This window comes from Photinus pyralis, unplaced genomic scaffold (assembly GCF_008802855.1).
Source record: "Photinus pyralis isolate 1611_PpyrPB1 unplaced genomic scaffold, Ppyr1.3 Ppyr1.4_LG1, whole genome shotgun sequence".
Classification (NCBI taxonomy): Eukaryota; Metazoa; Arthropoda; class Insecta; order Coleoptera; family Lampyridae; genus Photinus; species Photinus pyralis.
In genome coordinates, this window is record NW_022170249.1 from 42,283,595 (window position 1) to 42,355,683 (window position 72,089).

The 72,089-nt window shown below is 37.6% G+C and overlaps 3 protein-coding genes across 3 annotated transcripts; all 3 read right to left on the bottom strand.

The window, feature by feature from the left end:
• Nucleotides 1–13,997: 13,997 nt before the first annotated feature.
• On the bottom strand, nucleotides 13,998–17,796 carry LOC116161438 (zinc finger MYM-type protein 1-like). The gene is made up of 3 exons (XM_031474781.1): nucleotides 17,379–17,796; nucleotides 14,065–16,161; nucleotides 13,998–14,015 (listed from the first exon to the last, which is right to left on the bottom strand). The coding sequence occupies exons 1-3, from the start codon at nucleotides 17,421–17,423 to the stop codon at nucleotides 13,998–14,000; spliced, it is 2,160 nt and encodes a 719-aa protein (XP_031330641.1). The 5' UTR covers nucleotides 17,424–17,796.
• A 9,162-nt stretch (nucleotides 17,797–26,958) lies between these two features.
• Nucleotides 26,959–32,351, bottom strand: LOC116167011. The gene is made up of 6 exons (XM_031482246.1): nucleotides 32,180–32,351; nucleotides 29,766–30,519; nucleotides 29,140–29,712; nucleotides 28,748–29,090; nucleotides 27,901–28,591; nucleotides 26,959–27,849 (listed from the first exon to the last, which is right to left on the bottom strand). The coding sequence occupies exons 1-6, from the start codon at nucleotides 32,251–32,253 to the stop codon at nucleotides 27,702–27,704; spliced, it is 2,583 nt and encodes an 860-aa protein (XP_031338106.1). The 5' UTR covers nucleotides 32,254–32,351; the 3' UTR covers nucleotides 26,959–27,701.
• Nucleotides 32,352–57,473: 25,122 nt separating this feature from the next.
• Nucleotides 57,474–59,139, bottom strand: LOC116159049. The gene is made up of 4 exons (XM_031471944.1): nucleotides 58,521–59,139; nucleotides 58,007–58,469; nucleotides 57,684–57,949; nucleotides 57,474–57,630 (listed from the first exon to the last, which is right to left on the bottom strand). The coding sequence occupies exons 1-4, from the start codon at nucleotides 58,541–58,543 to the stop codon at nucleotides 57,510–57,512; spliced, it is 873 nt and encodes a 290-aa protein (XP_031327804.1). The 5' UTR covers nucleotides 58,544–59,139; the 3' UTR covers nucleotides 57,474–57,509.
• Nucleotides 59,140–72,089: the final 12,950 nt, after the last annotated feature.

Consider the following 72,089-nt stretch of genomic DNA (forward strand, 5'->3'; position numbering starts at 1 on the left):
GTGTTCAAGTGACGGTTGTTGAAGGTTACTCACTCTCATAACAATTATATACAGCTTCTTTTAGAGTTGAACTTGAAGATGCATTAATATTTAACTCATCTTTAACCGATTGTGAACTATGCACATAATCAATGTTTAATATTTCCTGAATTTGATTGTCACTCTTTACGATCGAGACTTTAGAACCAAAAGTTACTTTAACATCAGGGTTACTATAGAGCATTCGCACCTTAGTATGCAGTATGGGGTCTTATGGACTATATCCCTCCTTTACTAATTTGCGTCATTCTTCAATAATCTCAGGATCTCAGGGAGAAGAGGAAATAGTTCCCTCTCCTTCTGGTCAACAGACGGCACCGAGTTCCCGGCAAACCGTTGCACACGAGATAACATTATCTCAATGCAACGATATCCTGAAACTCGCGGATACTATGTGTCCGGGAGTTTCGGCACGCGTCACTTCTGCGGATTTTCTCGCAGTCGTGAACGCAACCGGTCAGGTCCTGGGCCTTCATCGTTCCCCCTTAAAGAGGGCCCGGTTCGACCCACCTGCCTCGGTGGTAACCGACTTGGTAAGGGCTTGTCGAGCGACTAGCTCCTTACTCGCTGAAGCAGCTCCATCCTCTTTGCCTAAGGCAAAGACAAAGAAAGCTGCCCTTGCCTCTTCGGGTGCCTCCAAAGGGAAGCCCAAAGCGGCTGCTGCCGCGGGGGGAAGGGGAGTGCTGCTGTGAACCCTAAAAAGGCGTCACAGAAGGACAGTCCTCCTTCAACTCTCGCAGTAGCTGCGGCGGTACCAAAAACTCCGGCGGTCTTCAATAACGCTATCCTTATTCCTTACCGCAATGATGCCAAACTTACATATGATTGAATTTAAGCTTTAAAACAAAATATAACGTCAAATCTTCTTGTATTGTCATTACGTGTGTGGTTCGTTTTTGTCTTTCGTATTTAACACATTTTATTGTCTCATTGCTTTAAAAATCGTTCTTTTAAGAACGCCTCCATCTCGTACTTTATATACAAGGTAACTTTGAGTGTTCTTGTAGAACCGTTATTTGATTTCATCTTTTTAGAATATCCCATTAAATGGAAGCCGAAGCTGAAGCAGGATCTGCTAACGTGAAACGCCATAAAGGAGAGTGTTTTAGCCGGAAGGAGAAACACCTCATTATCAACGTGCTGAACTATTTCTCGGGAACGATGAACGTTACTGCAGCTGTGAAAGAAGCAAGTAAAGCTTTATGTTGTTCTGAACGGAGCATCTATGCCATTAAAAAGGAAGACGGAAACGAAGGTGTATCAAGCCCGAAAAAACGCAAGCAAAGAAAAGGGAAACAAAGCAATGATCGTCTTCATGTGTATGATGAAAATGTGCAATCAGTTATTCGACGTAAAGTGCATAACTTCTTCATTACAAATATTCCACCAACTATGAACAGCATCTTAGCTTCCGTAAATGACGATAACGATCTACCCAACTTTAAACGCACCACATTATTCAATCTCTTGAAAGATATGGGTTTTGAATTTAAGAAGGTTGGCCGCAAGAGTATCCTTATTGAACGGGATGATATTATACGATGGAGACATAAATACCTACGTCGCATCAGGAAGTTGAGAGAAGAAGGTGCTTAATCTTTTTATTATATTTAATTGCAAATTACATAATATTTATATTTTAGGTAAAAATATTGTGTATACGGATGAGTCATGGGTTAACATTGGTCATTCGGTGAGCAGGGCGTGGCATGACACCACCGTTGAAAGCAATCGTCAGGCATTCATCAAAGGACTCAGTACAGGTTTAAAATCACCCACTGGTCTAGGGCCTCGCTTTGCGTTAGTACATGCTGGTGGTGATAATGGTTTTATTCCGGGCGCGGAACTGACTTTTCTCTGCAAAAAGAACACTGCTGATGCACACAACGAAATGGATGCAGACACTTATGAAAAGTGGTTTTTTGAACAGCTTCTACCAAATGTGCCACCGAATTCAGTCATTGTTATTGACAATGCCTCGTACCACAGTAGAAAGTTGGAGAAGATACCAACAATGTCGTGGAGAAAAGAACACATTATAGATTGGCTTCGTGAGAAAAATGTACCGATTGAAGAAAATCCATTAAAACGAGACCTACTGGCTTCTGTTGCGCATGTTCGGCATCACTACGACAAAAATAAGCTTGATGTTATTGCACAAGAAAAAGGTTACGAGATTCTCCGTTTACCTCCATACCATTGTGAATTAAATCCCATTGAAATGGTGTGGGCTCAAGTTAAACATCATATCAAAATGAATAACAAAACATTTAAAATAAAGGACATGGAAGAATTAATAAAAATGGGTTATTCACAAGTTACGGTTCAAAATTGGCAATATTATGTCAATCACGTGAAAACTATCGAAGATGGCATGTGGGCAGCAGATTATCTTCAAGATGATGTTGAAGAATTTATAATTCAAGTGTCGCAGTCATCTTCCGATGAATTTCAATTCGATTCCAGTGACTAATATGTATACTGTACATTTGTAAATTTTTGGGGACTTAATAAATACAAGCTGTTCTCGGCCACATTTGACAAACAATTACAACTTGTTATTAATTTACCTTTTTGACTTCTGAGGTTAGGTTAAAAAGTAATAAATAGTGTCTAAACTACCGTTTTACGGTGCAGTAATCGATCCTATAATAAGTTTGGCAAGCATGTACTGTTTCTCCATAAGCCCCATACTGCATACTAAGGTGCGAATGGTCTATAATAAAATCACGACCTAAAATTGCATGGTCTCATTTGGAACTACATAAAGATTGTAACAGCTATCCCATCAAGAATCTATTTTCATAAATACCCAAAACTATTTAGTATACCCCTATTTATGCCAGAAAAGTGCTCACTCTGTGAAGCATCTTGTGTATAAAATTGCGGACGTCATGATGTCCTCGAGTACCCCATAGGTCCTCATCACCGCATCTACCCGTTGCATCCACGTCTCTACATTACTTTTCCCATTAAATTCGGATAGTACCTAAGGCTGCAACTTCTTTATGAGGAAATTGAGTACCTGTCGTAATCTGTTCTGTCCCTTTCTGTGGCTCCTGCAATGGTTGGTTCTTAGCCAGTTCCAATGTCCGTATCGTTGCTTCTATGATGTCTTCGACTGTCATCGTTACCCCTTCAGATTCCAACCATCCCTTGTGTCGCTCTTGCTCCTCGGTAACGGATGTATATGGTTTTCAACACGCCATGTGTCCACTCTCATCATCCGATATCCTAAATTTGGCCTTTTATTTATAGCAATCCGGGCTTACAATATTCCACTAGCTCACTTCTGAGGGCTGTAGTCGTCTTTATTGCTAGTGATTATATATTTCCAAACTTTCTTTACAGAGATTTATATAAAATAAATATAAAGGATACCCCAAAATCAACAATCTAACTGTATAATATCTGCTGGAACTAGAGATGTCAGTGAAGGTAGGTTTGACTTTTTATAAAAATGATTAGTTTCATTATGGTGTTGTCGTTGGGCGAATTGACTCTAATCATTGAATAAAAACACTATAAGAAGCCTAACCCCGTGGAAATAAAGCGCGACAGAGTTTGAACTGAGAATATAATGGGAACACTGTCAATAGAGTCGATTCTTTATGAGAATTTGTTGTTCCGGTCACAACCAATGCGGGTGCAAGGGGATTTGTGAGATTTGTCGCGCTTTCTTCCATAAGCGTTAGGCTTCTTATAGTGTTTTTATTCAATGCTCTAATACAGTCTGAATCAGAAGATTTAGATTCATCTGCTGATGAGGCACCTGATTGAGGGGAAGTAGCATTATCCGTTCCAGACCTTCAATTTGAAAATGAAGTTGAAGTTAACTAATGCAACTGAATTAATAAAAAATGTAGTGTGATGGAACCGAATTAGCCCGCTAAAATTCGATTTTAATATTCCCGAAACCGATCCTGGTGCGACAAAAAAAAAGGTCAAGATTGCGCTTTGTTTCGTTTTCGTGGAACACGTGTTTTTTTCTTCTCTGCTCTACATTGAAATGGGCCATAATTTACAATAAAAGTGTCAAATATTACGCTATGCGAGCTATACGAGGAAACTTAATGATCCCTATCGACCCACGGTCAATTTTCGTCTAGGATTTGCTTACAAAGGGGAAATTTAGACAGAAGTATTTGTGCTTTTGTTGAGACCAGAAGTAAATCTTTACGTTGCGAGTAGTGCGTGCAGCTTCGACAATTACAAAGGTGATGTACTCGTTTTCTTTATCTATACGTGCATTGCATCCATTTAATAGTGATATGATCGTGTTCTATTATTCGCCAATTTAATGTTATTCTCGTACAGCATGATTATTGCCATTTATGACACATTCTAGATACAACTTGCACTTTTAATTATACTTTGAATTAAATGCATAGAGATTCCACATACATATGTTGTTGCCCAATTTACAGCACTGTTTCAAACACTGGCAACAATAATTACTGACCGATTTACGTGTTTTTATTTATATTTTAGAGGCAGTATGTTTTCCTTAGGGATGATATTCAATACAAGTATGCAGAACTACATTTTAATTTATAATTGAATTTATTGCAGCGCATTTCGCTATTGTTTGCATGAATATGTTACCGTTTATTTACAGGGTGCCTCATCTGGGGGTGAGTGACGTACGTTAGGTGGTTGATTGTTACATATTGCACTTTTTTTTATTATTATTATTTTTTATTATTATTTTATTATCCCTCTCTTGTTTTGGGCCCTCAACAGGCATGCGCCCAATTACAGAGTGACCCGCATAATGCTATTTAGAGGTGCCTCTGCAGAAGGTCTTAAGATGGTCTATACCTACTACTCCGGTATTTACCTTACCAATTAGGAAAACTGCAGGAAAACCTAATTCGGAGTAGCCGGTAGAATGCTCGGAACTGGTCTAAGGTAATTTCCATCTCCGCCACAGATGAAAAATTCACCTCAACCCAGGTTCGAACACCCGACCTCCGGATTTATAACCCAATGCTCTTACCACAGCCATAAATCCGTGTCTTGGCGTTGTGAATTAATTACTTGATACCAATGTTTGCCACGACAATATTTCTTTGTGTTTGTTGTAATGTGATACTATCTTTATGCTTCTACTATTTATTTAAACCGGGTGATTATGATTATTAATATTTGGCAGGGTGATTAAATCTCCGTTTTTAAAGCATGTACTTGTTTTATTTGTATTCCTTACTTCATCCTCACTCCGACAGGCAACACATATCTTGTAGCGCCTCTTAAAAACACAACGTAGTAAGTGGTCCTATTATTTCGTTATTCAAGTTAGGTAGCTTTGTCTAGACGATCACGTGCCATGGGGTCCAGTTAGTTTGGGAGGGAAAGTTTTGAATTTAAATCTTGAGTTGCGCAATCTCTCGGGGCTCGCCTGGGTACATCACAGTAGCAAACACTGAATTTTCTTCGTATGTTAGAGATCCGTGAAAAGGGTGAACGCAATAAACAGACAATAACTTCAATTACAGATAATGTAGTCGACGACACGCGAGAGAAAGAGACTAACATACCGTCATCATTTAAATTAATGTACAACTAGATACCGACCCAAAAAAACGTCGAGTATCAACTGGAATGTTCCAATTGGGAGGTACACGAATTAAATAAAGTAGGCGACTATAAGAGAGTTACTATTTATGTATTCATCGTTTGGTGTCTGTAGTTGTTTTTAATGTCTTGGTAAAAGCTAACAAGATCGACAAAATCTTCCTGGTACGTTACAAGTATTCATTGCGTCACGAGAGTCGTCAGCCACAATGGGATTTCATCAAGATAGTTATGTATTGAGAATAGAAAGATATTATCAATTACATCGTTTTTGTTTTTCGTGAAAACACTTCATTGGGAAAAATCACATGTTATCTAGGAGATCATTCAGTTATAAAACAGCTAGACAAGGACAGTCATACCTTCAGAAAGTTTGACTCCCAGTTCTACATTACAGTTAAATTTCACGCAATTAAAGTGTGGTAGAGATTTATCCTTGGCTGTTTGGGAACCCCCAGCTGTAGATATCTCAGCTTCGAATTCTGGGACCTCCTTCGCTCAACTAGGTGGTAGGACAGATTCGGGAGGTACTAATACTTTCCGAGACTTGGTTATAAGTACCCTTTGGCTATATCCCATATTCCCCACTCTCTATCGTGGAACGCTGATTCAGGTCCAGGTTTCGACGTGTGTACTGTTACTGCATCCTCAGAGAAGGATACGCTATTAAGTAATTATAATTCTTACCCGGGCGATCTACGACGACAAACCTAACAATTCTTGCGCAGTTTGTGTCAAAAACTCTTGACAACCGCGGTCAGGTGGATGTGTTATACACAGACTTTGAAAAAGCTTTTGATCGTGTGGACCACAGCATTCTTATTAATAAAATGTTTAAAACCCTCTATTGCATGACGTTCCCGTTTGGACACACAAACTTTGATATCCGTATGCATTATCCCTATGTAACCAACGTTCTTTGTAGGTATACCGTTCCCATGGGGGAACATTCAAATGCTATATAGCAGGATTGGTTGCCTAACCAACAGTAAGGTTGCGATTTATTCGGCTTTATTTACCCAGCTGTAGTTGGCGTGTTATGACGTTGTTGACGTTTGTTTATTTGATTGTTGGAAATATAGTAATATTGTAGTAATACTTACAAAAATTTATTCTTTAGCTTGGTAAGTACCTAGTATATGTAAGATTGACAATGAAAAGATGAATTGGAATTGTTTTTGGTTTGAAATCTGATTTTGTTTTTCGGTTCCCTTTTGGGAACATTATACACCATATGTGCAGTCTTACTAAAAACTGTTTACAGTACGATGGATGGAATTCCTGCCAGGACGTTTTACGGCGGTCCCACAGTTGCATCATATTATAGGCAAAGGGATATCCCTAATGAGAGCGAAGATTCGGAGCTATCAGATGATGATATTTCTGAACCAACAACAGCCCCTCAAGTGACTACAGTTTCAGACACCACAAGTGACGAGGAAGATAATGTGCCTTTGTCACATCTAAGAAATTCCACAACTACAAAAAAGAAACCCAAAAACCCTATAAAATGGAAACCATCTTCCACAAAACGAAATGTTACCACCAACCAATTTACAGGTGACGAGCTATTGCCAGGTAATATATTGACACTGAATACCCCACTGAAATTATTCAGCCATTTCATATCTGATGATTTCCTTGTGGAAGTTGTCCGTCAAACCTGTTTGTACAGCGTTCAAACTAATCCAGCTAAGCCCATTACAACATGTCCAGAAGAAATTCAAAACTTCATTGGTATACTGCTAATGGATGTCGCTCATAAGGCAGCCAACCAGTAGACGTTATTGGTCACCAAAAACTAGAATTCCACAAGTTGCAGATGTAATGCCAGTCAACAGATTTTAACAAATCAAACGGTATATACATTTTAGTGACAATTCCAATAATGCTAAGGGCATTGATAAAATTCAGCCAGTTATTACTCAAATACGAAATGCTTGTTTGAAAATCCCACTTGAAGAAAATTTATCCTGTGATGAACAGGTCATTTCATTCAAAGGACGTTCCCGTTATAAAACATACAATCCCAAAAAACCCCATAAATGGGGCTATAAAATGTGGGTACTTTCGGGTATTTCTGGGATTTCTTACAATTTTGAACTGTTTTCTGGAAAAGGGGATAACACCCATACTGCAAATGAACCAGATTTAGGGGCAGCTAGTAATGTTGTGATAAGAATGAGTAAAATTGTACCTCATAACGAACATTACAAACTTTATTATGACAATTCAACTCATGTATAAAAAATCGCATAAGCCGCAGTGAAATTGTCACTTTGACAGCGGCAAAAGTTACCTGCAACTTTTCCAGCGACAAATGCACTAGTGGTTTTTTCACTTATTCATTTTCGAACCAATTATCGCATTATCCTTTCCCATATGACTAGTTTGACGTCTGTCAGTAATTGATTAGTTATGTGAATTTCTTGTTCGTTAAATTGTCCTGCCGAATTACACTCGAGGTTTGTATTTAAACCGAGTAAATTTGTGTTGTTGCAATTCAAATCTGTTGCCTTTTAGCAATTGAACTCGAAAAACTGTCAACCTAAAAATGCTCCACCTGCGGTGTCGCATTTTTATTAGTTGACAGTTTTTCTCGTCTAATTGCTAGGCAACAGATTTTCATTACCTAAACAACCCAAATTTACTCGGTAAAATACAAACCTCTTGTGCAATTATAAGTGACAATTATTTCTCCAGCTTAGAATTAGTATCCCACTTATCTAAAAGGAATATTCATTCTGTTGCTACTGTTCGCTCAAATCGGCTCAAAAACTCTAAAATGATGCAGGAGAAGGAAATGAAACGAAAGGGCCGTGGAAGCATCCAAGAACAAACCGCAACCGTTGATGGAATAGACATACACGCTATTCAATGGTATGACAATAAAATAGTATCACTAATTTCCGATTATTGTGGAACTGAGCCAACAGTAAAAGTAAAGAGGTTCTTTCGTTCAGAGCAAACAAGGAAAGACATTCAGTGCCCCGATATTGTAAAAGAATATAATAGACATATGGGAGGGGTTGATCTTTTAGATTCACTACTAGGACTGTACCCCATAAAATTGAAAAGTAAGAAGTGGTACCACAAAATATTTTATCATTTGATAGACGTTGCAGTAGTAAACTCGTGGCTGGTAGACAGGCGAATCAAGAAGCAACTTGGCAAAACTGAAGATGTTGTTCCACTACTAGTTTTCAAAACTATGCTTGCAGAACAATTATGTGCTCAAAAAAACATTGTAACCAAACACAAGAGAGCTGGACGACCGAGAAGTTCAAGTTCACAATGTCTACCAAAACGAAGATGTTTGGAAGCTCGACCTAGTTCATATATACAAGAAGATCGCACTGACCATTGGCCATCCTGGACTACAAACAGAGAGAGATGCAAGAGGCGAACTTGCAAGGGAAAGTCAAGGGTTGTATGTGTAAAATGTAAAATACATTTATGCTTTCACCCAAACAAAAATTGTTTCAAGGAGTTTCATGTTGACGTGTAAAATACATAATGTAAAAATATAAGATTCTGTTCCGATGCACTGTTTTCATGCATAATGTTCCCAATTGGTCACATTTTGGTTTTTTTTTCAAAATTCCGCTGTTTTTTCATTTTTCTCTAAATATCAACTAATACTTGTGTAAATAAGCTAAAAGAGTTAGGCAAAAAATTATTTGCGCCTTTTTAATTATTTTTGAAAAATTCATGCAATAGAGGGAAGTTTGGATTTTCAAGTCATCTTGTTCAATTCTTTGCGTCGTACCTAACCAACCGCCGGCAGATGGTGTTATATGGGGGCAGTTATTCTAGAAGCTATATTTCAACTTCGGGAGTGCCGCAAGGGTCCAATTTGGGGCCCTTGCTTTTTTTATTGTTCATTAATGATCTTAGTGATGCAATTCGTTGCAAAAACCTAGCTTACGCGGATGATTTCAAAATATATACCGAAATTAACTCGATGAGTGACTGTCAAGAATTACAAAAAGATATAGACAGTATGTATGCGTGGTGTAGGTGCAATAAGCTCATGTTAAATCCTTTAAAGTGTAAACTAATTACTTTTACTAAAAGGAAATCACATATTACATACGAGTACAGTATTCAAGAGCATATCATAAAAAGATGCTACTCAACTAAGGATCTAGGTGTCCACTTCGATAGTAAACTGACGTTCAATGACCACATTCATCACATAGTTAGAGAGAGTGTAAAAGCCTACGGTTTTATTGTTAGAAACTGTCAAGATTTTTCATCTCTGAAAGCATTAAGGCAACTTTATTATTCATACGTCAGATCCAAATTGGAGTATGGGTCTTTGATCTGGAATCCTTGTTACGACACGTACATCTCGTCTATTGAAAGAGTACAAAGAAAGTTTTTGAAGTATTGGTATTTAAAAGCGGAAGCGTTTACCCTGAAAGGAATGTTAAATATGGTGTACTTCTGGAATACGCTGGATTCGAAAGCCTATCTGCGCGAAGGAGGTGTACAGCAATGGCATTCCTATATAATTTGTGTAACAACTTAGTGGATTGTCCAGAATTGATTCAGCAGTTAAAGTTTCATGTGCCTCGACAGCAATCCCGAAACAATATTACGTTCTTCTGTCCTAGAGTGAAATCATACACTTTATTAAGATCCCCAATACATTTCATGTGTGACACATTTAATAAAATTAGTAATGAATGTGATATATTTACCTGTAGTAAGAACTATATTCTTGAAATAGCGCCTAAATAATTCCTAATATCTTTGCGTAGGTACTTTATTTTCAAATCATTTGTTTTTTTTGTTTTTTTTATATTATTTGTTTCTGCTGAGTATTTTTTTTTATCTTTATTTTTTGTTCTCACTTTTAGCGTTTATTACTAATCTAAGATTAATAACTTTTCTTTATGTTTTTTTTCGCCTTTGTCCTGTAAATGGGTGTTCCTGTTGGGCAAATAAAGCATTATTATTATTATTATTATTATTATTATTATAATGCAAATAAGTACCTATAAAAGAGGAATTCTAAACCAGTCTGACGACAATTTGCAACGTACCTAATGTCTTGGCAAGAGCAGGAACAAGACAAATTTGAAAACGATACAGTTAAGTACGAAAATGCATTAATTTTAAATAAAACTGTTCTTCCTTTTTCTTTTGGTTTTTGTAAACCGTTATCGAAATCACTGACGACGACGATGACTATGATGATGATTAAGGATACCAAGTAAATAACTTTGTAGGCAAATAATACAAAAGATTTTAATTTCGTTTTTCTAAGATACACAGCAACAATCGGACGATGACAAATCAGCAGAGGACCCGTTTTGGCTTCCTGAAAACATCAACGACATTATGGATATAGTAAGAATTCATGTTATTTTCATTATGAATGCTAATGTATAAACTATTTTGTATAGGTCCTGCAAAACCTATCGAAACAAAACAGGGACATACAATTTATTTCTCTGGCAATCTTCTTTTATCCAAACACCCATCTAGAGCTCATAACTCTATAATCGTTCGTTATGCTATCTTTCCTAATCAAATCCCGCAAGGGCGTTTGTTCATAATGATACCGGGTGATTCATTAGAACTGATGACAGTTTGAATGTCCCGCAAAACAAAAAATTTTAAAGGTTGGTAATAATAGATTATCATTTGCCTAATTCCAGTGGTGTATGTAGAATAATAATTTATTTTTAATTTACAAATAAGTCGTTATTTAAATTGTTATTAAATCAATCACAATAATTACGTCGATTCTCATAATCAAGAGCGTGCAGTTGCTGTAGAACAGAAACCCGGTACGGGTGTATGTATACGTAGATCTTTATGCAAAATTCGTTGGCATGTTGTATAAGACACTCCTGTAATTCGAAAATAAAGGTAGTACGAGTAGGTATAATATTCATTCTACGTGTACCACTTACCAGCTTGGGCACTTAACTGACAGATTGATTTTCTGGAACTCGCTTCCATTCTTTGTCTTCGACCACTTCATCGTTTCTTAGTAATGGATGACCTGTTTTTCTTCTTTGCAAATGCAATTCTTGTTTTCAAATTGATCAACGATTCGTTTCTTATGATTGGCAAATGCTTTATAAGAAATAATAACATCGGGATACTCTTCCTTCCATAAACTGCTCTCGACAGGACTGGAGGATCCTCAAGAAGGGGATTTTTAACCTACAAATGCACATTAGTCTGATTTAACCGTTATTTAATTACTTACTTCAACAAATTCTTGAATTCACAGCGTAGTTTTGGAAAGAACTGTTTGATAATACAGATTGGAAAAGTAAATTAAAAACAACAACAAATTAACCAAATAACGATGGCACTGGTGACTAATAAGAATTAGTAAAATAACTAAAAATATATCATCGCCAATTCTATCCCGTAAAAAACACTAGAATTGAACGCGCGAAATTCCCATTTCCCGGTATAAGGTATTCTACTCTCTAATTCCTTAATAATGCTTTTATTAATAATTCTCACCAAATTACTGTTGAAATCAACATTATTTTTAACTAATCAACGGTAGGTTTTTTGTGAAAGTTTGCTAACAATTTTAAATTTCTGATACGTGTAAAAAGCAACTAAAATTCGCTCAGTGGAATTAGTAAAAAGCGAATAACGAACTGGTAGTTTCATGATATTCAATCTTGCATTTACCCTAACGCCATTCTGTGATCTTGTCCCTTTTCCTTATCCCTTTGTGCGGAGAAACTACATCCAAAGGGTAAGTGCAAAACATTTAGAATTAAAGTCCATTTCATTATAAAACAACCGCTTTATCCAAAATCTCCACATCAGATAGCAAGCTTTCATTACCACTCTTGTGTTCAGTGGCACCAGTGTCACAAATAATAACTTCATTACTTTTCAACTCACCATCTATAACATTATTATTAGTTGCTGCATCATTTGCCTTGCATACAATTTTTGGTTTCTCCCCTCCTTCTATCTTGACCCTTTTGAAAAGTTTTCCTCCACGACAGCCTCTACTGGTTGATGGCTTTTCTTGATTTCGTTGATCAACTTTGTATACATTTCGATCTCTACCTCGTCCTCTCATAGAAGGGTTTTTTCCTTGTACGTGTCTTTCCGTTCTGCTCTCGTGATTGTTGGTTAACTCCTTGCAATTGTAGCAGATCCATCAGGGACTGTCGCATTCTTTTGCTGTATGGTTAGGTTTACCACATCGATAGCATGTGAAACGGTTTCTATTCAAAAAGGTTCTACAGAGCTCTTTTCTTCATTTGTTTTGTACTTTTCGATTGAAAGTGTTTGGCCTTCGTTTGTACGATTGCTCGCCTCTTTCTCCCTCGCTTCAATGTTTGGGAAGCTCATATTCTCCTTATTTTCCTCATAAGGAAACACGATTTCAGGGTATCCAGCCTCCACTGCCATTATAAAATTCTCAAATTTATCTTTCTCTCGTATCTCATCTTTACTCGCCTTCAACGATTGGAATTTCACTTTCCATCTTTCTTGATAAATTTTACAGTAAGTACTTAGCTCTTTAAGTGTTCAATTTACCATAAGTAAAACCTTTCTAGTGTGGTGACATCGCGCGAGGCGCGCGCTCAAACAAGTTTAGCGGCGCATGCTAAGCCACTCTCCCACTTGTCTAAACCGCGCCCCCACCGCTTACGACGGCATTAATAAGGCGACGCGCGACGTACTAACCCACCGAGGCACGTGGCGCAGTGGATGCGCTCACCGATGCTATTCGGAAGGTTGTGGGTTCGAATCCCGCTGCCGACTGCTCTGTCTGGGGTTTTGTCAGGGGGTTTTCCTCAGACATACGTAGCTTCGCATAATGCATTATGTTGAAATCTACGAGGCGAATGCTGGAGCAGTACTCTCCCCCTCAGCACCCTAACTCCGTTCCTTCCGTTCCCATCCCTAACTTTACCCAACCTTCAGGGGCGGATTTAGGTTATTCGCGGCCCGGTGCTAATTGGTGTGAAGGGGCCCCCTCAGCTAATTAGGATTACGAATTTAAATCTTATGAGTGGTTTATGCATGAAAAAAGTACGAGAAGAAGTAAATGATTTCTTTATTATAAAACTAAATGTGCAAAATTTAAGACATAGAAAAGGAAAACGGTAAAGCCTTCTTTCGGTGTTTATTTCTAACAAAGGTTTTTATTATATCTTCAAAATTAATACTTCTTAACACATCGTGCTCAATCGAACAAATAGACAATGAAACCAATCTGGTTTCCCCCATTGAAGATCTTAATTCATTTTTTATAAAACTTAATTTTGTAAACGATCTTTCTGATTCGCAGTTTGTGATGGCAAGTGTTAAATATATTCTTAAAACTATATACATGTTTGGAAACACTGAAATCAAATCTTTTTCAACAATAATATCTAGCATATTTTTAGGGACTAAATTCTCGAAATTTGGGATAGTCAATAGGAAATTGCGGAAAAATACAATCTCTTCAACCAAAGCGATATCCAAGTCGTCCTTATACGTGTCCACAATCTTCCGAGCACATTGTCTTAATTCTTCTTCCTCAATATTTCGGAAATCACCAAAAAATCCGAAAAGACGAGATATGTCACTATATGCCTCACGTCGTTTATCAAGTTCGGAGACTAATGTGTCAATGGATACATAGAATGTCTCTATTTTAAATTTTGTCGAACCTTCTAAATGTAACGACTGCCCATCTGGAAACTTTCTCTTCAAATCGGATCTTTTTTTTGAATATTGAAAATCGACGTGAGTACTAAGATTTTTGGTCTTTTCCTCAAAGCATTCAAAATTTTCTCGGTGTTTTTTTATGCTGGTTTGTAATCCTTGCAGTAGTTGTGTCCCAGTGTTTAAATCTAGGCCAGGTTTTTGGAGAGTATTGCTAACAGCCCCAAGTTGGTTTAAAACTGTGTTCCAAAATATGGTCATAAAAGCCGTTTCAAATTTCTCTAGGGTGTTGACTAAAGAAGAACTCTCCATTTTAGTTTCCTTTTTTTCATTTGGATCATCTCGAATAGCTGTAAGACTATCGTAGATTTCGTCGTAATTAGCTTCCAAAGCTTTTGTTGCATCTTCCCGGCATGACCATCTAGTGGACGAAAGTGATTTCAACGTAAATTTTTTTTTATTTTCTTGCAACTTTCTTGTTAATACGTCCCACCGATGAGTTGAATTGGCGAAAAAAGCGTACAATTTTTGTAAAAACATGAAGTATCTTGATGCCTCTGTAGATGCCTCAACACTGCACTGGCCCACTAGATTTAGCGAATGCGCAGCACACGGAACATAAAATGCAAGATTGTTTCTGTTTCTAATTTCAGCTTGCAATCCCCTGTATTTCCCCGACATATTACTAGCATTGTCGTATGACTGGCCTCGACAATTTAAAATGTTTATGCCATGAGTATCGAGAAATTCTAGAATTACAGTACTCAAAGAACTTCCAGTGTGACTAAAAATGGGCAGAAATGTCAAAAAACGTTCATGCACTTTATTCGAAATGCAATACCTAATAATCACTGAAAGTTGATCAGTGTGCGATATGTCAGGTGTAGAATCCACGATTAAGGAATAATATTTGGCATTTTTTATTTCGCAAATAATTTTATTCTTGACTTCGCCACCAATGATTTCAATAAACTCCTCATATATTGTTTTCGATAGATAGGATACATGACCACTACCTTTGCCGCCATACCTTTCGATGTGCGTTTTGAGAAAGGGGTCAAACTCGGAAATCAGTTCTAGTATTCCTAAGAAATTTCCATTTCTACAATCGCCAAACTTTTCTACGTGACCACGAAACGATAAGCCCCTCTCAGCTATAAATTTAATGACGGTAACTATTCTTTCAAATACTTTTATCCAGTATTCACTTTCTTTGTTGAACTGATCGATTAAACTTTTGTCTATACGACAACTTAGATTCGTTCTATTTAAAAATAAAAACATACTATCACGATGTTCGATGCTATTTTCATGAGAAAGTGTGCTCTCTTCTGCTTTACCCCAATTTGAAAATCCCTGGTGAGCAAATGCACTCACACCTTTTACAGCAAATAACTTGCAAACAAAACAGTAGATGCTCCCAACAGAAGGCGAATACATGATCCATTTTCGGCGTACAGTTTCTCCGTTAATCATCTTTTTATGAAATAGTCTATTGGACAGTTTTCTATTTGGCGTTTTGAAACAACGTTTTGATGATTCATAAACGCCGTCATCATTTTGGAAATAATCAGAACCTTTTTCTACACATCTCGATCTAAATTCATCCGTTAAGTTTGTAGGCCATAATCCTGCATCATTGGAAATCCACAAACTAGAGGAAGATGACGTTGATTTAGGTTGCAATTCATTCTGGCTATCTTTTCGAAGATTCTCGTTTTCCTGCGACTGCGAGTCCAGTTCGTTTATTTCGCCAACGTTTAAGCCAACGTCATCAATTGTTTCCTTCCCTTCGTGATCTTGTAGAGATGCAATGTCCTCTGGAGTTTTAAAAAACATGGTCAATTTCGGCAATTTTTGAATGCTTTTTAGTTTTTCCTCTTTCGCCTGTAAAGATAAAACATTTGCAATAGCACGCGCGTATATAAATAAGCTGTGACTTGTGAGCAACTATAATAGTTATTTATGCAATGAGTGTATAAATAAGGCGTTTTATTGGTGAGTGAGATGTTTAGTCCACGAGCGCAGCGAGTGGACTAAATTCGAACGAACCAATAAATTGCCGATTTATACATGAATTGCATACAACGTTTTTTCGTTGGTAGGTAATTTTGAATTAAAACACAAGAAACTACAAACGAAGTTACGATTCACCAAATTAAAATTTTTGCCGTTGTTATAGCTTCCGAAAATGTCATGTTGACAGTTTTCCTTAGAAAGGTATGTATGAGTGTTGCTAACGATTAATGGTTGCTAACGTATAATGGTCGCTAACGATTAATGAGCTTCATTATTACACCCGTAACTAAGGAGTAACTTAGGTTTAAGGTTGTTATAAAGAGGTCAACGAAAAACTAATTTTTCTACTCATATTAAATAATAGGTAGAATACTGATGCGTTTTTAATTGAGAAAGTTATCTATTATTCAATATGTTTTCATTATTCAACTGTTGTCAGCCAATCGTATTCCGAGTCTGTCATTACTCTTCAGCTCACATTGTAGGGTTGCCTTGGAAACATATGTGTAGCAAAAATCAAGATCTCGGATCGCTGTCAAACATTAATGTCAATCAAACAAATTACGAGAAATCAGTTTTGTGAAAATTACGTGAAAATGGACAGTAGTGCAAGCATGATGAGCAGTGACGACGATATAATTCTAACTTCTCCGTATTTTACGTACATTGCTGATTTTGTCAATTGTTTGATGACATAATAAAACCATTATGCATAATGTTATTATTACTGTAATTATTGAATACAAGTAGAAAAAGTATTTAACTCGTGAGAAAGGCATTATTCACTCAGATAAATTACGCCACTCGTCTTCGACTCGTGGCGCAAATCTTATCTTCGTGAATAATTGCCAACTTTCTCACTCGTTGAATAATATACTATTAACGTAGTTTGTTTCATTTTTTTTTTGAGTTTCAGAGTTGGTAGGTATGTAATTAATAATTATGTTTAAACTTGAACATCATAATGACTACATTTCTACATAGACTTTATGAAACATACCTTTCCTGCAAAGTGAGACGCACTACGCAGACACACCACACTATCCGACCTTATTCAATATTCAGCATGAATTAAATTTACTCACCTTCCGCTTAGCGGCTCCGCTTTTATATTGCCTCAATGATGACATTATAAAACTAAAATCGCAATCACTAATAAACACGAACAATTACTTTTACTTTTGACAGAGATGGAAAGAGGCGAAATAGCCACACGCGCACTTTAAGTAGGTACTTAGTTAGCTACCACAACACAATTCACAAATAATGTAATGAATAGTCAGGAATATTTTATTTTTCGTGATGGTGGTAAATATTACACGCTTGTCAACTTGCAAGTACGGTTAGTGGCAAGTCGGTTACTTTACTTTACAGAAGTCGAGTCGGAGACTACAGATCAAAAACAATAATTACTAGAGTAATATTTCGATAGGTATATGGCCTATGGGCTGTGCTGTGCGTACTGCGTAGCCGCGTGGGCACTAATACCTGTCTTGTCTCAGACTGAAGATTGCAACCCAAAACGAAATTGGCGAATTTTCTTGCTTAAGTAGGGTTTAAACTTTAAAGTTTAATATTTTCCAAGGTGTAGGTACGTTTGTGTAAAGTAGAATTCTAAGTAGTAGTCTAAAAATAAGAAGGCATCTATTGTTAATTGTTACCAAACACGTTCAACTTTCGGCGCTCTTTAATCTTTATGACTTTATACCTAGAATTAGAAAGGGCAAAGGACTCCCTTGAAAAAATACTTTTATTATTACACAGAAATTGTGAGTAATGGGTATATAAAGTACTTTACGCATACGACAGAGTGACAGACTAAAATCTAAAATACTATTACATATAATATTACGCACCAATGTACTTTTTTAAAGTAAGTAGCCTTAAATTTCCGCCTGTCGTAGAATCGAAAATAGATTCTTTTCGTCCTTATTGGCTATATTTATTTTTAAAAAAGGAGAGATTTGTGAATAGCAAAAGGGGCCCCTTAAATCGGGAGGCCCGGTGCTAAAGCACCTGTAGCCCCCCCCTAAATCCATCACTGCCAACCTTACAATCCCGTTCTCTGGCTAAAGAGGGCCAGGAAGCCCTGAGCAGCCCGCCTCCGGTATCCCTGTAGTCAGGGGTGCCGGAGGAATGAAACACGTTGGCCTTTTTCCTTTTTTTCCATTACGTACTAACCAAGGGCTGAAGAGGGCACAAGTCCTGAGCAGTCCGCCATTCATCTAATACTAACAATTAATGTATCATATACCTGTAAGATGTTAATAAACGTATTTTGATTGATTGATTGATTGAAGTGGAACTCATTCTAACCCGGCTTGCTAGTAGGGAAAGAATCACAAAGCCCAGCGCTGTTCTATAGCCTGGCGTAAAGTCCCCGGTTACCTAGTAGGGGCACCGAAACGGCACTCCGCCATAGCAAAGCGTACATGTCCCCATCACCCACGACGCCGAGAGCAGAGCGGAAGGCTCGCCGCAATGCGATAAGGCATGTGCGCCAGCGGTCACCGATGCCACGACTGATAAGCCCACTACCGCCGTCACCGGTCAAACGAGCACCGACGCCCGTCCGTTCAGCGTGGAAATTGATACCAGTCGAGGCACCGACACCTTACGCCAGGGTTGCATTAAGCCGTCTACCGAGCAACGATCCACGTAGAAACATCAAACGCCATCGACACCTCATATTAACCACAACCGCCAAACTAACTAATTTTCCGTCATCGTGACGTTTTATGCGGTGGTTCGCTTATTGACCCCGTAATGTACTACAGTTTTCAGCCCTTAAGACATGTAACTCGTCAGTTTTGCTCTCGGCTTATTTGTATTCCCCCTAGGATGTATTGGCTTGGATAATTTTTAGCATTAGAAATGCTTTTGTTTTGTATGGATATGAAGTTACTGGTTAGTCGAGCAGAAAAGAAGACAACTGGTGTCGCATCAAGTGATGATTGTCCGGTACTCGACTGCAATCGGTAGATTCAGGAAAAGTCGCGGATACTGTCGATACGGTACTTACTTAACAGTACGCAGGGGTTTTGTTAATTCGAATCTAAATTTATCGCATATCGCCCTACACACATGTTACTAGAGTGGCGGTACGTAGTGCGTATGTCTGCCACTATCCACCATAAACGCTAATTTTCACACAGTATCCAGTCGCGCATTTGCCTTCGCCTGTGAATGTAGTTTTATTGTAACTATTATACCAATTGTGTTGCCTGTTGTTGATTGTGATCGCCATAACATTGACAAATATTATGTTTTAGTCAGTGGTTACCTAGTTGTTATTAAAATGGCTAAATCAGTACCAAAGAATAGTATATTAAGATACAAGTGTATAATCAAGTCTTTAAAGCACGCGCAACGAGTTTAAGGGCACGACGCAAAGCGGAGTGCCTTTAACGTTGCAAGTGCTTTAAAGACCAATTATAGACGTGTATCTTATAGTATTTTTTATTATACCTGCAGTATAATTTAAAAATAGGAAATTCAATGAAATCATATTGACGTTATACTCGAATACATGTCTAATTAAGTGGGCTGGGTGTTCGTATTTTCACGATTGCCATGGAAATGTCACTTGACGTTTGCTTATAAAAATCATCGTCTTTGTGAATTAAACGATTTCCGTCTAAAAAGATAATACACCGTCCATTAAATCGCTTGTTGTAAAATCTAAACAAACGTTGGTAGGTGTAAAATCTCAATCCAGTAAAGCCTATTATCAAGCATATGAAAAGTTGTTTCCACGGATGAATAGGAAGATACTTACAAATAAAGTCTTAAATGCATCAATAATGCTGGCATATATGAAGGAAATGTCAAAGGTATTTAAATCTTCTATATTTTGGTGCATTCATTCAAAACCTTAAAGCAATGCTGCGATTAAAAAGTGGAACAGATTTGGAAGCATACCCTAAATTACGCGCGTTTGTGAAAGCTTCAACCAAGGGATAGGTACAAAAGCCAAAGAAATGTTCTGCATTTACAGAAAGCGACCTAAGAGGATTTTTTATTTCATCCAGATGACAGTTTCAAAAGTCATGCTTGAAGTATCGTTACTTAGCAACTTTAAAGCACGTGTGTTTTAAAGGCCCTTTTTCGCACGCATTTGAGTGTTTAAAACGGAGATTGTGATTCAGGTATAATAAAAAAGACTTTACAGTGATGACTATATTAAATACGGGTTTACATTTATTGAGAAAATCGGTAGTCATTTACCTCAGTGTATTATATATATATATTTGTCATGCAGTTTTGAGTAATGACGCAACGACCTGGACGTTTGGAAAGCCATTTGACTACAAATCATGCTGCCCTGAAGGACAAACCTACTGACTTTTTCGTTTCTTTGCCTTAAGAGAATGAAGTTTACGTAACGCTAATAAGCCCCCCAGGTACGATCATGAAATTGATAGAAATGGATAGAGGACACCTTAAGGGGTATCTAGTCGCAATGTTACGGTACACCCTGTAGGTACATGAGATCGACATTCATCAAAGTTCAAATAAGTATTGAAACGATATCGCAGTTGGCACGCATGGCAATTGTTTGTCTTGCCTTTCTTTCCTTTTCAAACTGTCGAATCGTTAAGGTCGGTTGTGCAAATATTATAAGTACCTACCGAGTAAGTAACTCATGTAATTATTTATTGTTCTTCTGATACACTTGTGTGATTGTGATAGTATAGTAATTAGCATTGTTAAGGTGAATTGAGTTAGTTTTTATGCCTTATTATGGATTGTAGTTGTGCATGTGTCTCATTGATAATCACCCAAATGTCGCTTGATATAAGCACAATATGAATGATGTAATTATGTATTGGTGATGGTCATGGAGACGTCAATTAGTTCTTGTATTAAATACGTGTTGCATGTAGGTGAGATTGGAACCGGTCAGTCGCCACCAAAGATACCCACGGTACGTCACTACTCACTACAGGACGATAAGATTACGGGAAATATCCCGGTCACCATTTTGGGCGTCGCGATCGGCTGGATCTGCTGCGGGCCGGGACAGTCGGGTGGAGGTATATCTACCGCTCCTTTTTTCGCCGCTCACCTTTAATTTAATTAAAATATATATAGTCGCGTCAAACTTGGACTGTGATAAAATGGTTATTGCTAATTACTAGTTAACGCACATGGTGCACCCTATTCTCTATGTATTACTAATTATTAATAAATTAATTGTACCCCACACAATATCGATCTTACCGATCTGCGGCTTCCCCGCTTATTATTATCTTTCTATTAGTATTAAGCGAGTCGCTTCACCGCAACTCGCTACAAATGGTAGCAGAGCGTAAAATTTTCAAATTTTTTTTTTTCCCCCTTTTTTCTAAATTGAGGTGAGCAGCGAACTGCGATTTATTTTGATACTAGTTGCTTAATTGTTCCCGATTTGTTACGTTGCCGATTTTGCGTATGACCCAGGGTTTACCGCTAATCGATTAAAATTATTCGCTTCGGCGTAGGTATGGTACCTAATTATTCGTTTAAGATTTCTTTATAAGTATTTTAATATTGGTGGATATTTCAATTGTTAATGTCCCCGATTACGCGAAGTGCCGCTAAGGCGGCCAAAACAGATTCAGCATCTTGCAGTCCGGCATCTATCCCTACGGTTAGCCAGTCTCAATTTCTTCGGCAGGAAGAAGAACTTCTTGCTGCCTTCCGTCGTCTTAAGCTTGTCCCTGATCCAACTCAGGTCCAGAGTGATGTGACTGAATTAATTCCTCAGCCTACCGTTATAGCTCCTTCCTTCAAACCTAAAGCGAAAAGGGCTAACATGCCGAAAGCAAGAAAGTCAGTACTGACTACATCCTTGCTAAGCTCACTTGCTAATGATATTAAATCAACAAACGATGCAGTAGCGCAAATAGCAATCCATGCCCCTTCGTATCACTCCATTAAATTTGCAGTAGATTCTAAGCAGTTAATTTCTAATCTCCCAAACTGCAGTCATAACGACCCCCAATCAATAGTATTATTTATAGAATCTGTGGACAAATTGTTAAAGTTTCCCAAGGTTGATTTTTTGAGTCTTTTGGTATCCTTGGCAGTTAAAGTCGATGACCAGATTAGAGAATGGTGGTCTACTATGATGCACCATTCATGGTCCCAATTAAGGAATTTACTGTTCACCAAGTATGTAAATCGTTCTGATGTGATATTACTATGCGACAGATTTATTCATAGGCTGCAGAGGGAAAACGAAACATTTGAAGCTTTTGTGTTGGATATCAAATCAAAATCAGCCGCGATGAATCTTAATTACCCAGAATCGCACTTAATCTCGTTAATATGGGCCCATTGTAATAGACAAACCTTTGGTATTCTTAAATTTTTTCCGGAACCCCTCACATTCTTGGATTTGGATAGTGTCATTCAAAAAATCGAATCAACTATACGGAGGGAAAAGGGGTTTACCTTACCAAGCACGGTACCCGCAAGATTAAATGATATTCAGAGACCTCAAGTACAACCTTCCGATTCTATCCCCAACGGTTCGCGTTTTTGTAGATATTGCCGAAACTATGGGCACTCAATAGATAATTGCTTCAAACGTAACAATAAACGAGAAGGCTATCCAAAAAACTAGTTTGTTTCTTAACCCCTAGACATGATGTACCTAGTTCTAATTGCGTTCCTTTAGTTTTAGTCGAAATCTGTAGCCTGAAGGTTTTTGCTCTATTAGATACGGGTTCAAGCTACAATTTCATATCGTCAAGGTTTGCTTGCAAATTAAAAAAAATTAATAAAATTAATTACACTACAGTCTCGTCAACCGTTATGCTTCCAGACTCTTCAATGATTAAGGTTAAAGGGTGTACCAAACTATTTGTTAAGATTTCAAATTATTCGTGGCCGATACAATTTTACGAGTTTTCAAATTTATATTTCGATGTGATCTTGGGCATCCCGTCACTAAATGCAATGAATGCTGTGTTAAACTTCGAGAAAAAATTCATTTCGTTTAAATTTAACCCGGATAATAAAATTAAATTTAGTGACCACAAATGTCAGCAGACGGAAATGCTGCACTCAATTTGCGAAATTAAATTTAATCTAAATAAATCGCAAAGTGAACAGATCGATGACATTAAATCCAAATATTCAGATGTTTTAACAAAGAGTATGGGCATAGTAAAAAATTTTGAGTATAATATTAAGGTCTCTTCGGACCAGCCCATTTATAAAACCCCATTTTATTTAAATCCAGTAAAGCAAGCTGAACTAGATGTATATCTTCATGAGTTGTTAGACAACGGAATTATTCGGAAGAGTAGGTCCCCATACGCTAGCCCTGTGTTTTTTGTACCAAAGAAGGATTCGGGGAAACGTTTAGTAGTAGACTACCGAGCCATTAATAAAATAATACAATACGACCCTTTCCCTCCAGCTAACCAGCAAGCAATTTTCAATTATTTACACGGTGCAAAAATCTTTACGTTATTTGATATGAATTCTGCCTTCCACCAGATACCATTAACAGAAAGTTCCAAGAAATATACTGCCTTCGTTACTCCTACCGCCCATTATGAATATAACTACTTGCCCTTTGGTCTTAAAGTCAGTCCTACGGGATTAAACAGGCTAATCGCCAAAGAATTCTCTGATATACGCTTTAAATTTTTCCTCAATTACTTTGATGACTTCATAGTTTTTTCTAAGACCCCGTCCGAGCACTTAGGTCACTTAGAGATTGTTTTAGAGCGATTTCGTAAATGCGGTATTACTCTGAATCCAGCAAAAGCTCGTTTCGCGATGTCTAAACTTAGAATCTTGGGGCATGTAGTTTCGTCGGGATGCGTTCAGTTAGATCCTCAGCGGATTGAAGCCATAAGTAACTTGCCAGTTCCTAAAAGCGTGAAGCAAGTGCAGCAATTTATAGGGATAGTATCGTTTTGCTCGAAATTTATTAGTAACTTTTCAGAACTAGTAGCTCCTCTTAACGAGCTAAAGAAGAAAAACGTTAAATTTAAAATAACAGACGAGCACGTTACAGCAATCGAAAACCTCAAAAGAGCCATTTGTGAAGCTCCAGTGTTGCGACTCCCAAATTTTTCCAAACCATTTATTGTACGTACTGATGCGAGTAATTTGGGTATTTCTGGGGTGTTATTGCAAAAGTTAGAAGATGGAATCCATCCGATAGCATTCGTTTCAAAAAAACTAACACAAACGGAAAAGAGATATTCGACTTATGAAAAGGAATCCTTAGCCGTTATTTTTTCCTTAGATAAATTTAAGGACTACTTGACAGATTCACACTTTACCTTACAAGTTGATTGTGATGCTATACGTTGGCTTGTTAATCACCCTTCCCAACTATCAAAATTTGGCCGTTGGCTTCTAAAGCTATCTAAATTTAATTTTTCTATTGAGCATATTCCCGGTCCCTCTAATGAAATCGCGGATGGATTGTCTCGATTATTTGACGATACTCAAGATCCAATTACCTCTCCGTGTAATATGTCAGTACCATTTTTGAATTCAATTATAGAACTTCCCGAGTCGTTTATTTCAATTCAAAAACATCAACAGACTGATGAATATTGCAAACTCATCCAAACCCGCATCCAAGGCGGGCAGGATGTAAATAACTTTGCGATTGAAAACAGCCTGCTTATTCGATATGTCGGAAGGAAACGTCTTAAGAGGGTGGTAGTTCCAGAGAAATTGTACAATTTAATTATATATTACTACCACGATTCAAAAATTGGGAACCATAACTCTATTACTAAAACCTATAGGTCGGTGGCTAAACGATTTTGGTGGAATGGGATGTATAAAAGGATTAAGGATTATATTTTAAGTTGCCACTTGTGTCAAACGTGCAAACCCCTTAATATTCAAGTTAACGCTCACCTTGCTAGTACCCCACCAACTGCTGTTTGGGATAAGGTGTACATTGACTATGTAGGTCCAGTTATTTCCTCCGAACAAGGCTATCGTTTCATGCTTGTGTGCGTAGATAGTTTTTCGAAATGGTTAAGGGTGTATCCTACACGGAAGTCCACAGCTAAAGTTACTTGTAAATACCTTACAGAATTATTTTCTACGTACGGCCCCCCCAAAAATCTTATTTCAGACAACGCTAAATGTTTTTCCAGTACCTTAGTGAGCCAGCTTTGCATGCAGTGGGGTATACGTCACGGATTTTCATCTCCATATCATCCCGCTTCCAATATGAGTGAAAGATGTAACAGAAATCTCAAGTACAACTTGACACTCTTGATTAAGCAGTATGCCATGCAACATAAATCTTGGGATCAGGTCCTTCCTTTTTTTGTGTTAAATTATAACAGCACCTACCATGACGCTATAGGTACTTCTCCTGCAACAATCTTCCTAAACCGAGACATTACAACCCCTCTAGACCATATCTGGAATCTCGAATCCTTCCTATCCCGTCCCAATCCTCTTCCCAGGTGGAGATTCACGAACACCTTCAGAGAGCTCACGAAAAGGCAAAAAAATATTATAATAAAGGGAAGTTACCTACCACCAAATTTCGTATCAATCAAAAGGTACTCGTCAAGCAGTTTGCAACCTCTGTTCCGCACACCTTAGATCAAAAATTTACCCCCTTATGGTCCTCTCCTAAAGTGATAAAAGGTTTTACCTCTCCAGTGTCGGTTTTATTGGAAGATGCTGAAACATACGAAATCTCCAAGTCACATATTCAGTTTTTGCGCCCCTACATTGAAAGACCTGCTTAAACGATTTATTGTTCTGTAAATTATAGATATATGGGTAATTAATTGTAATTAATTATTTTGAGTTGTTTGTCCTTGTCAACGCTTCGCTTTCTGTTGGCAATGGGGGATGTTACGGTACACCCTGTAGGTACATGAGATCGGCATTCATCAGAGTTCAAATAAGTATTGAAACGATATCGCAGTTGGCACGCATGGCAATTGTTGTCTTGCCTTTTTTTCCTTTTCAAACTGTCGAATCGTTAAGGTCGGTTGTGCAAATATTATAAGTACCTACCGAGTAAGTAACTCATGTAATTATTTATTGTTCTTCTGATACACTTGTGTGATTGTGATAGTATAGTAATTAGCATTGTTAAGGTGAATTGAGTTAGTTTTCATGCCTTATTATGGATTGTAGTTGTGCATGTGTCTCATTGATAATCACTCAAATGTCGCTTGATATAAGCACAATATGAATGATGTAATTATGTATTGGTGATCGTCATGGAGACGTCAATTAGTTCTTGTATTAAATACGTGTTGCATGTAGGTGAGATTGGAACCGGTCAGTCGCCACCAAAGATACCCACGGTACGTCACTACTCACTACAGGACGATAAGACCACCATTTTGGGCGTCGCGATCGGCTGGATCTGCTGCGGGCCGGGACAGTCGGGTGGAGGTATATCTACCGCTCCTTTTTTCGCCGCTCACCTTTAATTTAATTAAAATATAATATATAGTCGCGTCAAACTTGGACTGTGATAAAATGGTTATTGCTAATTACTAGTTAACGCACATGGTGCACCCTATTCTCTATGTATTACTAATTATCTGCGGCTTCCCCGCTTATTATTATCTTCTATTAGTATTAAGCGAGTCGCTTCACCGCAACTCGCTACAGCAAGTTTGCAACACACCATACTTCCATAAGAGCAATGTTAAGGTTTTTGACACATTTTTTCTTAATTATGCAATGTGAAAAAAGTTGTGATACGTCAACGTAATCTGCGGTTAGAGTTGTACGCTCCTATGTTTTATACGGTTTAATACAATTAATAATAACGCCTCTGTGAATTTTTTTATTGAAATAATAGCAGTCCACACTGCATAATAACGAACAATGATACAATTTTGTAATAAACATAGGAGCGTACAATATTTTTTTAAGGAATTTTATAGCATTTGAGAAATTGTTAGAATTCAAATTTACTATCAAAAAAGTGTCAAAAACCAATATTTTATTATTGCTTGTAAGGGCGAAAGTCGCTTAGATTTCCTATTAATCGAAATAGTCTCTCTCAACTTCAGGTAAAACCCTAGGCATGTCTTAGGGACAATAGAGGTCATAAACTAATTTGCATACATAATAGGTTAAAGTGAAGGCACTTCTATCTGTGATTAAGTGCATGGTTTTGTGTTGACAATTTTGCATCTTGAATGGACATAAAGATGTAATTATGTTATGGAAATGTGCGATAATTACTTAGGTAATTTTAAGCAAGAAATGCCGTACGGAAAAGATTAGAATGTACTTAATTACACCAAATTGGTGTATATCAGATCACTGCTGTGGTGTAACAGTTTATCATGATTTCAATGATTCTGTAAAGTAAAGAAATTGCACTTTTTCCGTTTTAATACCACTAATCACATAAAAATACAGTAATAAAAACGATATAGTTGCGTAACGAATTATTCTTTTTGGCAGTCTTCATTCATATATACGGCGCGGATGTCAATACTTCGGCATCGTCGAGGATCGACCAATTCCGGAAGGAGCGATTTATAATAAAATTGCTTTAATTTTTTTTCCATTTGATTGTGCCAAAATATTTTGTCTCTGTAACATTTATAAAGGTAAGTAAACAATGCGATTTAGGAAAACAAAAACCTTTCAATCTCTTCGACATGAATGCCTCCTTTGGTGTAGACAATGAAGTAACATTTTTGACGTCCAGTTATTTCCAAAATGCCTTGTACTTGGTAATAGTAGTTATGTTTTTTTTTTAGTGTAAGTTTGTTTTCATCTTTATTAATTTCGCAATAATCAAACAGTTTCAATGCACCTGCTTGTAGTGGAGTATTGTCACCACTTTTTAGGGAACTTTTGATCTCAATTACGGCGTTGTTCTCCACTAAGCCGTCTGGAGAGCATGCTAAAAATGGATTGTTTTCATCAATGATTAGGCCACATCTTGTGACCTGCACATTGTACATATCTTCAAATAGCTCAATAGCTGCAGATTCACTGTCCAAACCAAAACGGGTGTGAATACTTCCGATGAATGTAGAGTATAATATAGACGACACCGTTTTGGCGGTATTGGTGGTTTTCCGCAATTTGCAAATTTTTCCAAAATTTGAAGCAGTTAATCTCTTTTTTCGTTCAGCAATCCATATGTCGCTTTTAGATTGATGCAATGTTCCTTCTGCAATTTGTCTTTTGTTAACATTTTTCAGTTCTAGCAAAAACTGAGCCATCTTTTCTTCATATTGTTCCTCTGGTAGATCGGGTGTAAAATCGTCTTCTACTAAACCATAATCATTGTCTGCTGCAGCAAATGTTCTAGTTTTTGGATAATCTGCAATAATTATATATATTAATATACGATGCTTGCTTACAAAAACATAAAAAAGTCAAAACGTGCATCATAATATTCCAAACAGTTTTGATTTTCACATTTTTTACTTTTAGTAACTGAAATGCATGCAAATAAATAAATGTACGTAATACATACACTTCCTTATTTTCTTAGAACGCCGAGCTGTCTTAAAACTTAAATGCTTTTGCGTGTAGTGCCCTAATGACGTATTGCATAGTTCGCGATGCAGTAAAGACAACAAGTTTCCTTTGCTATTGTACGAAATAGCAGCCATTTCACATCGCAATTGATACGAGTTTTTTAAAGAAAAGTTGATCCTTTTACCCCCTACAAACTTGGCAATCACTGAATTATATGTTTCCGCAGGATTTGTATCGGTGTCGTATAAAAGACTTGAAGCATTATCAGCAAGACGTTGTACAATAATGTTTATTGCTTGAAGCAATCCACATTGTAAGTACGTTTCAACTAAATCTTCCTACAAAAAAATTAAACGTTTCATTGAATTAAAGAAAAACGTTGTTTACCTGGTCTTCTTTACCACCCCTGCAAAAATACTCTTGGCAGTGATCATGTTTGCCCAAAATATGGTATGGGCCATTTATTATATCTGACTTCAAAGCTTTAATCTTCTTATCAATGTCGATAATTTGTTGTTTTCGATACGCTATGGCCTTAACAACAGCGTTACGAAAGCGGCCCAAAGTATTCACGTTGCAAATATGGTTCCTTTTGGCTTTTGGAAAACGTACGTCTTTACTTAGGTCACTAAGTTTATTCACAAAGTTACGCAACAGATGATTACGACATTCAATTTTTCGAATGTGATACGAGGGACCGTATGGAGCTATTTCTGTTAAATGCTTATAGACACTGCTGTCCCCATCTCCAATAAGCCGATTGTATATAAGATTGTGCTGTTTTATAGATTGTTTGAAACCCTCTCCAATAATGGCAGATTCCATAGAAGTTGAAGATTTCTTCCAATTCTTGAAGCAATCGTGATCATCCTCACAACGGCCTCTAGCACAAAGAAAACAGTATTTGTTTTTAACTGCCATGTATAATATTTTTTTGGTTTTTGCACCGATAATACAAGCCTGTAAAAAACGTTTGAGTATTTCATATTACATGTACCTGTAATGCTACATACCACTCCTGAAAGTGCAGAATAATTTTTCCGATATGATCGTTTTGACCATGCTCCATCTGTTATTACTGCAATAGTTGGAACACCTTCATTATTTGTTTCTTCAGCAAGTTCGGCTTCTTCCTGTGCCGCTTCAGACATTAAATCGCTATTTACTGTATGTACGGCAGAGATGATCTGATTGTGGTAGTTTAAATATAAACCATTTGACATTTGAGGAATATCCATTGCCGCAAGCAGTTCAGAAAATTGACTGTACCCAATTCCAACCGTCAAACAACCGATAACAGCACTACGAGTAGCAGAACCAAAAGATGATTTGCCACCGTTTGTCTTGATGGTATCTAATTTTCCACACATGTTGCACTTGAACGTCAGTGTGCTTTCTAATCCCTCCAATTTCTCTCCTGTAATTTCCAAGTCATAAAAAGAACATCCAAAGCCGTTGTGTTTTAAAGATTTTAGAGAATTGAATAAATGATGTAAATCTACAATTCGCCGACCAGATAAACCCAAATCAGCGTTCATTTCATTTTCTTCTACATCGCTGTCGTTTATTGAGGAAGCATAGGAAAAGTATTTGGTTTCCATTTCTTCCTTTGAGGACAATGTATTGCTAGTGTCCATAATTTCTGATACAATAGGTATAGCAAAAGAATCGTCAATAGAGCAATCATTACATTGATCGGTAATGTAACATTCGTTTTCAGTACTGGGTAATATGCTACCATCTTCTATGTCATGTTTTTTCTCTTTTCTAAAAAAATATCTTTTGTAGTAACAAGAAAGAAAACTAAATGCAGAGTATTTTCATTACTTTAGACAATACTTTATAGTACTATTTTAATGTATAAGTACAAGGTGTCCACATTTTGACACTTTTGAATGTATATACATATATAAAGATAGAGGCATGTGATTTTTGTGAAACTTTTTTACATTTTTGAATATTTTGATGTTCTTTGTAGTTTTTAACATACAGGTTAAAAGTGACATGTTTGCTTTTTATTGCCCTTTGTATCTCAACTATCTATCAAACCAGTAAAAACAGTCTTTCATAGCGTTTTTACCGTAGACTGCAGTAATGCAATTAAATTTTTTTTTCTGAAAATGTTTTGTTCCAGTTGCAATTTTATTTTTTTTTATTTTTTAATTAAACACAATATACAGGCTGTTTAATAAAAAACGCCCCAAGCCGTAGCGTCTATAGTTTTCATTCGATTGTAATGATACAAAAACCATTTTAAATGGTTTCAAAAATACTACAAAAAAACCATAATTAAAACATTTTTAACCATTATAATCGAAGACAATTAAGTCATCTTAATTTTTTAATGGAATAATATATTTTTTTTATTTAGTTTGATTAATTTCTTCTTCACGAATTCAACGATGTATCACAATCTTATACTTGAATGCATTTTTCTACAAAAAAGGTAAATAAATACATTTTAAAAATGCTATGAATAACAATTGTTAATTGTTGAGAAGCTATAAAACGTCAATTTAATTATCTGCTGATTATTTCAAGTTTGTTGAAATAAATTCAATTGTTTGTTCTTCTAACGGAAAATGGATTTTAATCAATTAACCGGCATGCTGCAAGTGTACTCAACAATCAACAATTGTTTTCCATGGCATTTTTTAAATGTATTTATGTATTTACCTTTTTGTGGAAAACTGCATTAAAGTATAAGGTTGTGATACATCGTTGAATTCGTGAAGAAGAAATTTATCAAACTAAATAAAAAATACATTATTCTATTAAAAAAAATTAAGATTACTGTTAATTGTCTTCGATAATAATGGTTAAAAATGTTTTAATTATGGTTATTTTGTAGTATTTTTGAAACCATGTAATATGATTTTTGATTCATTGCAATCGGACGAAAACTATAGCTTGGGGCGTTTTTTATCAAACAGCCTGTATATACATTTTTTTAAAGAGTATAAATAAGTAAAATTAAACAATATATAAATTGTGTTAAAGAGTGTTGTTTAAAAAAAAACACAGAATTGTACCTATTATAACTCGAAAAAACAGATTATCAGACAAAAACTGAAACAAACACTGGAATCTACGTTAAAAACGCTATAAAATGCCGTTTTTACCTTTTTGATAGTTGAACTACAAGGGGTGATTAAAAATATAGATTTTTCAATTTTCCCCTCTATATCATTTTTGTATTTTATTTTTTAATATTATTTATTTATTATTTATTTAGTATTAGAAAACTAAAAGGGCTATGGATGGGCTATGAAAATTCTAATTACACCATTTTGTGTTATTCAAAAAAGTAAAAATGTCGAAATCGGTACATAAAACACAAATATTCAATATGAATAACATGATTATGATACGATTCACAACATAGGGTGCAAATAATTATAGCAATTCTTAAATTTATAATACTTACAATGCTGCAGCCTTCTTTGTTATCACTTTTCTGCTTTTTCTCCGTACACTCAAACTTTTTCGAGTCTTAGGCATTTTTCACTTACGCGCACAAGAATTACAATTTCAATAATTTGATGATATGCTTCCTTAGAAGTTTGCAATCGTAATGCAATGAGCGTCATAACGAATGAATGAATAAATAAGATCATTAATTAATAATTAATGAGATACTCTTATTTGGTGATATTTGAAAGTTATACGTCGCTAAATATAATCATTCATAATATAATGCGATATTAATCACCATGTATAAAACCAGCAGTTTTAGTAATGACTTCAAAACATCTTCCATTCATAACCTCTATAATAGATTCGCCCATAGGCCATCGTAATTGTTTTATTATACTCACTGCAACTAATTTACATATTCTACCTGCAAGAATGAATTCGTATGCTACATCAGCGGCCAGGCGGTCGGCTAACGTGTACGCTGCTATATTCGAAATTTCTCATACTTTCGAGCTCCTTAGAGTCGCCTTAACAAAGCATCTTCAATAACAAATCTGCGGAAGAGGTCCTAAATTTTCCACAATCTTAATTAAAAGTTCAGTTCATTTCGTCGAAAGTGAGGTTATATTACTTCAAATTTCTTCGAAACAATAAATCTTCTGAACCTAAAGCTATAAGGTCAGAAAACAAATTTAAATTGTCATTGGTAATTATGTAATCATGCCACCTGATTGAGTTTTAATGAATTACTGTTTTTTTCTTCTTCAATGACAATGAGAAATTTAGTTTTATATGTCTGTTATTATCCAGGCTTCATGGAAGAACAGAGCTTATAAGCATGGAATGCAGTCCTTTTTCCTTTTGTTCCACGTGTAATTGCATTTTTTATAAGAAAACGAGAATAAAGCTTATTATCTTCAAGTAATTTTAGTAAACAGTTAACAGTTATTAAGGGACATCGACATTAATAATCGGATTAAGTAAATAGCAGTAAAATAGGTTAGGTATCGGAAGAAGGAAAACCTAAACCGACATCCGACAACCGACTACCACTAAGCGGATAAGTACACTTTTTGTTTATTTTTATTGTTTATTTGCATAAATTTGAAAATTGAATAGTTAAGTATAAAATGGAAAATCCGATTCATGATATAATTTGCTCATTATTAGAAATGCCTTTTTCAAGGCTTAAAGATGCAGATCGACGAGATGAATATTCTAAAACCCGACAAGAAACATGGGTAAACTTTTTCGCGCTCTTTTAAAAGCCAGTGGTATATGAGTCACCAATGGCTAGTCATTACAATGTTTATTCTGCTGGCCCTGTTTACTACTTTCGAATAATAGAAACAATGTTTGGGTTTCTCAGGGATTTTCAGATTTAAAGAATTTATCTGCTTGCATTAAGAAGCATGAATTATCAAAAGATCATATGAGTAGTTATTTAAGTTTAAAGCGGTTAGAAAAAAACACATCGGCAATTAGAGATGCTTTCGAAATTCAATCATCTATGTCGGTCAAGTTATTTAATGAAGATGTACGAAAAAATAGAAAATTACTGAGCTATTTAATAGATGTAACTTGTCATTTTGGTAAAACAAGAATTATGATTTAGGGGACATAATGCAAAAAATGATTCCCTTAATGCTGGAAATTTCCGGGAAACATTTAATCTGTTAATTAAACGTGATAACGAAATTCAAGAACATTAAAAAAAATTGGAAATATCTTTTCTGGACTATCTAAAACAATACAAAACGATTTAATTACTTGCATTTCGGATACATGCGGAAATAAAAGACTCACGCCCGGTTGCAAGAAAGCGAATTATAATCGAAATCCAAGATTATTTGCCAAATCCGAGATTAAACAAAAATTTTAGTTGCATGATCAAGTATTGGATTAAACTAATCTTGATTATTCTAATCTAAGTTTATTCCTACTATAATCCCTGATTACGTTGGTTTTGGGTTGCATGAAGCTGTAATCCTACATTTGTCATTGATTAAATCAAAATTATTCTAATTCGTCAAATCGGAGAATTAAACTGGAATTATAACGACAGAACTAGGGAATGCAATCCCGCGGCAAAATTTTGATCCCGGTATTTGCGGGATCGTTTATGTTAATCCCGAGGGATCCCGCAAAATTTTAAATGTATTGGGAAATATGCAATTTTGTGCGGATTAACCGAATATTCTCCAACAAAACATATCGTATTTCCCGGAAAGGATGCGTCACATCCGCTTTCGGCCTCCACGTTTATCTGGATTTCTAGAATATTCACTACAATTAATACAGCCATACTGTACTACTAAAGTTTTTATAAACCATCGACGAGTATACAGGGTGTTTTAAATTGAGTAGGATGATTATCTCTGTTATTGTTAAACTTACGTACAGATTCGGTTAAATTGGCAAAGTTGTGTAGTTTTTGATGCTGGTTGATATTTCGACGCGATATTTTGAAAAAATAATTCTTTTTGTAGATAATTGGAAAAAAAGTGAAAATCGCCATTTTTAAAAAGGTCAATATTTTAGTAACAAAGAGAACTATCGAAAAAAGTTTCAAATAAAAGTTGCAGGATTCGATCGTATAAATTAAATGGACGTAGAAAAAAAATTTTCAAAATGGCGGTTTTCGAGATATTGATTTACGGACGACCTGTACGTATCTGCATTTCTCCGTTACGCGTTTTATTAATAAATTTTAAACAACGTCGTAAATTTTGCAATCCCGCAAATCCCGCGGGATCCCGCTTAATTTCTGTACGGGATTAATCCCGCAAAAATGCTGCGGGATCCCGGTATTTCGAGATCCCGCGATCCCGGTATTGCATTCCCTAGGCAGAACGTACAAATGTCAGATAGGTACATCATTATCAAGTCTGGAAAGCGACAATGATGAATTGGTTTTGCCTAGGCCAAGACTATTTACAGACAGGGCAAATCCAATGGAAAATTATGATGACCTCGATTTCAAACAGCGCTTCCGATTTTCAAAGACCCCGGTACGGAAAATGTTGAAATGTTTCTTGCAAGGATGGCTTTGAGACATTAGTTAGAAATAACTCCTGTGGGGGTGTTTCAGGAGTGATTAGAGGTATCACAAATTCCATAGTAGGGGTACATTTGAGAGTGTATCCAAATCACAGAGATCCTGGGGGGGCATGGGAAGGCTACATTAGATGTGTTGGTAGGAAGGTGACAGTGCCTTGTGACTCCCCAGGGGTATCATTCCCAATATCCTGGCCAGTAGACTGTGGCCCAGACTTGAATATAGTTAGTAAAGATGTATCAGACAGTGAAGATATGGGCATGGATCCTGAAGATATGCTAACCAATGCACATGGGGGAAGAAAAATAGAGGATTGGAAAAACAAGTTCAAAAACTTTTTTTCTAAAGGGTGGACTGGGCTAATCCCTGCATCACCAATCATGATATTAATTGTTGGCATCTTAATAATTAGAAGATGAAGAGCTATCTTTAATCACCTATTCTAACCCTTCTGTTTTTTAGATTAAGTTTGTTATTCTTATGTATTCCCTTAGTATTAATTTAGTTTTAAAAGTTATTTATCTTATCATTATAGTTATAGAGCTAATCCTTAATAACCATTATACTGTATATAATGAAACGAGAAACCCGATCGTGGACTAATCTCGGCTTATATGTAACTCCGGATTTCCTAATTCATGTATATTCCAACCGTCTTGCAACCGGCCGTCATTATTTTATTTTCAAACGTCGTTTAACTGTAGTTATAGCGACAGTTTTATGAAGGTTTAAGTGTCACTTTTTTGACACCTATTTTGAGCGGCGTATAAGTGTTATACTCCGGCGGCGTATAACATTTATACGCCACTCTAGTGAAAACAAAATACACACTTAGCATTTACGTCCACTAACTTTATATTTCTATTTATCAAATCAAACAAAACTATAGGCACCTTTTCTGAAGAAAATTATTCTACTTGATGTTAAAATTAAACGTGCAATTATTTAAAGTGGCATTTTGTAACATTGCGCTTGTATTAGATTCTGAAATCTTCCCGAAATCTTTATGAATTTTCACTGTATCATGCAAAAGGATCATGGTGGCAATGTCTTCTTTATTCTTTAACGATTCTTCGATATGTAGGTACCCTGCAGGAACTGTATCAGATTTCCATCCTCCATGTCTGTGTTAAACAGATAATGTCACCTCTGCAATCTGCCAACACAGTTGAAGAAGGCCTCCTCAAGAAATGACCAGTATATTCCTTCCCATTTGGCATCTTGAAGTATATAGGACCATTTCGGTACCGTAGACGGTAGATAACTGCTTTACAAAAACTAAAATTGTCACTTATAATTGCACAAGAGGTTTGTATTTTACCGAGTAAATTTGGGTTGTTTAGGTAATGAAAATCTGTTGCCTAGCAATTAGACGAGAAAAACTGTCAATAATAAAAATGCGACACCGCAGGTGGAGCATTTTTAGGTTGACAGTTTTTCGAGTCCAATTGCTAAAAGGAAACAGATTTGAATTGCCACAACCCAAATTTACTCGGTTTAAATACAAACCTCGAGTGTAATTCGGCAGGACAATTTAACGAACAAGAAATTCACCAACTAATCAATTATTGACAGACGTCAAACTAGTCATATGGGAAAGGATAATGCGATAATTGGTTCGAAAATGAATAAGTGAAAAAACCACTAGTGCATTTGTCGCTGGAAAAGTTGCAGGTAACTTTTGCCGCTGTCAAAGTGACAATTTCACTGCGGCTTATGCGATTTTTTATACATGAGTTGAATTGTCGCTGAAATACCACACGTGAAATTATCACTATAATTCGTTCCCATTGGCTCAACAATTTGAAATCTCGACATTTCACTGGTCGAAATGTGACAAATGTTAGATGAATTGAATAGTCAAGTTTACTTTAGTGAAATTGTCAGTTTGAGTTATACTGTAGTCATGGATACAAAGCAATGTTATGCTGATATTATTTGCGGTACATATTGAGTGCATCTTTACCTATTTCCTACATTATATGTAAATGACGTTTGAAAATAAAATATAGTATTTCATTCGAAGTATAAGTTACTTTATGTGACTCGTATGAATTTAACTCGCCTCGCTACGCTCGGCGTTTAAACTTTCATACTCAGCCACATAAAGTGTAACTTATACTCCTAATAAAATAAATATCTATTTTGCTGTACAAGCCGATGATACAACAGATATTATGGAAAAATCGCAGTTAGATACGTAAATAAATGCGGAGAGATTAAAGAGAGATTTTTAGGTTTCTTTGACGTAAGCGAAGATAGAACAGCCAATGCAATGTACAATTTGATAACTTCTGTTTTAAGTCCTTTCGATTATAAAAATAAGTTAGTGGGGCAGTGTTATGTTTTTCGGCGTCTATAAGTTGACGGTTAAGGCATTCAATGTCACCGAAGATTTCTTCAAGAAGCGAATAATCGAAATCTGGACAATTTAAATCTTTACAAATATCTTCTATTAACTCGTTTTCTTGCGCAGCTTCTTTCGCGGGCACGAACGACTACAATGTTCTGCAACATTTTAATACGGGGCGAAGCACTCATGCTTACTGCAGCTGCTCGATATTTTTGCACTATATATGTGTGGGGTTTAAACTAATTGATCAAGGAGCATGACTGACCATTCCCTCTCTACAAATTATTTACCAATATCTCAAACTATTTGAAGATATCGACTGCCCATTAAAGATTTTTTTTCTTGGGATTCGTGCTCCTCCTAACGAATATACCTCTCCAAAAAGGTTTGGATTTCCCCATTCCATGGATATTCGCATCCATAAGGTTCTTTCGTATAAATACAACTTTTTCAGTTAACCTTTCATCACACGTACGCGGACTCTCACTCCGCAGGTAGGAATTTTTTTTAATTCTGAAGAGGGAGTTGTCGCCAAACAAGGCAGCATTTGTCTAGCTGTTCAATTCGACCTTAGTACCCGTGTTACTTAGCACCCTGGTACAGTCGTGCGTTTGTTTACGTTATACAGCGATTTGCGGACCTATAGTCCGCAGCGTGTGTTGGTGTATTAAAACCATAAAGTTCTTTGTGTGTGCGAAATATTTAAGGCGAGGCTAAAACTTACTCATTATTTTCTTAAATTTATCTAGAATTATTGCTTCAGTATGGACTCCTACGAAAAGCAACAGGAACGTTTGCAAAAGTTGATGGAAGAATGTTTGGTCGAAAACGAGGATGCTACCTTTGATTACGATGACAAGTCGGATCAAGACGAGGATGACGACTTGGAAGTAGATGACCACAACAGCGATTCTGAGCAAGACGTTTCAGATAATGAGATTGTTCATGAATCGCCTGTAGCTTACTTCATAGGCAAAGATAAAATATCAAAATGGAACAAACACGCTCCGAGAAAAAATGTTAGGAAGAGGAAAGAAAATATTATAAAACACTTTCCTGGAGCGAAAAGTGCAACAAAAAATGTGAAATCCATTTTGGAGATTTGGCAACATTTTCTTGATCCCGATATGATCCACGAAATTGTGTTAACAAATAAACACATTGATAGTGTTCAAGATAACTACAGTAGGAACAGAGATGCAAAACATACGAATGTTTGCGAAATTCAAGGCCTTATTGGTCTCATCTACTTGTCCAGTAGATTAAAATCAAATCGCCCAAACGTTGACGAACTTTGGAGCACCAAAGGATCAGGTGTAGAACTTTTCCGGTTAGCTATGGGAAAAAAAGGTTTTTGTTTTTACTACAAAACTTACGATTTGTCCACATGGACACTCGGACGGATAGAAAAAAGTTGGATAAATTGGCCCCTATTAGGGAATTTTTTTAATCATTTGTGAAGAAGTGTGCAACGGGTTATACGCCGTTTGAAAATGTAACCATCGATGAAAAATTAGAAGCATTTAGAGGACGATGCAGTTTCCGCCAATATATTGAGATGTCTATATCCCTTTAAATACCCTGTATATTTCAACGTCGGATGCAACTGGTCAAGTAGTTGGAGATTCTGTGGACATGAGCCACCGCCATCACCACCTGTCGATATTTTTTTGGTAGCTTCCGGAGGATGTTTGGGGATTTTAGAGTGCTTGGCGTGATATCATCACTTGTTGTTTGTTAAAGCTCGTTGGTGGTGGGCTTTATTGTATTTTGAGTTGTATTCATAGAGTTTAGCTTTGTTTTTGGTGTTTGTGACTTCAACAACTTTGGTGTCGGGTAAAGTATTTTATGTAGTTTACTCTTATGTACTTATATGAATTGTGCCAATTGTTAAATCAGATATTTTCCAACCACCATTGTGCTAATACGTAATTTACAACATGCGAGGTGTTAACTAATATCCACGTGCTTGTGGAAGTCTACACTATCTCAGGTTTAGACCACGTTTACTCAGTTACACGGTGCACGGGGGTGTACCTATGTCGAACCTCGACTTCCGTGAAGTAGGGCATGCAATGCTAGGTGTATTTAGTTTAGGGTGACTCGTAACATTCGCGAATGTGTGTGCCTTGTTGTATGTAACTAATATCTTTCTACCGTGAGAGGGAGCTCGGACGCTAGAATAGAAAGGTGTTCTAGAGCTAAGGCATAAAAGGATCCGAGGGCCCTCGAAACTCCAACTTTAGGGATGAAGTGCTGTAACAAAGGCCATCCTGCCCATGGGCGGCGACCCATCTCTTAATCACCTTCAGTTTTGTGTCGTTACGAGACCGATGTCCGGGGAGTGTTACGAAGCACAGGTAGTAGTTCCGGAAGTCTGGGTCTTATACCAATGTCATTATGTGGAAACTGAGCATAATTGAGGGCCCCACAAGCACACTGAGTATGGTCATAACTGCCTATTGTTACGTCACAACATGAATAATAGATCAGACGTGTTTTTACAAACTTCACACCACCCTATTCGATATACAATGATACGAATAACTAGTAAGGTGACTTATATCAATAAATGCGTGAATGTGTTGCCCCTAACAATCTTAACTGCGCTACGGGTTAATAGGCAAATATGCCGGCCCAATTCCTAACAATATAACCGTGAAACAGGAGGGCAATCAAGCTAAGACGCTGGCCCTAACCTAACAAGTAACCAGGTTCACCATCCAATGATTAACTAAAAAGCCGCGATTAAAGAAAAGTACATGACATGTTGTGACGAATACTCTACGCATACTGTTCAAACGTACCCTGCTACTCGAATTCATTCATTAATTAAGGTAGTGTTACATGTTCTGCTTAGGTGGTTGGTGTTTTAATTTGCTTGTGATTAACATAGTTTGGGTTTTATTCACGGCCAAGGTTTTTCTCAAGTCGCGCTCTTTTTCGCCTTGGTAGTCTGCTTTTGCGAGAGTGCGGCACCTTTAGGTTTTGCTTGCTTTGCTTTTAATGTACCACATCCAAATTCCGGGTTTTTCAGAATAAGTTTATAATAAATAAACTCGCAGACATTACAGTGTTTTATTTGAGTGTTCCTGCCCGACTGGGTCCCGAGTCATTGTATTAGCTTCGTGTAACGTAAGGGGGCCCTACCGTAGACGATCCAATCACGTGCCATTCTTTTGTTTGAATTTTAGGCGGGAACCATGTTTTGATACTAGGATTGCAACGTTGCCAGTTTTCCGTGAAATCTGTCATTTTCATTTCGAGCCTGGGGGTGGGTTAAGATCAGTACAATATGCCCAATAAACCGAACAAGTATGGAATTAAAATATTTGCGCTTGCAGATTCAAAAACATTTTATACCCTGAATATGGAAGTATACCTTGGAAAACAACCCGAAGGACCATTTGCTGTTGATAATTCTGCATCTGCTGTTGTGAAAAGAATGTGTAAATACATAAAAGGGTCGCATAGAAACGTAACGTGTAATAATTGGTTCACCAGTGTTGATTTAATCAAGCAGCTTCTCAACGAGTATGGACTTACATATCTAGGAACAATTCGAAAAAACAAAAGGGAGTTTCCTTTAGATTTTTCTTGCCCTACGCGCAGGCCCATTGGATCTAGTATGTTTGCGTTTCAACCAGATATAACATTGGTGTCCTAGATACCTAAACGTTCCAAGAATGTCCTGCTGATGTCAAGTTTCCACCATGACGACCAAGTGGATACAAATACCGGTAAACCAGACATCATATTAGACTACAATGCTACAAAAGGAGGTGTAGACACTGTAGACAAATTGTGCTCTACGTATAATTGTGCGAGAAATACTAGAAGATGGCCGATGGTAATATTTTATGCCATTTTGAATGTTGCCGGCATTAATTCAATGGTATTGTATTTTGCAAATAATTCAGAGGTCCGCATGTTTAGACGTAAATTTCTTACTGAATGGTCATTTTGTCTAATTGAAGCCCACCTTATGTGAGGAAACGAAATTAAGGGTGAGGAAATAATCCGCCAAACCAGTAAATAAGATTTCCCCCAGATATTTCCACTTAATTTCGCCCCTCCTAATCGTCTTCCCCACCAGATCTCCAAGATATATATATACCTGTGTCCGTCCAGTGTTTGTAATTTTTGCTTATACCTTTACCGGTGCCTTTTCCTAGTAACCAGCTTTATTTACCTGTAATTTATTACTATACAATTTGTACCCTTAACCGTCGTGCCATTACCTGTAAAACCTTTGTTACCCTGCACCCCTGTCGTTCCCTGTGTTGAGTGTGTTGCCGTTAGCCCTAGGGGGTAAATCGTAATTAGCCTTTGAGGTGAGTGAGTATCAGTAAAACAACAATCTTTCAACCCTTTATTACAACGTGCAAGCCGTTACCTCTATTACTCTTACCGTTTCCAATTCCCCGAGTAATTCCAGTTCCTAGGTGTACTCCCTAGCGAACGGGTTACTCCAACCAGTATTCCTCCAGTTACCAGCTACTCTCCGTACGTTCCTACCTGTCCGTGACTTCAAAATATAATCGGAGCGTGCCTCCTGGTTTTAAACGAAGTACACCTCCGTAGTATCTTCCCGTCGCCCCGTCCTGCCTAAACCGGGGGCCCATTGCTCCCGTCTACGTTAACCATAAGGGGCTGAAAGCCTTCACGTGAAAGTTTAGTTGTTTCAGTTCTAACACTCGCCCCGTCGGTTCTGTTGGTTACCCCGTTCGGGTGGCGCAGCCCTCAATCCGTATCTGTTTGTCTTTCCCCGTATCAATTAATCTGTTAAATTCTAGCCAGCACTGCACGTGGAAATTATTAAACTACCGTCAGACACGACACGGCCTTGACAGCGAACCAGCTGAGACGTTGGGGCCCACTCACCGCCGACAGAGGGCAGTACGCTCCCGGGTAAATACGAGGACGGATCCGAAAATATTTTGTATTATTTTATTTTTGTATATAGTTAATTTGTTTAGCCAATACACGTTTAATTTTCATTGCTCGCCATTATTTCCCGACGCTACCCGAGGCTGTGGGCAAAAGCCGGATCAGACCCAGAGTTGCTCACACTTAGAGCAAGAGCACTAATTCAAAATTTACCGAGGACTTTGAAGAATAGAATAAGGGAACTTATAGGGGAGGAACCAGAAATAGCTATAGAAAACGTGCCTCCAGTTAGGGGGCGTTGTTCGTACTGTGATCGTAAGAAAAATCGATCCACAAAAATGTTCTGCAAAAATTGTCACAAGTTTATGTATGTGTGGTGAGCATGCCCTCCATATTTGTGCTGAATGTTATGAAGAAAATATTAATTACTTAGTTTACTATTAGATGATCGTTTATGTGTGTTTCTATTCTTATATTTACAATAAATAAGTTTTCATAACATATGTTTAATTTTTTGCCAAAACATAGGAATGAATAAATTCATAGTCCGCAGCGTGTATTCGTGAACCAAAAGCCGACGCGTGTACTGAAAGGTTAAAAAACATTCATAACATTTCGTTAACAAACATTTAGTTAATATGGAAACTCACGGTAAGTAGAACTTAAATCTTTTAGGCATCAAAGTAATTACTTATTTTCCTATCAGAAATCGAAATTTGGGACGTGGTCCCTTTCGAATTGTGGATCGACCGGCTCGCAGATACCCCCAAGACGGTCATCGTGAAAAATTTTGAAGGAACACCCCTATTTGTGACAACGGTTCCCCCCACCGGCCCGCCCATCATAACATCATTTGGGCCGATCACATTCACCATGCGTGAAACCAATAATACACTGGAATTTTTTTTTCATAAACACTTTTGAATAAAAACTTTCCGATTTCTATTACATTTTATTACCTTTTAAAAATAAACCCTTTACCAAGCATTTCGTTTTAGAATAAAAGATAACAAACCTTACATCCATTCAGTAGTCATGTATAAAACGTTAATAATAATGGGTTAAATATATCGTTTTGTCTTATAACAGGATTTACGTTGTAAAAGATTCACCAAGTTATGGGAAAAAAACTCACATCATTCGAAAACTCTTCGATCTAGGCTTATAATTTTTATTTAGTAAATTTATTCAATTACGTAAAGTAATAAAGGAAAATAAATGAATCCCATTCAAAAATAGCTAAGTGTGTGCATGGCTGCCAAGCGCCTGCAACCCTTAACGCGAACACGAAACAATGACTAAATACGAGTGAAGTGAATGTTTCTGTCCATTTTTACGTTTTATGAGAAAGCTGTTTTCATTCTAATTTAACTTAGAGACATCCAAAATTCGATTATTATTTTTATAATCAAACTCACACTCAAACGAGATTTATTACAATAATAAATTGCAAATCCATTAACTTTTACGCGTATTTCAAGTCTGTTACTCATACACCGTCTTCCATTAAGACGTGTTAAATCATGTGTAATTAAAATATTCGTAGTAATTTAGTGCAGTAATAAATTAGACATCCATTAACTTAATACAGTAGAACTATGACATCAAAATAATCATACGCGATTTATTCCATTAAGATTGAATACACATACGCATTGATTAAAAAATACCTACTTTACTATCTAAATAACCTAAAAAAAAGTTAAACGACCTCATTTTTTAATAGGAATGGAACTAAATTACCTAAAAGTGTTTTAATTTTATCCACAACCCCCCGCTTTAAATGCGCGCAACATCTTATCTTTACGTTCATCATTTACAACATCCCTTAGATTCCCATTTTTCTTAATTCCACATAAATACAGACTCTCACATAAGATATTCATAGTACCTAACATAAAAGAAAGAAATGCAACAATTTGTTACTTGTTCAAGTCTGATCAAAATATGGTTAGAGTTTGCAAACCGTTTTTTTCTTCCGTTTTTGAGGTAACTAAACACAGACTTGTGACAGTTGCAAAGGTGCTGGAAAAAGGAGAGGTTCCGAAAGAGAAAAGGGGAGGTGATAGGATATCAAAGAAAAGTGAATCAAAAAAAGAAAAAGTACGAAAATTTATTGGTAACTTGCGAGGTAAAGAAAGTCACTGTAACAGAAAAAAGTCTAAACGAATATATCTGCCTGCAAATTTGTCTGTGTCAAAACTGCATAAAATGTATAACAGACAGTAGTCCAGAAGATCAAGTATCCTACGATATGTTTAGAAACATCTTTTTGAATAATTTCAATATCGGCTTTGCATCCCCTGCATCGGATGTTTGTTCCAAATGCACCAGGTTAAGAGAGCAAGTAAGAAACACAAAAGACATACAGAAGCGACAAAAGTTAATTATGGAATATCGCGTCCACAGAAAAATTACAAACACTTTCTATGAACTCGCCAAAGAAAATCCTGATAACAGCCTGGCTTTTTGTTTTGACTTGCAGCAAGTCCAACCACTGCCTCGTACACCCATCGGGGATACATTTTATTCTCACCAAATTAGTTTGTATGCTTTTTGCTGCGTTCCAATGACACCTCGTAATCCGATATTCTATGTCTGGACCGAAGATTCAGCTGGAAGAGGAGCTATTCAAATTGGTTCTGCTATGTTCCATCATCTTCAAACATTAAATTATGGGGTGCACCTCCTCAGACTATTCTGCGATAGATGTGGAGGGCAGAATAAAAATTCGCATATCATTCACATTCTAATATATTGGCTTAAAAACAAGTCCCCAGATAATTTGACAGAAATAATAATAACATATCCAGTCCGAGGGTACAGCTTTCTACCTGCGGATCGATCATTCGGTAGAGTCGAGAAAATCTTGAAAAAACATCCAGTCATAACATCAAAAGAACAATACATAGAATTGTATTCTGAAGTAGGTTCGGTAAAAACACTCGGTTCTGACTGGTATTTGTACAATGTTAAAGACCTGCAAAAAGTGTTTAAAAAAGTAAAAGGAATTTCCGAATGCAAAAAAATTCACTTAAAAAAATTTGTGAAAAAAAATAATGAAACTAGGTACTGTTAAAGTAAAGACGTTTCAATTTTATCGGTTCGCAGCATCTGACAAAAATTGGGAGTCACTTCTGAAGAAGGGAAAATCCGAAGACAACATACCATTAAATGGGTTGCCGTTAGGTAATTCTATACCAGATAAAAAGAAAAAAAGTTTGAATAACTTAATGAGAGAGCAGTTTGGGGAAGATTGGAAAAACAGGGAAGACCTTTTGTGGTATAAAAACTTATTAGATAGTAGCGAAGGAGAAAACATGGAAATATTGGACAATAATGAAATCCAAGAAGAAGAGGACGAGCTATGCGATTGCTTGGATGAAGAGACCGCAATACATATTTAATTTTTTTGTTTTATTGTTCTATTTTTACTTTGACTAGGTCGTTTGTTTTTTTTAAAGAAAAATAAATAGTTTTTTTGAATTTTGTATTTAATTTTTATGCAAAACCGGATATATCCAATGTTTTTTTTTTGCTAACAACGCCGATTTGTTTGCGTTTTTTTTAAATATACGTCAATCAGTCGGTCAACCTAGTTGCATTACCACTTTTTTTTTTTCAAAATAACACTATTGTTTAAAATAAATGTGTAAAATGTTTTTTTCATCTCGTGAAAAATTTGTAAAAGTGGATATATCCGGTTTTGCATGCGAGCTCCTCAAGTGTCCACTTAACTAAAATTTTATGATTCCTGAAGATCCGAAACAAATGTATTAGTATAGATTACGCTATTTCAGACCCTTATTGAACTGAATAAGGAATGAACGACAGTTTTACGATGGTTTTTTTCGCGTTTCGGATCACATTACAATTAATTGTATAAAATTCCCTATAAAATATGTAGACCTCTTTTGCTGTGATCGATAGATGAAATGAAATGCTACTTCCACTTAAATACGTATACGCGAATTTGTATTGTAAGAAAACATCAAATTGATAACGTTGGAATTTTATTTGTGAAACATCCTGTACTATGTTTTGTAAAATCCCCTCGTTAGATGTCGCCTGTTGTCGTCCCCATCCTTTATTTGCAATCCCTTCTACATCTCCCACCTTGTTGTGTGTCCTATAAAAGGTGTTTGTAAAGTACCAGAGAGCACTTCCGATTAATTCCGTTCCATGTTAAAATCATTCCCCGAACCAGAACCCGACCCGATTCCTGCCCGTTTCGAAAACCTGAGATCCGTTTAAGTTTATTTTATTTTCCGTTTTAATTCCACCAGAGCTTTTCGTTTTAGTTTCATTATTTTCCCAGACCTATTAATTTGATAATTACTTTTAGTTTTGCCGTTTTACTCACCTGTTCCCGGGAAGATAATCCTGGTAGGGTAAATCCCTGCGGGCTTATAAAACCGGACACAGAACTAGTTCTTTGTATTCTTGCCTTCGGTCGGTCGACCGGACTGGAATCCAAAGAGCTTCCCTTCCGTGTTTGCCGTCTGATTCCACCGACTTTGAGTAGAGGTTGTTGGAACCGGGTGGAAGTTCCTCTGTAAGGGCCGTCGCCAGGTAAATCCTTGCCGACCTTATTCGAGAGCTATTACCTCCTGTTCAAGTCAACTCAGGTCGGGTTATTGCTTTGCTGAAAAGCACCTGAAATATAACTGGTGGAGAAAACTTCCTATACTTCCTTTACCTGATATCTCCTCGAGCCTTGATAAGCATCCGGGCTTAGGTGGTAATAACTCTTTATCATTACAGCGAACTAGTAGCACTTGTCACATCCACCGCACGTTTCCAGTTGGGGAAAAGAAAACGCCGTACCAGACCCCAAGGTCAACCGGGGATTTGACAGACGGTGGAGGTGTCTCCGTACCCAACATCGGGATTTGAATATTTGAATTTTTTTATTTATTTTATTTTATTAATTAAACAATTTCAATCAATACGAATTTCGATCTCTGGCCAGCCGGCTGGAGCTACCTGAAGGCAGAACCCCGTTCTGTTTACATTTGGCGCCCGAGGCAGTTTAATTGGATTACTGTAAGGATATTTGTACATAGTTAGGAAAAAGTCTTTATTTTGTTAGAACCATTATTTTAATTTTCTTTTCCAGGGATAACCGTTGTTATAGTTTATTTTCAGCATCTGAAAGAATTTGTTTTAGTAACAGTGGATAGTCAACTTACCATGAATTTAACCGGTGAAAAATTAGGTCCCAGTGACACCGAAGTTCGAGTAGGATGGGTGTACCAGTTAAAGAAACCAGAACTGATTACGGCATTATCAGAGTTGGAGTTAGACAGTGAAGGCAACGTAGACGAGTTGAGAGCACGACTGGTCAAATATTACAGGAGCAAGGAAGCACCTGCAGCAACGTCATTACTGTTACCGTCGTTTCCGCTGCAAATGGAGGTGAGCGAGAAGAAAATTCCTAGGGGTCCACCACCACCAGAAAGTTCAAGAGAGAACCGTGCAACACACCCAGAGGTTGAAACACTTACCGCAGCGCAGATCTGCGACAAGGTGAGGAAATGGGGTGTGAAATTCGATGGCACTCAAGATTCTATGGCTTTCCTGGAAAGAATAGATGAACTAAGGGAATGTTATGGATTCACAGAAGCCGATTTACTTCTCGCATTACCGGAGTTGTTGAAGGGAAAAGCTCTTCTTTGGTATCGCAACCATAAGCAGACCTGGAGGAACTGGACAGACGTCATTGAAAGTTTCAAGGTATATTTCTTACCACAGCGGTACCAATACACCTTGGAGGAAGAAATCAGAAACCGCATTCAACGTTCCCGAGAACCAGCCACCGAATATGTGACCGACATTTTAACGTTAATGCGACGACATGGAAATATGTCCAACCGCAGCCAATTAGAAAGGATACATGAAAACTTGCAGCCGGAGTATAAACATTATGTTCGACTACGAGATTTCAACACATTAACCGAACTGCTGGAACTGGCGGGACAGTTCGAAAAGTTGCCAAGGCTTACAGTTCAGGAATCAAGGCCTACTTCAAGTCAAAGGGTACGTTTTGATGCAAGACCGTCCAGTCCGGGAAGAACTTGGCATCCCAGTCCGGGTAATTCACGACCAGGATCACCTATAAGACCAGTTACTAATGTCGATACCACAGGAGTAAAAATTCCTTACCAGACAGAAGTGGTATGCTATCGATGCGGAGAAAGGGGCCATACGAGGTTTAATTGCAGAGGAGTATTTAAACGTTTCTGTTCACGGTGTGGCCGTCAAAATATATTATCCAAAGACTGTCAGTGTTCGGAAAACTTCAATCGCCAGTAAAGGAGCAACAGGGATCTTTACAATATATGGCAACAAATCCTGAAAGAAGAATATTATTACAAGAAGTGGAAGAGCAACGTTCAGAAGTACATTACCAAACGGTCTCACCTTCACACCTTTTATCGATTAGGCCAGGAGATCACAGACTTTATCTAGAAATACAGGTATTTCAACATATAATTTTTGCTTTAATAGATACAGGAGCTGCTAACTCCTATATGGGTACACAAGTGATGAAGGTGTTACAACATAATAACATCCAAGCCGTTAACCAGCAATCATCATTGGTACAATTAGCAGAAGGAACCGTAGTACCTACGCAAGGGTTGTTCCGGATACCAGTCTATGTGAGCAACAGACCCTTAGAAGTCAAATGCCAATACTTGCCCACCTTAGCGACGGATTTAGTCCTGGGATTAGATTTTCTAGAAAAGCACTGTATTATTCTCGACACTCATAACCGTACCTTACATTTTCCGGACCAGGTAGTACAGCTGATGCCCAGAATCGAGCGGGGTCTAGCCGGTCTTCGAGCCCTTGAAGAGGACCAGCTGAACAGACTAAACCAATTTTTGGAACAAGAACTGGGTCAGTTTCGAACCTCTCCGGGGCGTACAAATGCTATTGAGCATACGATTGTCCTAAAACCAGGAGTGGAGCCGCAGAAGCAACGGTATTATCCGCGTAATCCTGCAATGCAGAAAATTATCAACGAGGAAGTGGACAAGATGTTGCAAGATGGAGTAATCGAGCCGTCAAATAGCCCGTGGAGCTCACCGATAGTATTGGTACAAAAATCTTCCGGTAATTACAGATTTTGTATAGATTATCGACAAGTGAACCACCTCACAGTCATGGATGCGTACCCACTTCCCCATATCCAAGGGATTCTAAGCCGTTTACGGGAAGCCAGGTACATCAGCACGTTAGATTTGAAGTCCGGGTACTGGCAGGTACCACTTAGTGAAGCAAGTAAGCAAATCACGGCCTTTACGGTCCCTGGAAGGGGATTATTCCAGTTCAAAGTTTTACCATTCGGACTACATTCGGCACCAGCCACATTCCAGAGGCTATTGGACAGAATTCTAGGACCAGAAATGGATGAAAAAGCATTTGCTTATCTAGATGACATCATTGTCATTGGTAAGACATTTGAAGATCATTTAATTAATTTACAGGAAGTTCTACGCCGTCTACGAAGGCAGGGGCTGCAATTACAGGAAGAGAAATGTATGTTTGCTAGGACAGAGCTGAAGTATTTAGGCCATTTAGTGGGTCGGGATGGTATAAAACCAGATCCAGAAAAGATAGAGGCAATAGTAGAGATGGAACCACCTAGATCGGTGAAAGCAGTACGAAGATTCCTGGGAATGGCATCGTGGTACCGAAGATTCATCCCTCAATTTTCACAGCTCATCTATCCACTGACCAATCTCCTAAAAAAGGGGGTTAAGTTTAATTGGGGTTCAGAGCAACAGATCGCAACACAACACCTAATTATGGGTGATTTTGCTTTACGTAAAACGGATTGGCTTGATTACGTTTATTGCTTAATATGATTCGAAGTTCATACACGACGATTCATTTTTACTTATTTATTATATTTAGGTCCAGGTTTTTTTTTCCCTATTAATTATAGGCATCCATTAAGCACTTGTTTACTTTAAATTAAATTATTATCACTTTATAGAGGAAGACATATTTGGGCATGTAATAAATTGTAAATGCGTTATGTTCCATTAATTGGTAACACTTTAATTTTTTTCCTGTATGTAAAACGCATTAAACTTACTTTACTACATAAATTACCTCACATTCCCTGCGATAATTTAACTACATCAAACCCAAATTATTATAACAGCGCTCGGGCAAACTGTCATTTAATAACAAGCACGGTCTACAGAAAATGTTCCTGACCAGTTAATACTGAATAGATTTCAAAAAATTAAGGACCAGTTAAACGAATGCACTGTAATTTACTCCGGCGAAATTTTGCTAAATTTTTGTTTAACAGGGTAGCACACTCATGAACGTTGATGTTTTTCAACTTCATTTTAAAGTGGAATACCCGAGCGCTGTTCAGGAATTTGGGTATTTTGAATATACTGAAACACGACTTCTTTGAATCCTCATAATTTATTACACACTTAAATGAGATTACTAAGAATTAAATTTATGAACTTTTCTTTGTTCGAAATACAATTAATTTATGAGATCTTACAGGCTCTTTGCGTCTTGATAATTAGTTAAGTAAAATGTTTCTTTTTTGCGTTATGAGTTTACGACTAAAGACGAGATCACGGACGGCCTAAATGGACACCCGTAAGTCACAGAGGATCCGTTTACCTAACAAACACGGCTCATTTGTGACCCCATGAATTAAGATAAGATCAAGCACGGCTCAAATGAATCCCCGTACGTTAAGGAAGGATCATTTGAGACCCCAATGGGCTGTAACTAGACCATCGAGGATTCTCTGAGACCCCACTCGCATTTTAAAAGTAGGTCAGAGGATTCATTGAGTCCCCATAGGATTCTGATCAAGGATCTGCGCATCCCCATCCATATAGAGCCCATATGCGCGGAACCCAAGTTCAAAGAGGATCTGCGCACCCCCATTCTTACCCTACTGTCCTGGCGTAAAGAACAAATTGTACATTAGTTTAGTGAAAAGGAAATTCCCATAGAAGAGAAGCGAGACCTACTGGCTTCTGTTGCACAAGTAAGGCATCAATACAAGAAAAAACTTTTTTTTAATTGCCTTTATTTTATAGTGGGCGGAGTGTTAGCTAATTAGCTATTCTCCCCACTCGACCCACTATACAATCACAAACAGCCATGCCTTACCTGGGATTCGAACCCAGGACCCTTGTAGTTACCTAGAGCTACTAACGTAAACTCATCTGAGCTACGCAGGTTGGCTTGATGTTATGGCACAAGAAAGAGGTCATTAGGTTCTTCGTTTACCCCGTTACCATTGCGAATTAAATCACATAGAAATGGTGTGGGCACAAGTCAAGCATCACATTAAAATGAATAACAAGACGTTCACGCAGAAAGACATGGAAGAATTAATTCAATTTGGTTACAAAAAAGTGACAACTGAAAACTGGCAGCATTATATAAATCACGTAGACTAGCATGTGGATCCCAGATAACCTTCGATGATATTGAAGAGTTTGTAATTAACGTTACAGAATCGTCTTCCGAGGATCTTGACAACGAATCCGCTTTTGTGTTCATACATCCGGAGTCAAGTTGATTTATATCTACTCTTTCATTGCAGAGAGAGGTGCGGTTCCTAGGAGCTTCCAACATCCGGTTCGTCACACCTATTGTAACCTGCGCACCTTTCCGCAAGGCCAAGCGGCGGAAGCGGCCAGGTGTACTCGGGGCTGGCTATTGGAGGGCAGACCCTTACGCAGCTTCGGCAGCGGATATGCGGTTTCGACCGAAGGATATGACTACCGCCTTGCCCAAGAGGTCTACTTAATGATAGGCACCAACAATGTAAGAAGAGTAAGTATGATCTATGAGATTACTTGGGCGCCCTAATTTGATATCACGTTTTATTTTCAGAATAATCCTTTACGCGTGATGAAATTGCAGTTAGTGCGCCTTCAATCATCATTGAAGGCGCAGGGGGTACGGTCATCCACTGTACCCATCGTATTTGCGAGGTTGACGGCTTCCCAGCGTCGCACGTTGGAAAAATATAACAATTGGATTCGGGCGCACTAAGTAATTTATTAAAGAATATTAGAAGTAAAAAGTTAATATGTTTTTCTTGTTGAATAGATCGAGTCGTAGTAATGGACGTTCACAGTTTTATGGACAATCCCATCTATGAAAGGTAAAGATAAAATTGTTTACTATCTATTGCATGAGAGTCTGTGAGGTAGCATATTTAAATCAACATTTGGTGGATTTACATTCAATTTACTTAGTCACTCTTTAGCGGAGTAAGTTGGCAGAAACGGAATTTCGACGATTAGCAGAATTTCCCAAGCAGTTAATCAAAATGAAGCTTTGGTATCGCCAGCAAAGAAACATTGCCGAAATAAGAAAGTTACTGGCACACATTAATTGAGTATTACGTATATCCGTGGTGTAATATATGACATGTACGCAAATAGTAAGATTGAAATTGTGGTACCTACCGTATTTGTTTACTTAACTATTTCTTTTAAGAGGACATCTATCCATGTTAATCTTAAAGCTAAAGACATGCTTGATGGTGACAGAACATCCTTATACGAATTACTGCAAGAAATCGGTTTTAAGTTGAAAAAAGATTAACCACGCCATGGTCTGATGGAGAGACCTCACAGTGGTCCAAAACGAATCCATTTTTGAAAAAAATACAATTTAATAAAGCAAAGCGATTCTGGGGCAGATCTCGTGTTTACATCAAAAAGTACTGGCGATCACCACGGAGCAATAAATCGTGAAACCTTTTTACATTGGTTTGAAAAACCATTATTAGTAAATTTAGAAACCAACTGTTATCGTGTTGGAAATGCTTCCTACAACAATTTGTTGACACAAAATCCGAACAACTCTTTGAGAAAAGCAGATATTCAAGATTGGTTACACAATAAGAGAATTTTTTGAAACTGATTTCAAAAGTGTTTTTCTATTTCGGTGTCACAATGATGATTTTGTACAACTGTTTTCGGCCGAAAACAGTTGTACAAAGACAGTGATTATAGTCGTTTTTTTGGTAACTCATCTCTTAAGTTGGCAGTTACTAGTTAGTACAAGTAGGTACTTCGTTGGGTACTTCCATGTTTGAACTTCAAACTGTCAGTCTTACTACGCTGCCAACCTAAAACTTAACGGCTTAAAAAGTGTTCCCAACATAAAACATGTTAGTTCTAATGTTCCCTATAGTTTCTGATAATGATTTTTTTAATTAAATTAAAGCACCGAAATAGAAAAAATACTATGAAAAACGCGTGTTACAACGCTTTATTGTAATACTCCTATCTTGCGGACACTCGTGGCTACGCTTCGCGTCGCCACTCGTGCCACAAGATAGTCGTATTACAATAGGTCGCATTGTAACACTTGTCTTTCAATATACTATTGCAATAACTTTACACCGTCCTATTTTACCTACTTAATCCATCGAAAATATATGCAGATGATCAACTCGCAGAGCAGTACGGCCACTTAGTGTTACGTACCATTGCATTTTCAATCCAATTGAGCTAATATGGGGCATAACAAAGATCTATTATAATAAGCACATTGGGAGGAATGCTAGAACAATGAAAAACAGCTTAAGATTGTGGAGGGAAGCAGTTGCAATTGTAATCCCAGAAATGTGGAAAAATTCAATCAATCATACCGAAAAATCAGTTTATCAGTCAAGATTTAAAGCAACTATTCATATAACTTCCGAAATATTTCCATTATGCCTCTATGCACAAATTGCTCAGATTTCTGCTCCCAACGGCAGCGATACGTTATAAACAAAATGCTAAGAGTACACAGACTTGCAGATTGCACTTTCCTTGAAGCAGCATAGTAGGATGGTTTCAGTGGTTTCACATGAGTCAAAAAAAAAAAAATTATCTCCGAGTTTTCTAATGCAGCGGTCGGCAAATTGTGGCTCGCGAGCCGCATGCGGCTCTTTCGCTGATCGAGTGCGGCTCTCCGCCATAAATGATTAAATGATACTCATTTTTGCGCAGGCGTCGGGCGATATTCTTCTTCTAAACACAAGCGTAACGAATGAATCATTGTTGTGATCTGCGTGCGGCGTGTCATCATCATTAAGTGTTATCGTGTTGTAGGACGTAGGTAAATACATAATATAACGGTCGCGCGAAAATTGAAATTGGTACAGTTATTTGATTCCAGTCTATTGAAAGGTAAATAATATGATTGTTAAAGCCGTTTTACAGTTAACAATTTTTCTTGCGTGCAATTTAACTTGCTGCAAGTTTTAGGTGCAATTAAAATTGCCAGTGGCTTTACAGTTGGCAATTTTTGTGATGCAACAATCATTGCAAGCGTAAGTACCAACCCTACCCTAGACAAGTACCAACCTTTAGGAGGTAAAAGCAAATGTCTACAAAGATGGATTTAAATATAAAGGTTAAATTATTAATTATTATTATTATTTTGTTGGGATCTGCGCTGCTTCTGCAAGATGGTACGAGAAAAAAAGGCAGTGGTGGGTCAAACCTTGGTTAGGAAAAGGAAAAGGAAATTTGAAATTGCGTAGAGAGTTATTAGAAGATAAAAAGAGTTTCAAAAATTTCTTGAGAATGGATGAAACAACCTTCAATGATTTATTAAAAAAGATAACTCCCAAAATTGAGAAACAGTGGTACACTAGGGAATGTGCATCTGCAGAAATAAAACTGATTATCACACTCCGATACCTGGCAACAGGTGAAAGTTATCGAAGTTTGATGTACAATTACCGCATTCATGAGAGAACAATTTCAATCTTTGTACCTCAAGTATGTCGTGTAATATATGATACATTGAAAGTTGATTATTTAAAGGTAAGGAGTCAATTGTATGTGTAACTTAATTATAATTATTGTTTAGATACCCACAACTGCTGCTGAATGGCTAGAGATTGCCAAAGAATTCGAGGATAAGTGGAATATGGCAAATGTAATTGGTGCTCTAGATGGCAAACATCTTGTAATTAAGTCTCCTGGAGGTTCGTCATATTATAATTATAAAGGACAGCACAGTATTGTCCTTTTGGCAATGGTAGATGCCAGTTACAACTTTATATATATATTAATATTGGTATGAATGGACGTCTCTCTGACGGTGGGATCTTTTGGGAGAGTGATTTGTCGAAGGCTCTAGAACGAAATTGGCTTAACATTCCTGAAGACAAAGCGTTGCCTGGTAGAATTATGCCAGTGCCACATGTAATTGTTGCGGATGCTGCATTTACACTGTCAAATGTAATACTAAAGCCTTACCCATTCAGAGGTCTAACCCACCAACAAAAAATATTTAATTACCGTTTAAGCCGAGCACGCCGTGTTGTAGAAAATGCGTTTAGGAAGTTTATTCTGGCACACCCGCTGCCGTGCTAATAGATTTCTCTAAATTCGATTTCACTCAAACGGTTGCAGATCGTTACGGCGAAGCTTGTAGCAATGCGAGCTTCTACGCCGATTCAGTAGTAGCTGATGCAATCATAGGCTGCTCTAGAGAACTAGCTTTCTCCATATTAGTCAACGACTATGGAGACATAATGGGGCGGTCTGGAATGAGGGGATCTGGAGAAATAAAGACCTCAATTGACAACAACCTCCAGGCGGGAGCACATCTGAGAGTGGCTCTGTCTAGGTGCTTGGGAATCCCAATAAGCACTCTCAGCAAAGAGTTAGGTAGGATATACTATCATTCGGGGGTGGGTTTTTCCATGTTCGATGGACCTAACGCACTACAGCCAACATTGGAGGCGTGCGTTGCAGAAGCCAACAGGACGCCTAACATAATAAAAGATGGCTCAGGGGCTAAGAGATGTAAGAGTCTAATAATTAACCCCATTATGGTCGTGACAGATGGTGACGATGGAGTCATCTTCACCACATTAGAGAACGCCCGAAAGATAGAGGCCAACATTGATTCAGAAGTTCGATTAGGTTGTAAAATCCTTAGATCTGGATCTAAAGCGGGTGTAGAAGTTGTCGACAATTTTGAAAAAGTAAGCTTCTGTTCGCATACCTACACCTTCGTCTCTATAGTGAAAGGATGTGCACAACAGAACACCAGAACACATCCAAGTCCGGCAGACGACCCAAAAACGACCAAGCACTACTACCTTCAGACGAGAAGTAATGTTTTGGTATTAGGTAAGTTGTCCAATACGTTGAAAGTAGTCACCCAAAAATTCGACGTTAACAACAGGGAAGCTCTGGAAATCACCAGAGGCAAGTTACTCAGTTACGTTCTGCTATACCCTCATTCTAGAGTGGTAAGAGAGACTTGCCTGGCTGGTTTGAGTTTGCTAGGAGATTCCGGCTTCGACGTATCAAAAATTTGGAAGATGCAGTCTTTGGATTTGACCGGAAAAACGCTGTTGGGGGCCTTAGAATCCTTATACGGCGTAGCTGACTTCAAAAGCATTTCTTATTTAGATTATAAAAAGGAAATAATGGAAATGAAGGTGTTGGATCATAATGCGAGATTAATTTACCGCAGATGCCCCAATATCATGAGAGAAATACGAGCAAAGATCGTGAACTGGAAACCGCTTCCGTGTGCTGTTAAACATAATACCTTTGCGACCAGAGAAAGCAAAAGTGGTTGCACAAGCCTGTTGTGCGCTACACAATTATTTGCAACACAAAAATAGAGACTATTTTAAAAATGTTGAAGAAACAGTCGATAGACGCTACAGGTTTGTGTATGGACTTAGTAGGCAACACGGTGATAAGCCTACTGGGAGGGCTTTACAAATACGCCAGGAATTTACAGATTATGTAAATGGGAACGGTCGTGTTCCGTGGCAAGATGATATGGTTTAATTAAATTTTGTATAGGGTAATGTAGTAGTAAGTCATCATTTTTTATTTAAATTTAATGTTTTAATAGCTATTAGTAATGTATAGTAGGTAGTTTTTTATTTAAGTTTAATAAAAACTTTAGCTGTTTGTTGGTTAAATGAAAATAAACTTTATTAAAATACAAGCACTATATTTAACTTATTTTAATTTAAAAAATAAAATTAAAAAACTAATCCCTCAAACTTCTACGAAATTCTTTTTTTGCATTTAAAAGTGATGAGTATATTGCCATTTTTAAATTGTCTAATATTTCTTCATCCTTAATTTTATCCATTTCTGATGCAATCATTCTGAAAACATAACATGATAAGTATTACTACAGAATTAAATTAAATACACTTACTGTCCAAATAGGATATTGTCCCCAGGTAATCTTTCAGGCATTTTTGGTGCAGTAGAGGTTGTCTGAATTTTGTCAAGTGCTTTAGTTGCACTAGCAAGTAATTCGCCAAATCCTGTATTTTTTTGTTTGTTTTGTTTCATCCGTGTTGTAGGAGGTGCACTAGAAGCTCTGGGTGGTACTTGTGTAGGGTTCTCCACAACAATTTCTGATTCATTTAATTCGGCTACAGTGCCATCAAATACCACCTCCAAATTTTCTTGAGTTTCCTGTTAACACCAACATAATTAGTTTCAGATATTAACTACATGAAACATTACACTTACCATTTGCTCTCCGTCACCTTCGGTGTAGTATGTTTCTTCGGTATATTGAGATTGAGACCAGGTCTCACGCTCTGAATCAGGCACACCGCTAATACTAGCTGGAATATTTGATTCTCCTTCCGTAACCACAGTACTCTGACCAATAAATGCTAATATTTCAAAGTACTGCCACTTCGGAGTATACACTTCATCAGAAGAAGTGCCGCTCACCTTACTTTTTTTAATTTTTCCCAGTTCGCTGAGATATTGTGTTCTTAAGCCGTGCAACTTTGTTTGTACATCTTTAACTGTCAACGATTTGTTGAGGTTTTTATTTAATTCCGCTGTTATGGAATTATAAGCTGCATTTCGTACATTTTTGTTTTTGTAGGAATTACAGCTTGTCAAGTACAAGCAGGGATGTTCCTCGTACAAATGTATTAGTACCGTTGTTACATCCGGAGTCCACACGAACTGCTTCACTCTGAAAGAATGCATTAACTTCTAGCATACCATACAATGAATTTATACGTACTTTGAACAAGAACTTCCGCTCATTTTAACTTTCACTCTTCACAGTAAATCCAAAATCCAACTCACAGAACACCACGCCGATCCAACTGCTACAACACGTGTCACTAGTTTATTTACGATCAGCTGATTGCAGTAACACAAAATCAAATTTTTGAAAGGTTGGTACGTCGTAATATACTACAAAAGTTACTAAAATTGCATGCAAGATACAGAACTTTTGGCGCAAAACACGACATTTTTCTTGCACCATAAAAATTGCAGCAAGTCGACGCAATATTCGATTTGCGCATGCGTGCAATAAAAATTGCAGCAATTTTTCTTGCCGGAAATAAAAATTGCGAACTGTAAAGTGGCCTTTATTCATTTAAAAAGTGTACATCTTTATGTTGCTTGTCACATTAATATAAAATGTTTTAGCTGCCTTTCGTTTGAGATGGCTACAAAGAGGAAGCAAAGAAAAACGGCAGACGAAAATCGAGAGTTTAACGTTGAATGGACGGAAACATTCGCGTTTATTCAAAATACAAATGGATTCCCGACATGCCTTATTTGCCAAGAAAAATTGGCGCACAACAAAAAGTCGAATCTGGAGAGACACTTTACAACTAAGCACGTGTCATTTGGTGCTAAATATCCTGTTGGTAATGCAAGGAAGAAAGCTGTTGAAGAACTTCAAAAGAGCCAGGAAAAGTCAAGTTTTGTATTTAAACACTGGTCGCAATCTTCTAACAATGTGAATATTCATTATTAGTCAAGAGATTGCCAAGCGAGGAAAACCATACACAGACGGCGAGTACATAAAAAATTGTTTTATAAATGCATCTGAAGAGTTATTCCGTGATTTCAAAAACAAAGAAGAAATTCTCAAAAAAATTAGGGAGTTGCCATTGTCAGCTAAAACAGTCAAGGATAGAGCAGCCAAGATGTCTTCGAATATAACCAACCAGCAACTTGAAGATCTTAAAATGGTTTCCGCTTTGGCAATAGCCGTTGATGAGTCTTGCGACATCAACGATACAGCTCAAGTTTCACTTTTCGTGCGATTTATTTCATCTACAGGCCCAAAGGAAGAACTTTTAGGGTTATTGCCTCTCAAAGGCCAAACGCGTGGAGAGGACATTGCAGACGCGGTTATTAAATGCATGCAAAAACATGAAATTCCGCTTAATAAAATTGTGTCGATTGCAACCGATGGTGCAAGAAGTATGACCGGCATAAGAAAAGGTTTCGTTGCTATCTTGAAGGAAAAAATTAATCATGAAGTACTTATTTACCACTGTATTATCCATCAAGAGGCACTTTGTGCACAGACATTTCCTGCAGAAATTTGCCAAGTTATGGAATTAGTGATCAAGATTGTCAACACCATTGTAGCTAAAGCCCGGTATCACCGCCAATTTAAAGAATTTTTATTTGAAATGGAAAGCGAATGTTCAGTTCTTCTGCTTCATAACAAGGTACGTTGGCTGTCTCGAGGGAACGTTTTAAAACGTTTTGCAGCTTTATTAAACGAAATTACTTCATTTTTGCGTGAAAAGGACATTCACTATCCTGAATTAACTGACGATATGTGGCTTCAAAGATTTTATTTCATGGTTGATATTACGTCTCACCTAAATCAGCTTAATTCTAAATTACAAGAAAGAGGAAATACAATTTTTTCCATGACAGAAGAAGTAACTTCATTTGAAAGCAAATTAGCCATTTTTGTGCAAGATTTTGAAAGAGGCACTTTGCTTCATTTTCCAAATCTGTTGAAACATCGTCGGGAAAGTAATTCATTAATTGACGTTCGCTACTTCATTACAACACTTTCAAATATGAGAGAAGCTTTCCTGCAGAGGTTTCAAGACTTCAGAAATAACAAACCGACATTAGCTTTTGTTAAAAATCCGCTCAATGTGAACATAACGGAGTTAAATTTGTCTCCTTTCGGTGTTGACATTGGAACTTTGAAATGCAATTGGTGGATTTAAAAAGTAAGGAAATATGGTGTTCCAAATTTGAAAAACTTAATACCGATTTGGAAGAAATAGAGAAACAAAAAATTAATCTAAGTTTACAGCACAAATGGACTGCCTTGAAAGATTTGGAGAAGGAAGATTTGCTCATTTTTAATGCATGGAATAGTATTCCCGACTCCTATGATCAATTAAAAAAATTAGCATTTGGCGTACTGTCCCTTTTTGGGTCGACGTATTCATGCGAACAATCTTTTTCAAACATGAATCTTATTAAAAGTAAGTTGAGAAGTCGCCTTATTGACGAAAATCTGGAATCGTGTCTGAAATTAAAAACGACTACATACACACCTGACTTGCGCAAACTGTCCCAAGAAATGCAAGCGCATTGTTCACATTAAAATTTTCTGGAAATAAATAAAGTTAGTATTTACTATGATTTTTGTGTTCTTCTGTGTACACCTCGTTTTTTCATAAACTTAAAAAATATGTGGCTCTTTAAAGAAATATTAAGTGGTGTACTGGCGATATTTGGCTCTTTTGATTAATGAGTTTGCCGACCGCTGTTCTAATGTAATTGCTCTGGATGGCTGAAACAACGTAAAAGTGTCGGCGACATCAAATGTGCAACGCTTTTTTATAGCGCAGCCCTATACACGTAGAATGTGAATTAATTAGACCGAAATTAATTCTTGAAAATGTGCGACTAGGAAATGCAAAAAATCAAAGAATACATTTAATAAAATCAAATCTAGTCGTTCAGTTATCAAATCAAATAAATGCATAAGCATGTGTAGAATAAGGCGCGGTTCCCACTGGAGCGATACGATAAGCGATACAACAGGTGATTCGATAAGCAACCCGATCCTGATTCGACACCGATCACTCATAATCGTGCAAACGTAATGGAAGCAACTAATCTCGTACACACTGGAGCGATCGCGATACTACACCGATAATTATCGGAGTCGCGTCGGGGTGAGAGACAGCTGCCAGGTCGCTTTGAGCGCAGTATCGTTCGACACGTCCGATTAATCATGTCGGGTCAGCAAGAAGACGTGCAATCCTCTATTTCCTTCATGAAATTGGTGGAGCAGAACGCGTGCTTATGGAATTATACATTGAAAAGTTATAAGCAGGACTGATTTGACAGGTGTTGCGTGGAAACAAATAGCTGAAAAACTTACCTTACGGAGAGATATGTTTTCCATGGATGAAGCCTGGGCAGATTCCACAGTTCGAAGTAGCGCTCTGAGGAACTCATGATGACTGATGAAAACAACTGCTCCGTTGCGTATCCTAGAGGCTATCGTATCGCTCCAGTGTGCACTGGAGTGTTGCGAGGATAAAAGTTGCATCGGGCGATAAAAGATTGCTCATGTTGCATCGCTTATCGTATCGCTCCAGTGGGAACCGCCCCTAAAAGTTTCGCGAGATCAATCATCAATTACAACTAAGGAAGAGGGTTAGGGAGGATAGAATAAGACGATTGCTAGAGAGGAATCTCGCCGCCTTGCCCATTCCAATAACTCGCAAAATATCCCGGCACTGGCCTATTTTTTTTTTTTTCGTTTCATTTAGATAAGATCACAGTTTTTGGTAACACCTATTTCCAGCTACGAAAATCAAAGAGACACGTAATTGGTAAAATTGAGACCAATTTCAGTTTGGTTTTAGAGATCGTTCCAAAACTAAAAGATGATTGCGCAGAAACCAATTTTGGTACGAATGCATTTAAATGTACTGTCCAACCTAAAAATGTTGGCATTTATCACTTTATGTTTGAACTGTTCACATCTGTTTTACAATTTATTCGAGTGCAAAGTTTTACTTCTCTTTGTTGGTTATATTTTATGAGTGTGGGTTGCGATAGTAAAAAATAGTCTTTTTTCTTTCTATCATAACATATTGTTATTAGGTGGGTACAAATTGAGTTGAAAAGTTATTTTTCTTACAAAACACCTTAAAATTGCAGGTTCTCAAATCTCGACGAGTGAATAGCCGAAGAGTGGTACACAGTCAAGGCCGGCAAATAATCTACAATGCCTACCAATTTATGAAGAAAGAAAAAGAAGGGACAATGAAAATACCACTCTCCCAGTTACAAGACAGAGTTGCGGAAGCTACCGGTGTTAGCATTAGTACTGTGAGAAAAATTGTTAAAGAAGCAAATAGCATGTCCGAAACAAGTCAACTCGGTAGCAGTAAATTTTCTTCACCCAGAAAAAGTGTTAGTCAACCTAGTCCGAAGTCTACATTGGATACATACGATGAAGAGATTATAAGAAAAGTCATCTACTCGTTTATTAACACCCAAAAATGTGCTCAAACTATAAATAAAGTTTTAAATGAAGTGAAAAGTGCCGGTGTAGAATTTACTGGAAAGAAAACCACAATTTGGAGGGTTTTAAGAAAACTAGGTTTTCGTTGGAAAAAAACCGAAGATAATAGAAAAGTGTTAGTGGAGAAAATGGATATTAGAGTAAAGCGGGTAGAATTCCTTCGACAATTGAAAAAGTGTAAAGAAGAGGGAAGATATTTAGTGTACAGCGACGAAACTTATTTGCACAGCAGTTATGCTGTTCCCAAAGCATGGAATGATGGAAGCAATCGTTGTCTGAAGGCCCCTCTGTTAGTAAAGGCCGAAGATTAAACAATTTAAAAATTAAAAACGCCGATTAGCCAGGGCCACATAGTTTTACTTCACCGTGATGACTATGATGACCAAGATATACAAGTCTTGACGTGGCTTGCTAAGGCCAGCAGGAGGTTCACTTTGGCCTTGGGCGGTGCCGGTGTCCCGGCTACTTATGCCCAATGGCCGGCTGTGGCCGTCACAGTGCTGTACCATGGTGCGCCGCCTGCCATACCACATTGCTGCAGCCCTCCCGCCTGCCAGACTTTACGCCTTCGCTCAAAAACTGGCCTTAGCCCGCAATGAATTGCCCTCCCTCCAGAGGGCATTATATTGGGTTATGGAAAACATTTCCCTGGCTGCATATCAGCCAGCCGCCGCCAACGCTCCGATGCGCCTCGTAACTAGCAGCTTCAGGACCCTGCCCCCTATACTACCTAAGCCAATGGATTATAATTATTTTTTTCATTGTGGTGGAAAAAAGGCTTTGTTTCAAATGCTCTCTTAGTGTTTAAATCGGGACAAAAAACTGGGGACTATCATGACGACATGAATCATACTAATTATATGAAATGGATGAAAGAAAAAGTGATCCCAAATTTACCCAAAAACTGTTTTTAATATCGATAACGCTTCGTACCACAATGTAAGTGTAGAACCTGCACCTACATCAGCTTGGAAGCAAGGTGAAATGCAAAAATGGTTATCAGAGAGAGGCATAGCTTATGAGCTCAGTGCATTGAAAGTTGAGCTCTATGATAAAATTAAACAGCACAAACCACAACACCAAATTTAATATACGTTTTACATAAGTTGCTTGCAGAAAATGGGCACGTGGTTCTACGGCTTCCCCCTTACCATCCCGAATTAAACCCCATCGAGAAAATATGGGGTATTGTCAAGAATCGTATAGCAGCAAGAAACGTTTAAAATGGAAGATGTTAGGAAACTGGCAAATGAGGAATTTGAAAAAATTACAGCAGACAACTGGAAGAAAGTGTGTGAACATGTGGAAGAAGTGCAAAACGATTGTTTTAAAAGAAAAGTTATACTGGATGATGTAGCTGAACTGATAATAAGTGTGAATGATGATAGTGATTCGGATTTATCAATTTCAACGGACGATGATTTAGGATGTGAACTTTTAGAAACTCGATGAACATTCACTGAATGAGTATTATCGTCACAATTGTATCCTTGTTAAGATGTTATATTTATTTGATAATAAATCTACACGTGTAACTTACAACTACATTTAAGCACTCTAATTTCAAAAAGAAACCCACCGATTGGGCCCATGTCCAACTGTAGGTAATATGCCATTTCTAATTCGAAGTACAACTGGCCATCGGCGGGCAGACAATTACCCAGCTGCATAAACGGGTGCAGCGATGTAAATCTCCTAATTTCAGCTACGAATTGACCAAGGAAGTAGTTCTAATGATTGGAAATGATATTCTTAGGGTAAGTGCACATAGAAAGGAAGAAAAATCCTTCTACATTACATTATTTTAGAATATGAAATACCATACAATGAGGACGGGCCTTTTACGTATTTTGACAGCTTTAAAAAGTCAAGAGGTCCAAAAAGTATACCTGTGTACGTTGGCGCCCATTTTAGGTGCCACGGAAACCCAATGCTAATACAGTCTGCTTTTAATAAAGTTGACTTAAAAGTACTTAATCGGGTGCTCGTACATACCAAATCTTAGTTATATTTTGAAAATATTTTAGTAAACATTCATGTTTATTCATGGCATTTTTATATTTGTGTATAATATGTAAATATCCTTAAACATTTAAGTGAGCACAACACTGCTCAGTATATTGACATGAAGTAGGGGTAAATTTCAGGAAAAGCAAGAAAGATGTGAAAAAGCAGTAGCATTGGTATTAATTATTAGTACTAGCTTGTAAGACATGTTTGAGTTATGTAATACATATTTATGTCAGTTTTGGATTAAAGACTGAATGCGTACATTTGCACCAATCTTTTATTGGAATTAATACATCATTATTATGCATATATATAAAGCAGGTCAATTGAGTAAGGCATGAAAATGCAAACAATAGAGTAATAGTATCGCTGATGTAAGTAAACAAATGATAGAACTAGGACAATAACTTTGTGTATAAACGTGTAAATATTATGAATAAACCCGTATTATAGCTTAGGCTGTTCTTACTCATTTGAGGTGTAAGGTTCCGAGTCTACAATTTGGCACAGTGACAGTTGCCGCCTTACAGTCTACCTCAAAACTATCTTGATTTCATACCGAGATTAAACACCCTTTTATACTCTGTGACCAAGATAAGGATGTTTGCGAGGTATTTATTGTAACCGTAATATGTACATCGTTTGGAGGATGCCAAGCTGAACTTTTTGAAAGAGTTCGTATTCTCGGCGCTCGGCGGAATGCCAAAAACCTCAGAGACGGCCCTGACGAACGGCAGCCCGCTACCGTCCCACGATTTGGTGTTGGCCCGTCTGTACTCTTCTGAGTACGAACTATTTTTGGGGAGTTACGCCTCGGAGACTGTTCGAACGGCACTGTTCCAAGACGAGGATTTCGGTCGACCATTTCTTTTACATGGGCGACCACGCTTTAAAGGCCAGGGCGGAGGACGTGCTGGACCTCGTCCGGAAATACGTAAGTAAAACGCATTGAAACAATTATGAGTTACCTACTGACCCTTTTTTTTAACAGATTAGGCGGCCGGAGCGAATGCAACTTTTTTCCAATTGCATTTCGCCATGACGTTTGCGGCTAATTCCGGGGGTCAAATTGTCTGCTACAGCGAAAACGACCTCCTCCGACTGTCCGGAACTCTCCCGGAAGGGGCTTCGCTGTCCGAGGCCATAGACGTTCATAATGTTTCGTACATCCAGATCTACGACGGTGCGGCGCGCATTTCCAAGGCGTACCATGGAATTAATGTGTGCCTGTACGCGATTTACGATCGTCTTCGTGACGTCCGCGGGTGTGCGGAATTCGCATCCAAATGTCAGCACCTATTTTCGGCGTACGCAAAACATCTGGACTACTTGCGAATGGTACACTGCACGCGCGTCGAGGTCGTGGCGAAATATCACGACGCGGGAGCAGGCGTTGACGATCCTGACCACGCCGGTGAATTATGACGAGTTGCGACAATGGGTGTACCGGAACCGCGTACCTACTTATACAGTTCGGGAACGATGTCGGGTGGCGAATGCGTGTGGATCACGCCAGACCCCTATTGGAGCACGTGGAGGAGTCGTGCAAGTTACGAGAGCTACTAGATTTCGACGAGCTGCGGCGGGCGGCCATTTCGGCGACCGCGCTTCAATTTTTCTTGAGCGGTTCCACTTTGTCAGTGGGATGCGGATGTGCGGCACTGAAGAAATGTCTTATGGGCGGTACCATTGGTCGAAGCGCGAGAGCGACCGACGACGACGGTACCATGACGCGAACGCCACCGAGGCCGTAACATCGGCATAAGGTCTTCGTCGCAGGTTGTTGGAGACGTCCACCTATTCTACAAGGGGTACCTACCCATGATGCTGACGGGGACGTCGCCGAACGTTTGCCTCATTATAGAGGCGTGCGTCAGAAAATATGAAGGTATTATATGTACAGGGTGAATCAGAGCACCCGTCCCAGGCTTTTATCTTGGAATAGAGACGCCTTAGAGTTTTAGGAAAAAAATTTTCATTACCAAAGCCTACCTGAAGAATTTAATGGTAGTAGTCTCTATTTCCGGAATTAACCGGAAGTAGGCGTAACAGCACTCAACTTCAGAATTTCAAATGGAACCCTAGGTCTTGTGTGGTATCGTTGGATAGGTATTTTGAAAACAAACAACTTTTGTAGGAAACATTTTTTTTTGTAAAAAGTGTTATTTACGAAATAAAATTAATAAATATGTTATTTACGAAATAAAAATAAATAAATAAAAAAGCTGACTTAAAACCAAATGATTCCTGCTGTTCCCGGCTACTGCGATTTAATTCAAGTGTTTTTGTTTGAAAAGGTAAGACAGATATTGTTTTGTGTAAATAGCAACGTAGTTTTTTGTCATTATTACGACAGGTAATAGTAACTTTACACCTGCATTTTAATGTTAAATTTACATTATTTGTTTACATTTTTCTTCCATACACACATGTGCAAAGGGTTTTTTATTGTAACAACATGGTATTTTCAAACCGCGAAGGTTTCGATATGCTGATGGTGTTGGGTGAGTGTCGTCAAAATTATAGAGCAGCTGAGAGATTATACGCTGAGCGATACCCTCAGCGGCCCGTTCAGTCGAGGAAAGTGTTTCAACGCCTCGCTGATCGAGTTAAGATGACTGGTGAGGTACAACCGAAACACAATAAGAATCGGCGCATCGGACGGTATGTACAGGATGAAAGAGCGCCTGATATCCTTGCCGCTGTTGCTCTGGACCCACACGTTTCAACCAGGAGACTTGCAATCGACGCTGGGATGAGTCAAATGACAGCTTGGAGGATTTTAAATGGCAACAAATTATATCCATATCATGTTAATTTACATCAGGCACTTGGAGGACAAGATTTTCAGAGACGGTTAGATTTTTGCGAATGGTTATTGAACCAAAACCAAAACTTCCATCACAAAATTCTCTGGACCGATGAAGCAACGTTTAAAAGCAGTGGCGATGTTAATATTCACAACGCTCACTATTGGTCTCGTGAAAACCCGCATTGGCTACGTGAAGTGGATAACCAGAATGTTTGGAGTCTTAATACCTGGTGCGGCATTTTAGGAGGCCGAATTATTGGTCCGCATTTCTTTGACGGCCATTTAAACGGGGCCGTGTACAACGATTTTCTGGAGAACATCCTCTATGACCTTCTAGACAACGTCCCAATTGCAATACGTGCAGAGATGTGGCTGCAACAAGACGGTTGCCCAGCACATTTTTCGAGAGTATCTCGCCAAACTGCCAATCGTCTCTTTCCTAATCGCTGGATGGGAAGAGGAGGTCCGTTTCCTTGGCCAGCTCGTTCCCCTGACCTGACACCACTTGACTTCTTCCTCTGGGGACGAGTCAAAGATATTGTTTATCAACAGCGCCCAACCACGAGGGAGAATATGAAGGAAAGAATTCGAAACGCATGCCGTTTGCTCAATGAAAATGAGGTGCTTAGGGCAGTCGACAACGTCCGACTTCGGCTACAAAACTGCATCAATCAAAATGGAAGACATTTTGAACATATTAATTAATATTTATTTCGTAAATAACACGTTTTACAAAAAAAAAATGTTTCCTACAAAAGTTGTTTGTTTTCAAAATACCTATCCAACGATACCACACAAGACCTAGGGTTCCATTTGAAATTCTGAAGTTGAGTGCTGTTACGCCTACTTCCGGTTAATTCCGGAAATAGAGACTACTACCATTAAATTCTTCAGGTAGGCTTTGGTAATGAAAATTTTTTTCCTAAAACTCTAAGGCGTCTCTATTCCAAGATAAAAGCCTGGGACGGGTGCTCTGATTCACCCTGTATATAATGATGGCATATTTATAACATCTTAGCATTTTTATAAGCCATTTAGGCTACCGATTGATTATTATGCTTTAGTATACCTTCTCCGGAGTTTTGTATAATTTTGTGGGTCACCGCCGCCGCTGTCGCCACGCCCATTTTCACCCTGGCGTACGACTGGCCCCGTGCCAGTAACAGCACCATTGCCGCGGTGAAGTGGGCCCTCACGTCGCCTCCGACGGCATCGGACCAGCTCATCAGGGCGGCCTTACGAGGGGCGCTCGAGAGTTTTATGGCGACGTCGTTAAATTAAATAGCATCGAGATTTTCCCTCTTTATTTAGTCAACGGCGTCACTAACTGTCGATTGTGATGGGCGAAGGTGAAGGAAAAAAGTCCCACGGCCATTACGAGAATATATTTAGCGGCCTTACATAATCCTGACTGTAAGTACCTTTACCTCCCTATTCACGTCAACTTGTGTAATATTTCTTTTTTTTTCACATTTTTATCCTATTAGGATATTTACGTATGCCGGGACGTTTTTGCAGGTGCCGCCAATGCGGAAATGCGAAGACCGCGGGATCGGTCGACGGTACCGCAGAGACCGGCAAAGGTCGCCAAGGTAAAGCCGCTGTCGATTTCCGCGACGCCTCCCCCTCCTTCGACGTCGTCTCGTTCGCGATACACTGGGGCGAACGAGCGGAGTATAGTGCGGGCGGCACTTGCATGCCGGAGCAGATTACGAAAGGGAAGGCGGGCTGGTTAAAGATTCGGTCGGCGGCCGCGGAATTGACGCACTTCCCTCCGTTGGGGTTACGCAGCGTGATGGTGCAGTTGCGGGACACGCAAAAATTAAAAAAAACTATTGTGATGGCGTAGAGCTGGACATTTTAATGCGCCACTGAAGAGGCCTACGAAAATAGACATATATTTTACTCTTATAATTTAAGTCCTATATTTTATTAAGGTCTGTTACAATGGCGTAACCACATACTTTTTTAGTTTTAAGTATGAAATTTTTTGGTGCTTCTTTCTAGGTCCAAAGCTATGAACCCGCTTCGTGGTAGCTATTCTTGGAGCTGGAATAGCGACTTTTCGATCTGCAGCGCCAGACAGAATTAAATCGTCCCTGGCGCCCTTATTGTTTCCATCCCTCAGAACCCACCCTTTCACGACTAAGCTAGTCAACCCCTTTTCAGTGATTTCAGGGTTATAACACCCTTTACTTGGTAATTTAATATCAAAGTCAGATCAAGTATACACCATTTATTATCTATTTTAAACCAAGAGTATATATGAATTATTGATTTTGTTAAATATTTATTATGTTAGATTCATGAGTTATTATAATAAATTAGTTATAACTTGTCAATCGCAACATTGAATTTAATAAAAAACTTTTAGAAAATTTATATCCTTTTAAAATTAAATATGAAATTTTAACACCCGCTGAAGATAATACTATTCCATTTTTTTAGAGATATTGATGCTGCTACTGTGGATAATAAAAAACTTTATCCAAGTAACGAAATTACAAATAATTTATAGAATGATAATAAAGAAATAACAATTCTTTATAATAATGAAACAAATATATGTTTATATTATTTACACATTTTTACAATTATGTATGGATATTTAAAGAAATATTATGAGTATAATGATTCTGGTGTGTCTCAAATTTTATCAGAGGTTGATAAAAAAATTGATACTAGCTACGAAAAAATATAAATTTGAGAAATTTAAATTTGGATTAAAATTAAACTAATTTTAAAATTTCTGGAGATATATAATCTATATCTTAATATTTTTTATTTTTCATTAAGAATTTTAATAAACTTTTATTATTTCCATTATTTATTTCTTCCACGAAACATTGTATATTTTTTAAACTTGGTAAAATATTAGTACCTATTTATTAAATATTTATTTATATAATATATATAACTCTTTTGCCTTTTGTGTTTCAACCGTATTAAAGATTTGGATATTTTTGCTTTTGGATTAACCTTACCGCACCGTAACTTTTGCTTTTTCTTGCACAGTAAGTTCTACCGCTCCGTTTAAATTCCAAGGTAAGTTATTTTGAAGTGAAACTCCTTTAGGTCCGATAGGGTCGCAAAATATCCCGGCACTTGCCTATTTTTTGCATTCGTTTCATTTAGACAAGATCACAGTTTTTGGTAACATCTATTTCCAGCTACGAAAATCAAAGAGACACGTAATTGGTAAAATTGAGACCGATTTCAGTTTGGTTTTAATACAGTCCGCTTTTAATAAAGTTTACTTAAAAATATTGAATCGGGTGCTGGTACATACCAAATCTTAGTTATATTTTGAAAATATTTTAGTAAACATTCATGTTTATTCATCGCATTTTTATATTTGTGTATAATATGTAAATATCCTTAAACATTTTAGTGGACACAACACTGCTCAGTATATTGACATGAAGGAGGGGTAAATTTCAGGAAAAGCAAGAATGATGTGAAAAAGCAGTAGCATTAGTATTAATTAATAGTAATAGCTTGAAAGATAAGTTTGAGTTATTTCAACAAGTTTATGTTAGTTTTGGATTAAAGACTGAATGCGTACATTTGCACCAATCTTTATTTACATTAACTCCTTTGAGCGTAAAACACAAAGACAATACCTCAGGAATTCAAACACGTCTGGACACCCAAGTTAGCAGTACGCGTCGGCGAAACAATAAAACAATGTTCCTCCATTGTACAAACATTTTTACTACTTGTGGCAAAGTTTAGAAAATTTAAGTTTGAATATAGATGAAATAGCAGTTAGAAAATGCAATTTATAATAGCAATTTTATGAAATATCTATAGGATTGGAATGCGTGTTAACATACTATCTTATTGTATCTGACTTGATCATAAAGCAATTATGGTACGTTCACGACCGTAATGGTGTAGAATAAAAGTTTCGCGAAATCAATCATCAATTACACCTAAGGAAGAGCTGAAGGCACAAACAAGTATATCAGTAAATTTTCTGTATCACAAGTGATAGACTTACATACAAAAAATGTTATCTAGTACAGCTTCATTAGTCGAGTGTCCTTCCGAAATTTCGAAAACGATCCAAAAAATGAGGAAAACACTATTAGTCCACAAAAAAGGACAGTGGGAATTTTCCGAAAGACACCATATCTCCTGATAAAGAAACATCTTCAGATGTGCCCGTAATAGATATAGGCATATTTTCGAATTGCTAATTATCAGGGTTTCACAATGAAGCTACTTTGCAGCTACCCATTTAGTTAACAACATAAATTATTACATATATAGGGCTAATATTGCTGGTATCAGGACTTGGGTTGACAAAAATTGAAGATTTAAAGTGGGAGTTCGAGGGATATCGCATGTATAAAACTCTTGAGGTGATTGATCATAAAAGCGCGGGTGTAACTGTGGTGATTTTTACATTGACTGATGGTTTATTGAAGACGCGGTTACGA

Bases quoted from the DNA above. Each gene is read 5' to 3' on its own strand.
- LOC116161438 (XM_031474781.1), bottom strand. From the start codon at position 17,423: ATGTCATCATTGAGGCAATATAAAAGCGGAGCCGCTAAGCGGAAG. The intron at 16,162-17,378 runs GTGAGTAAATTT...TTATCTTTACAG, and splicing joins GCGGAGCCGCTAAGCGGAAG to GCGAAAGAGGAAAAACTAAA.
- LOC116167011 (XM_031482246.1), bottom strand. From the start codon at position 32,253: ATGCCTAAGACTCGAAAAAGTTTGAGTGTACGGAGAAAAAGCAGAAAA. The intron at 29,091-29,139 runs GTAAACAACGTT...ATTTTTTTGTAG, and splicing joins GGGGTGGTAAAGAAGACCAG to GAAGATTTAGTTGAAACGTA. The intron at 27,850-27,900 runs GTTTTTGTTTTC...TAAATGTTACAG, and splicing joins CATGTCGAAGAGATTGAAAG to AGACAAAATATTTTGGCACA.
- LOC116159049 (XM_031471944.1), bottom strand. From the start codon at position 58,543: ATGAGCGGAAGTTCTTGTTCAAA. The intron at 58,470-58,520 runs GTACGTATAAAT...GCATTCTTTCAG, and splicing joins AGCGGAAGTTCTTGTTCAAA to AGTGAAGCAGTTCGTGTGGA. The intron at 57,950-58,006 runs GTAAGTGTAATG...TGGTGTTAACAG, and splicing joins AAGGTGACGGAGAGCAAATG to GAAACTCAAGAAAATTTGGA.